Source organism: Talpa europaea, assembly GCF_964194135.1.
Source record: "Talpa europaea genome assembly, chromosome: 12".
Lineage (NCBI taxonomy): Eukaryota > Metazoa > Chordata > Mammalia > Eulipotyphla > Talpidae > Talpa > Talpa europaea.
Genome location: NC_140079.1, coordinates 24,443,829 through 24,515,509, shown reverse-complemented (window position 1 = coordinate 24,515,509; position 71,681 = coordinate 24,443,829). Strand labels below are relative to the sequence as shown.

At 46.6% G+C, this 71,681-nt stretch overlaps 2 protein-coding genes across 3 annotated transcripts; one reads left to right on the top strand and one right to left on the bottom strand.

Annotated features, from left to right (window-relative positions):
• Positions 1 to 28,488: 28,488 nt before the first annotated feature.
• Positions 28,489 to 32,770, top strand: TMEM218 (transmembrane protein 218; the record flags this gene model as incomplete). Its single annotated transcript, XM_084249930.1, has 3 exons — positions 28,489 to 28,598; positions 29,397 to 29,499; positions 32,636 to 32,770. 3 exons carry the CDS (start codon positions 28,489 to 28,491, stop codon positions 32,768 to 32,770), a joined length of 348 nt encoding a protein of 115 aa, XP_084106056.1.
• Positions 32,771 to 41,181: 8,411 nt separating this feature from the next.
• SLC37A2 (solute carrier family 37 member 2) lies at positions 41,182 to 64,533 on the bottom strand (the record flags this gene model as incomplete). Of its 2 annotated transcripts, none has more annotated exons than XM_084251480.1 (18): positions 41,182 to 41,255; positions 42,946 to 43,010; positions 43,278 to 43,375; positions 43,500 to 43,578; positions 43,800 to 43,873; positions 44,052 to 44,100; positions 44,597 to 44,682; positions 45,025 to 45,087; positions 46,576 to 46,666; positions 46,976 to 47,122; positions 47,350 to 47,387; positions 47,905 to 48,071; positions 48,819 to 48,895; positions 49,259 to 49,394; positions 50,985 to 51,063; positions 51,160 to 51,253; positions 51,722 to 51,803; positions 64,475 to 64,533. In XM_084251480.1, 18 exons carry the CDS (start codon positions 64,531 to 64,533, stop codon positions 41,240 to 41,242), a joined length of 1,500 nt encoding a protein of 499 aa, XP_084107606.1. The 2 variants fall into 2 exon arrangements, with proteins under 2 accessions (XP_084107606.1, XP_084107607.1); XM_084251481.1 differs by lacking the exon at positions 41,182 to 41,255 and adding an exon at positions 42,745 to 42,775.
• Positions 64,534 to 71,681: the final 7,148 nt, after the last annotated feature.

Genomic DNA, 71,681 nt, shown 5'->3' with positions numbered 1-71,681 from the left:
GTAAAAGGTTGGAGTCACGTTACATACAGCCCTAAATAAAGGAGTTGGGCCTCTTGAACATTATTCATTAAGTAATATCAGATAAGAAATGGTTGCAGGAATTAGAGATTTTCTTTTAACTTGAAGAAGAGAAGATATAGGGGGGCACTAGGTAGCAATGATTCAATTATATGAAGTGCTATCATGTGGAAGAGAGGCAAGGATTTTAATTTGAGGATCCATAGGTCAGAATTTGGGTCAATAACTGGAAATTTCAGGAGTGGTACTTCAGTTCTAAATAGAAAAGGACTTTCTAATGAACTCATCTGTACAATAGTGAGACAGGCCACCGGTGAGGAAGTTCCTCTTCACTGGAGAAGCTGAACAGGTCCAAGGCCCACTCTCTGCAGACAGGACCCAAGCATCATGCAGGGAGCTGACCCAAGAACCTATGCAGTCTGTTCTAATGAGAAAATTCTGTAGTAAATTGGAGAAGCATGAAGGATTTTTAGTGGGGTAGTTATATAATTTAAACTGTGCTTTTGACAGATTAATGTGGCAGCAATGTGTAGCTTGGGTCAAAGTTGAAACAGGGCCTCCCTGGTGGCCCAAGGGGTTAAGCACAACCTGTGAAGTTATCCACAGCTTCTGCAGCACAAGTTCGATCCCTGGCCAGCTAGGGAGCTACCCACATGGCACTGCAGACCTCTCCTGCCTCGCCCACTCCTCCCCTCAGCAGTGTATTTCAGTCAGTCTGACTGCTCTGTTCCACAATGTCTCTGGTGAATCCTCTCACCTCCCGCACCTCTGCCTGTACCCCAGTTCTTGTATGCATAAAATAATAAAAATAGGGCCTCCCTGGTGGTGCAAGGGGTTAAGACACAACCTATGAATCTATCTGTAGCCACTGCAGCACGAGTTCGATCCCCTGTCAGGGAGCTACCCACGTGGCACAGCAGACCTCTCCTGAGTAACCCGCTACTCCCCTCAGCAGTGTACTTTGGTCAATCTGCCTGTTCTGCTCCCCACTCTGTCTCTGGTGAATCCTCTCACCCCTCCCCCACACCTTTAGCCTCTACCCCAGTTCTTGTATACATACATAAATAAATCTTAAAAGAAAATAAAATAATAAAAACAAGTCTTTAAAAAAAAAAACAAAGTTGAAACAACCTTAATCAGGACAAACATGAGGCTGCTGGAATAGCTCAATTAAAAGTAATTCCGACTTGGTTAAGCATGGTGGGGAAGGCATGCTTGCTTGTCTACACTCCCTCATAAAATCAACTAAAATGACAGTAGGTGAAGAATTTTAAAACTGTGGGAGAGAATACAGCAAATTCTACTTGGAATTTGATCTCCAGGTGCCTCTTAAGGCCAAGGACCTGGTGGAGTCAAGTAACTGCCCAAATGACAGATGACAGGATCGCCCCCAGGAAAATGACCCTTGGAGGAGGGTCCCCATGCAGGAACAATGGTCATAGGTAAAGGTGGAGGTGAGGCACCATTCTGAAACTGGGGTATGCGGGATAGATTACACACAAAATGGTTAGGACCCTTGGTTCCCTCCCAGCAGCCAAAATGCCGGCAGCCAGGCTTACACTCACCTGCTCAGGCAGAAGACTCAAGATTTCCTTCTTGGGGAAATTTAGCAGCTCAAGAGAAAAGACCAACTAAAGAAAAAGTGACACCGAGGAGTGTGAAACTTCAAATCGTGGGGCTAAAAAGAAAATTCCATGCATGGAAGCAGCTTTCGTGATAGTCAAAAAGTGGAGACAACCCAAATATCCATCCACTTATTACTGGATCAATAAAATGCACTATGTCCATAAAGGGAATATGATTCACCATATAAAGCAGTAAGTACTGTCACTGGCTGCAATGGAGATGAACCCTGAAAATGTCTCACCAAGTAAATCTCTCATTAAGTAAAGAAAGCCAGTCACATACTGTTTGATTCCATTAATGTGAAATGCCCAATAGAGGCAAATACGTAGATCAGTGCTTGTCTGGGGTTGGGAGGAGGGAGGCTTTTGAGGGGATTGGGGTCTGACTGCTAACAGGTGGAAGGCTGGTTTCTTTGGCGGGGGGCATAAAAATATTCTAAGATTGACTTTGTGATGGTGGGGTAATTCTATGACTATACTAAAAACCTTTGAATTTTATACTTTAAAGGGATGAATTATAAGATATATGAATTATATCTCAGTAAAGCTGACATATGGAAAGAAAGAAGAAAGGGAAGGAGGGGAAGGGGGGAATAAAAGAAGAAGGAAGGAAAGAAAGAAGGAAGGAAAAATCTTAAAAATTCCGGAAAGGAAAAAAGATTGCAAAAAAGAATCAGAATCAGACAACAGCCCTAGATATATTTAAAAAAAAAAAGATGGAGGAACAAGGAATCAACTATAAAACTGAACAAAGACATTTCCAAAATGCAAGTACTATAAAATTTTGTCTCTCTCATGATAGAAGACTTGCTTTATCAAACTAGGGAGTAAACTGAGAAACAGATAAACTTGGGATCCTGGAAACAGGAGGCTCACATGGGAGAGGAATGAAAGGAATTCCCAAAATGTGCCCCAAGAAGTGCCACAGGCCTAAAGACTAAATCTCCCTGGGAGCAAATAGTCCAAATGACCTATCCTGGGGAGGCGGGGGTGGGGGGGGGGTGGTGTGTGTGAGGTGCAGCTGATACAGTCTCTGATGTCCCTGGCCACTTTGGAGGTAATTTACAATTCTCCTAGATATTTTGGGCAGAGTTGGTTATAGGTTCATATAAAACTAATCTGGTTTTCAAAGTACTAACATCAACTAAAAAAATAAAATAATATAAATCATAGAAAAAAAGAAATGCAGAGCCTCCATGGTGGCACAAGGAGTTAAGATGCAGCACTATGAAGCTATCTGCAGCCACTGCAGCACGAGTCCCCTGCGAGGGAGCTGACCCACATGGCGCAGCAGACCTCTCCTGTCTTGCCTGCCGCTCCCCTCAACAGTGTATTTCAGTAGATCTGCCTGTTCTGCTTCCCACTCTGTCTCTGGTGAATCCTCTCACCCCCCGCATCTCTGGCCTGCACCCCAACTCTGCATGCACAAATAAATAAATCTGAAAAAAAAAAAAAAAGAAAACAAATGCAATCCTTCCACACGGCATGGCTTCACAACAAACAATATTTTCTGTCATAATATCATTAATACAGGAAACCGATATAACCAAAAAAAGATAAAACAACTAAATCCAGAGGCTTGCTGGGGGAGAAATGTGTATTTGTGTGTGGAATGTGTGTTCAATTGTCATCTTCCAGAGGAAAGAAGCCCAATTTTGTCAAAGTTGGGGAGGAGGGAACTCAGCATTAGAAGCAGACTGCTTAGAAAATGCAGACCAAACACTGTGAGAGAAATTCAATTTTAAGTAAAAGGCAATGAGGCTCTGAGTGAGAGTCAGAGCTGGTGGGGGTGAAAATAAGGAGATGGATTTGAGAGATGTTGTGAAAGCTGATTAAGAGAGAGCAGGGAGAAAGGAAGCAGAAAAGAAATAAAATCACTCTATGGCATAGCCTGGGTTAGAATAATGGTAAGGTTTTTTTGGGTCGGGGAAAGCAAAGCTGGAAAAAGTTGACTGCTTGTCAGGAAAATAAAGGTAGTGCTGGCAGGGTCCTTTGTGGTGGGGTCCCTATGGCCGTATTCCCTGGGTGTGCGTCTGTGACTTCTGCAGGGAGAGTTCCTTATTGCAGCTGTCTAGGGAACAGAAACTGGGAGACTCCGACGTGCATATGATTATGGCACCAAATTAATTCCTCTGACTTTCAACTAATCAAACTGAAGTCCAGAGAAATGAAAATCTAGGGAGGAGACAGTTTCATCCAAAGGATGGTCAACAGTGATAAGAGCTTTAGACAAAGTAAAGAACTGAAGACCCAGAAGAGGCCACTAGACAAGGTATAGAGGTTATCACTGAGAACATAAGTGGCCTGGGGCGGAGGGGAGAAGCATAATGCATGGACTAAAAATTACTTGGGGGCTGAGGCAGTGGGGTCCACCTGATCATGCCTAGCATACAGTAAGCACCCCACAAATAGTAGCCATTGTTGTTATTTCTTTTTCAGGAAAACATGGTGATTAAATTTTAAAAAGAAAAGACTAGTAGCTTCGTAAAGATAATGAAGTTACTCAAAGGTGGTTGAATCGTGGAGATGACATCTAGACAGGTGAGGCTCTCAGCCAAGACAGATGTCTGAAGTAGCAAAAAAGAGATATAGATGAAGGAACTAGGGCCAGAGTAGCTGGGATGGGCTTTAGTAAAAGATGTAAGTACAGTAATTAGTTTTGGAAAAGAAGATAGTTCCAGACTAATGACGAAGAGAAAAGAATGGGAGAATATCCCGATGAATCTGAATGGGAAGGGACAGATGGGCAGAGATGTGGTGATCAGGAGGCAGACTTATCAACTGAAGGTAGGGATCTGAAGGTGGGGATGCAGCTAGAGGAAGAGGTGGAACAGTGGATCCCAAAAGAAGGGGTAGTTTGCTTCCCTCACCCCCAGACCTATGGTGATGGCTAGAGACATTTTTTGTTGTCACAGTGAGGGAAAAGGTGCCACCACCATCATCCAGTGGCATCTTGTGGAGTCCAGGGTGCTGCCAACATCCCCCAATACACAGGGCAGCCCTTCACAGAAGAGAACCATCCTGCCCGCCATGTTCACAGTGTCAAGGTTGAGAAAGCATGCTTTGAAACAACTATTAAGGGAATTCCACTAAGAAGTCAACAAGAAAATGGAGAGGAGTATTGCTCAGCAACCGCACAGGCCCACTCAAGCTTACAGAGCATCAATTTGTAGTGAATCCAACTGGTTTTCTGAAGTTGTCTGGTTACATTAAGCAAAGAGAATGGAAATAAACAGAATGTCTCATTCGGAAGGGTTTCTGTTTATACAAATATTTATGGCGAGTCAATTACTAAAGTTCATCTAACATGTATTGCCTCAAACAAATCTTTGAGGTAAATAACTTTCTTCTGGTTTTCCAGATAAGGAACCAAAAACACAGAGAGGTTGAGTACCTTGCTTAGGGTCACACAGCCAGTAAGGGATAGAGAAAGGATTAAACCCAAGTAACTATATTCTTATAAGGATACATTCTGGTGGCTTCTGAAAGCTGCTTTCATTTCTCATTTTGACACTCTTCAAATGATCTCTCGATTCCAGGATGTGGTTGTCCTAGCAAAGGAATTTCTTCAAGGAATCTCCTCTCCTTAAAGGCAGCATTCAGTCTAGATTTCAACAATCTAAATACTTCATGCTAAGGGATAGGAAGATGGTTAAGTCTTCCTTAAAGAGAAATCAAGTCCTTCATATATGGCCTCTGAGAAAACTTTTAGTGAATATAGGCAAACTAACCTGTTAGCAATTTTGCAGCTGACCAGTCTGTTTATGAACCAATGTTTTACCCATGCCCCTCTTTCTGATATTTCAGAGTGATTTTAATGCCACTGAGCATTTTTCATCCTATCTGGAAAGGCCTTTTTGACTGCTGATGCCTAATCACATGCTCCACTCAGCCAAGGTTTGGAATTATCAGCCTCCTAGGGTTGTGTTCATCAGGACTTTGCAGAACACGGCTAATGTGCATTAACTCAAGGAGAACTCAGGGAAGCCTAATGACTGGTCTATCATTAGTGTGTTGCATGCAATGCCCAAGAAACAGATGGGGATTAGACACTTGAAAGCATCATTAATCCATCCTCAGGACCTGCTTGACTTTTGATCCAGCATTGGCACCTGACAGCATAAGGACTGTAGTCTGGAGACCCCTGCCTGTGTGGTAACTGCTGAAGGCCAGACTGCTGCAAAGGGACACAGAGACACCAACCGCTCCCCTGAAGGACAGTGAGATGAGGAGCAGCTGGGAGGGGGCCAAAAGAGCAGGATACCCAACAGAGAAAGATGGTATCCTCACCCTGATCCCATCATCCCTCTCCCCAGCCTCTGTCAGCTCTGCCTCTTGGGTCAAGGGGCTCCCTAAAGACTCCAAGGCTCCCATCTGTCAGCTCTCTCCCTTCTCTCCAGTTTTTCTAGTAGTTTATCTGGCTCCTTATGGTCCTGCTCTCCATGTCCTTAGGCAATGCTCCCTCCTAACTGACCTTAACAATATTCAACCCATATCCTGCAAGTCACCTGGTTCCCTTGTACACTCACTCCCAGAAAGTCTTTCTTGATTACATATTGACATAAGAGGAAAATAGATCCAGGATAGGAGATTGCTTTTATTTCATATATTTTTCATATTTCATATATTCATGTATTTTCATATATTTTTATTTCTTATTGTTATTATTTCATAGTCATTATTTTAATGATTAAATTATTTAGATTTTTTTCTATCTTGACTCTGGTTCTTGCTTAAGTACTTAATTGATAGAGTTTATTCTTCAAATTATTTTCTATTGTTCCCCAGCAGTTCACATCTGGTGATTCCCATCACTCCATAGCTAAGATGAAACTACCATGGTTTGAAATACTAGGAACCTCAATAGTTCCTCCATGAGTAACAGATATTTGGGATTTTGAGACTAGGGCATAGTGAGGGGTAATAGGATCTCATTCAGGACAGGTGTTTCCACTGAATCTGGTCTTATATTCAGAAAAATATCCTCACCACAAGGGACACAATATCCTTACTATTAGAAAAGCTTTTGTCTGACTTAAATGTGTTATACTGTTGTGTTCCCCACCAGGAGGAAGAATCCAGATTTTTATAATAGTTGACTTCTGGTAAATCTCTCACAGCCCTTTAAAATAGTCATCATCCCTTCTCATGCTGTAGTAAGGGGATCCGGTGTAGGAAGTAAAATTCATGTGGTCTCATAGATGAAGAAACTGACATCAAAGGGGTATCATTAGAGTCAGATGCTGAGAGAAAGCGCCCTTTCTACCTCCTACTGCTATGCACCCAGGGTTTCTCCTCTTCCTGATCCTCCATGCTAATCTCTTGGCCACTGCTGATATCATTTCCTTTCTCTAATCTGCCCTCCCTAGAATCTCCAACAGGAAAGTTAGTGTTAGTTAAATGGCTGTTGGTCTTTTATTCTAACTCAAACTCTCAGCCCTGTCCGGGCTGCTCTCTTAACCAAGAGACCTGCTTTCATCAGCATCTTGTGTTGGCTCATTTATGAGAAAAATAAAGTTGTGTATGTCTGAAAATGGCTTATATTTTGACTTCCTATCAGGATGATCAAAATTGATTTTCTCCCAGGGCTGAAGAAAGATGATCCGGGGGGGCCTCCTTGGTGGCACAAGGGCTTAAGACGCAGCCTATGAAGCTATCCGCAACCACTGAAGCATGAGTTAGATCCCCAGCCAGGGAGCTACCCACATGGTACAGCAGACCTCTCCCGCCTCACCCGCTGCTCCCCTCAGCAGTGTATTTCAGTCAGTCTGCCTGCTCTGTTTCCCATTCTGTCTCTGGTGAATCCTCTCACCCCCCACACCTCTGGCTTGTACCTCAGTTCTTGTATGCATAAATAAATAAAAATTTTTTTTAAAGTGATGGTATGTTACTTTTTTTTTTAAGATTTATTTATTTATTTATTTATTTATTTATTTATTTATTTATTTATTTATTTATACAAGCGCTGGGTACAGTCAGAAGTGCGGGAGGGTGAGAGAATTCACCAGAGCCAGAGCAGGGAGCAGAGCATGTAGAAGGACCGAAGTACACCGCTGAGGGGAGCAGTGAGTGGCAGGAGAGATCTGCGTGCCATGTGGGACCCTCCTCCGGTGGCCTGGGAGCAGCCAGGGATCAAACTGGCGCTGCAGAGGCTGCGGGCAGCTTCGCAACCCAGCGCTCAACCGCTGCGCCACCGGGGAGGCCCCATAAATAAATCTTTAAAAAAAAAAAAAAGATGATCCTGTCAGGGCTCTTCTGGGGTGGAAGATGGAGTCCCCAGGGCACCACTATATCCTTTCTTTAAATTACTTGGATTTTGAAACAAGGGGTCTGTTTAGATACTTGGACCAGTTAAGTGATGAGGAATAGAAAGTCAGCTGCTCTCTGTCCCATCAATCAGCAACTTAAGGAAAAGAAGAAAATGTCAAAGTCTATGGAGGTAGACTTTGAGAGGAGAGGCAGGCCAGCCTCTCACCTGGCTGCCATGCTAGGCTTTACGGAACACTACTGATCAAAAGAGACCTAGAACGATGGATGCACATGGTGGGTGGCCAATGAATATTTATTTTTTTAAAGCTTTATTTATTTATGCATACAAGAACTGGGGTACAGGCCAGAGGTGCTGGGGGTCATGAGAGGATTCACTAGAGACAGAGCGGAGAGCAGAACAGGCAGACTGACTGAAATACACTGCTGAAGAGAGCAGCAGGTGAGTCAGAAGAGGTCTGCTGCACCATGTTGGTAGTTCCCTGGCCAGCTGGGGGGTCTAACTCATGCTTCAGAGTCTGTGGACAGCTTCATAGTGCTGTGCTTAACCCCTTGTGCCACCAGGGAGGCCCCGGCCAATGAATATTTATTGAATAAATAAAAAAGAAGTTTGAATACCCTACAATATCTCTTCAGCATTTAGATTACTTTCACTCTGGAGTAGATAGAGGCTAAAAGAGACAGAAAAGAAATTAAAATGAGTTTGGTACCTAGACAGAGTAAAGCTGTGTCCAAACAGGAGACTGGAATCCTGTCCTCTCTCAGTGCATGGGTTCTCCACATGCAACGACTCAGGAGATAATATTGGCAGACAGAAGAGAATGAAAACTTATTTCCAGACTCCAAAACCAGTAAGAGTGTTCCATCTCCATGATCCCAAGAGCATGTAGGCCTCTTTCTGACCCAAAGGAAGAGATAGAAATTCCTTCTTAGGAAATCCAAATTTTTGCAGAGCTGAAGAACTTGCTGTTTCGCAGCTTTAGCTAAACAATGCGAGCTTGATTATCAAATATTAGAATTGGGAGAAACAAGCATTGATGCAAGTAAGAGAATATTCTGCTGCTGATTTAAAGACAAGTGAATCGCTAAATATTTTTATTAGCAGCAAATTTGCTGCTTGCTGGAACTAATTTCACGCCCTGTAGATATGGTGCTTAAGTTGGAAATGGCGTTAAATTGCTCTCTCCTTGAGGCGGGTAAGGCTTTCGGTGGCAGCAGCCACTAGGTGGCACAGGCACGGTAGCTCCCCAAAGACTGGCAGCTTTGGAGCCACTCATAGGGCAGCACACAGTCAGTTTCACCCTGTTTCCCCATCTTCCAGAGAAATGTTTATGTCTTCAAATACCCAGATCTTTCTAAAAAGGAGTTTTCTGGAAAGAACCATTCCTCCTAAGGTTTTCAAATTTTCCAGTTTGATCTATTCTCTAAACAAACTCATAAAACATTTTCAGTTGTGTCCATCAGTTGCAAGCTAGGTTTTGTGCATTAGGCCTATCTCTTCAACTATACCAGAAAGCACCAGGGGAGAAAAGATTGCATCTTATCACCAGAACTGGAAGAGGTAGGATTTGCTAGTCAGGAGCTAGAATAGAGGCACTGAGGCAAAGATGGTATCACAAAGAATAAGATCAGGTCAATCCAAAGTGAAATAGAAAATGCGGAAATAGAAAATGCAGATGTCATGGCAGACCCAGGGATGTGAAAGTAGTTGAGCAACCCACGTGGAGGCAAGGTCAGGTGTGAGGGCAGAAGGTGCTGCTGTCATAAACAAGAGGACACTTTAGATAGTAAAGGTCAGAGCACTCAGTGAGTGAGCAAATAAGCCAAAGAATGCAGAACACAAATACCCAAGGCGGGGAAAGGTAAGAGGCCAAAAGTTTAAAGCAACAATCAGGAAATATGTAGAAATGGAAGAAATAGGAGCAGAATAAATACAAAAGATTGATACTAAATGGTGATTTCATGCTGAAGCCAACATGGGTTCACTAAGACTAAATCTCACTAAGAATAAATCTTGCCTATTGAACCCATTTCCACATGCAAAGGGATAATGAGCCTGATGAAGCTACTTCTTCACTTGCTTAAAGATTCCTGATTTAGCCAAACTCTTCACCTACAGGATAAAGCCTGGATTCTTTGATATGGCATCCAAGACCCTTCACACACCACTTCATTTCTTGCCAGTCATTTCCCTGAACGTGGCATTCTACCTACATTATGGTATTTGTTATTCCTGAACCAAAGACATCCTTTCCTCCATGGTTGATTCATCTTATTTCTTCACTCACTCTAGAATATCTTTCCACCCATTCTTTACTTATCTTACAAAAAATCTGACATATGTCTCAATCTTACATATGTCCAGTTAAAACATCATACCTTTTGTGAAGTGATCTTTCTCTTTTTGCCCATAAAACATAACCTCCCTGTTGTCTGTCTACTTTGTTTATACTGCTGAGGTACAGTAGGATATACTATGTACATGCTATTATATTTTATATTGAAAAGATATATATATGCCAATACAAATTAGAGGCAACCCATATTTAATTATATGCATGTTGATTTGGAGTGGGGGTACACAGGTCTGCCATTTCTGCTAAACTGTGAGCTCTGTAAGACAGAATGATATCTCAATCATTTTGGTATCCTCAGCACCCAACACAGAGACCAGCAGACAGGAGGTCTAGATAAACATTTATTGATTTGAATGGGAGGAAATGCCAAATGCAATGTATCTTCAGAGTCATCATCATGAGTAATGTTGTAAAATGGGTCATTAGGCAAAATTGAAGCTGTCTGAACGCACACCCAGGCTGGAAGGGGGTTTCCAGTGCTGCCTAGACAAGTTCTAGTCTAGACAACATTTTTATTAATGACTTGGATTAAGACATACAAAGAATATTTATCAAATGTGCAAGGAGACTCACTAATATCATAGGAAAGAATAAAGACTTTAAAAAATGAATCTAATAGACTGGAATCAAAGGGCCTGGAAAATGAGTGAGGTAAATTTAAGGAAATGTAAAGTTCTATAGGTAGATTTCAAAAATAAATAGCACATGCTGAGCATGGTGGAGATTTTATCTGACAGTAATTCATGTACAGACAAGTTAGAAATTTCAGTCAAATTTCAGCAAATGGCGAAATGTAATCAGTAACAAACTAAGGACAATAGAGTCCCCGATAGCCATAGAGGGTCCAGCTCACAATTGCCAACACTGATTTTGGACAGAGGTGCATAAGAACTCTACTTTCATTAATTTTTTAAAAAAAGATTCATTTATTCATACAAGAGCTGGGGTACAGGCCAGAGATGTGGGGAGTGAGAGGATTCACCAGAGACAGAGTAGGGAACAGAACAAGCAGACTGAATGAAGTACACTGCTGAGGGGAGCAGCGGGTGAGGCGGAAGAGGTCTGCTGCACCATGTGGGTTTCTCCCTGGCCGGCTGGGGATCGAACACCTGCTGCAGAGACTGCAGATTGCTTCATAGTGCGGTGCTTAACCCCTTGTGCCACCAGGGAGGCCCAGGCCTTTATTCTTTAGGTCAAAACCTGATCAAGGGTCAAACAGAATCTGGAGTTTACTAGGTGGGTAATCATCTCCAGAAGCAGAGGGTTTGGGAAATGATCACTCTGGGGACTGGCCACCCTTCTCAACCACAGACCACCTACAGGGCTCCACCCTCTGCTTCGGTGAAGGAATCTGGCTTCATTCTCTTCCTTCCTCAAGACCCTGTCCCTTGTCATTCCCCTCCTTTCTTCTCCTTGTTCCCTCCTTATCCTGCCTGCCCCTAACTATATCAACCTGGAGAAGATGTTGGCAAAGCAATCAAAGAAGCAATTCCGTTTATCATCATTTATTTATTAGATTAACTTAAATCACATCGACTGCCCTCCAGGCCTCTGAGTCTCCTACATTAATATTTTCTATCAAGGATAGTCAGATACCCCCAAGCCTCACAAATCAGAGACCTTGGGCAGAAAACCTCAGAACTGAAATCTTCAAGGTTTCTTTTCCTCCTTATGGATGGTGGTGTTCACTGATAAAAAAAAAAATGTGGAAAATCTGTGAGCCTGCACTTTCAAGCTGGGCCCTACCTAGGTATGTGTGTGCTTCTGAGAGAATTATATCGCTAATCCTGATTTAGCTCTTAGATCTCCTTCCTAAGTATTTGGTCTTTCAATACCAGAACATAGCACCAATCTATAAAAAGCTTTTCGATCTGAGCAGCTGAGCACTCGAATAAGATTTGTACTGGTATTTTAAAATCCTTTAGTTCTGGCTCCCTTCTCTTCTCACTTGGGGTGCCCGAACGTGGCTACACTATACACAGCCTCAGCTTGACCCTGTTCAAAAATACCCTCATGGAACAGACCCAAAGCACTCGCTGGTGTGACCCCAGCCAAATGGGAGCATTTTTCAGCTGTTTCTCAGTCACAGTGAACTTTCCATGTTGCAAGGAAGCCTGGGGCTCAGGCCTGTCATGGGCTATAACAGTGCCTCCAGACATCTGCTAATCCAGAAACCCCACGGTTCTTCTAATACTCTCCCGCTTTCCCATAAAGCATCGTGAGTTTCCTTCCCCCACCCACCAAATGTTCCTGTATAGACTCCAGCTGTGTTCTGCCATATATATCCTCCCAGCAGCTGCCTGGGGCCGTCCTCTCGGGCTGCCGCCCTCTCCCCCTTCACATGACTTGAGGAAATCAGAACTCATAGAATCCTTCCCTCACCAGCACTTTGTCAGCGCCCCAGAAAGGATGCCTGGACTGCTAACTGCTCTGGGCAGGGCCAGTAGTAATGAGTCTCCTGCTGTTAGACACTATATATTCTCCCCACAGTTTGTGGGAGAACAAAGGGACTGGAGAAGCTACCTCATCTAGCCCTTGGCACACTCCAGAAGAGGGTGCCATTTTACAAAGATAAACAAATCCCACCTATCCTGCAGAGGGGGAGAAATTAAATGAGTCATCTCACTCCATATTTGGTATTCTGGGACTAGGACCCAGTTCTGACCAGAGACTGCCCTCACTGCTATTTGGCATGCTTGCTCTATTCTTGGTTTTTTTGTTTGTTTGTTTTAAGATTTGTTTATTTATACAAGAACTGCGGTTTAGGCATGGGAGGGAAGGTGAGAGAATTCACCAGAGACAGAGCGGGGAGCAGAACAGGAAGACTGACTGAAAGCACTGCTGAGGGGAGCAGTGGGTGAGATAGGAGAGGTCTGCCGCGCCATGTGGGTAGCTCCCTCGCCAGCCCGTATTCGAACCCATGCTGCAAAGGCTGCGGACAGCTTCACAGTGCTGTGCTCAACTGCTGCACCACTAGGGGAGGCCCTGTTCTTGGTTTTTGGCAAGTCTGATCATACCAGTCCTCTGCCCAAAATATCCTCCAATGGCTCCCCATCCCACTTAGAAGAAAGCTCAAGCCCCACAAAGTTCCCAAAAGAACCTTTCCCCACTGTTGCCACCACCCTCATCCCCACCCCCACCCCACCTCACTGGCTTCTGCTCTTGGAGAACCTTGTACCCACACCTTCAGGCCCCTCTGCTTGCTTGACCCACTGCTCTTTACTCCCTTAGTTCTTTCAGGCCCCTGCAAAGAGCTCACCTCATCACAGAGACCTTCCTGTACAAAACAATACCCTCCCCTGACATGCCCTTTCATGATTTTCTATTCTTTTCCCCAGCTTTCTTTTCCTTCATAGCCCTTGAAACCAGCATATATTTATTGTTGATTATCTGACTCCTTCCACTAGATGTACATTCCATGAGAACAGGACCTATTTTGTTCACCGTTTATGTCCACTTTCCAGAATAGTGTGAGGCACACAGCAAAACTCAGTGGAAATACTTGTGGTGAATGAGTGGTCCTCCCTTAGGCATCCATGGGAGCAACACAGGATTACTTGCCCTGAGCAATTAAGGAGGCTCTGTCTAGCCAGGCTGTCCAGAAAACAGCACCCCTATTGAACCTGAGAGTCACCTAAGCCAGCTACTCTCCCATTTGTCAGAACTCCAGCTTTTCAAATATGATGAGCATCATCAGAGTCAACTCCCCTTTTCCTATTCTTTACCCTCAGATACCAAGCCTAGAACTCCTTCCCAGTATGAAAGACCATCCCAGCTATTAAATAAGCCATGTAAACCCGACTTCCAGCAGCTGAGCCTCCAAAACCACTTGATTTGGTCCTTCTTAGTGTTAGGGCAGACCAAGTTCCTCCTTGTTTGGGCAAAACAGCTCTTTCAGAGAATACACAAAATATTCCCAGTGGATGAAACAACAGGTTGAACTTTCTCTGAAGAACAATCTGATTTGTGAGAACTAACAACTCACAAATCAAAACCATGTCACCTGTCTTCTCCACTTCTGAGCCCCACCAAAGAGGAAACAGTCCTCTTGCTCCAACAGCAGGGAGGCGGGGACTTGCAAGAGACACAATGCTGCAAAAATGCTGAAGGAAGCAGTCCAGGTTTGCTTTCCGTTCTTTTGTCTTAGTCTGTCAGCTCCCTCGTCTCCCAGAATCTAGGCTTAATAATTTACTGCAGAAAGACATTTAATAAATAAGCGGCCAGATTGGAGCTGTCAGCCCCACACAATGGGGATGTTTGCATCTTTGCTGGGCTTCGACGCTCACTCTCCCGGCTTGCTTCTGCTAAAACAATCCCATTTGCTATTTTCATAAAATTAGTTTCTCTGCAGTTTCTATTAATCAGAATGTTCTTTGGAGAGAATTATACTGGGATTTCATCACCATCTGAGTTCAACCGTTATGCGAATCTGATGAATTTTGATCACCTCGATGAGTGGCAGAGAAGGTAAACTTGGATGGGCTGATGAAAGTGGGCTGAGAGCTTCTCCCTTCATATCAGCCTCAGCCTAACACACCTGAGAAAGCCCACCACACATCTCAGCAGCTTTCTCCCCCAAACAGATCTCCTTTCATAGATCTTCTTGGGGGTGGGGGAGAAAGAGGGTTGAGGGGGCAGGGGAACAACCCTTAAAAATTCTATGAAAGGGCCTCCCCGGTGGCGCAGCGGTTGAGCACTGGGTTGCAAAGCTGCCGGCAGCCTCTGCAGCACCGGTTCGATCCCCGGCTGCTCCCCGGCCACCGGAAGAGGGTCCCACATGGTGCGCAGACCTCTCCTGCCACCCACTGCTCTGCTCCCTGCTCTGGCTCTGGTGAATTCTCTCACCCTCCCACGCTTCTGACTGTACCCAGTGCTTGTATAAATAAACAAATAAATGCTTATAAATAAATAAATAAATAAATAAATAAATAAAAACGGGCCTTCTTTAAAAAAAAAAAAATTCTATGAAAGCTGGCCCACACACATACACTGAACCTGAACCCACATTCGGTGGGTTTGTAGTCACCCGCTCTCTCCATACATAGGACCCAGCTATGCAGGGCCTCCAGAGGAAAAACTGTGTCCTCTGCCATCCGAACCATCCTCACCTCACCTCCCACAGAAACCTTAATCTGAATAGAAACTCAGCTATCTCTGAATTTCTTTGTTGATGGAGAAAGACAAAAAAAGAACAATTAAAAGAGAGAAACAGCATAAAGGTGAGAGAGTGTTTGGAGATGGCCACACACCTTTTTGAGAAATGAGAAAAATGGAAAGCAGAAACAACTCAAATTAGGCAAAATAATGAAAGTCAAAATTCTCCATAAAATGATTATAGTACATGACACTTGTCTGCGTGAAACATGAAATCAAAATAATGAAGGGTTTTTTTTGTTTGTTTTTGTTTTTTGTGGGACACTCGCTGGTGGCCACGGAACGCTGCGCCACCAGGGGAGGCCCAAAGTAATGAAAGATTTTGATGAATTCTCTTTGCCTCCAGATTATATGACAACTAACCCCATTTTAAGTAAGATAAGCTCTGTGTGAGAAAAGACAGCATGGATGAAGGCAACCTTGGGCCATGGAACCAGGGTTCTGGCACCAGCTTTGTCCACTGATTACATGCTTTTAGGCAAGAAGAAATAACTCTTTTGATGTGAGGTTTTAAAGTTAACACTACATGGTTTCCAAAGTCTGTTTCAGCACCAACATCCCATGGTCCTTGATTCATTAAGTTAGTAAGGATCTAAGTTAGTAAGGATCAGAACTTTTTCTTAAGAGTGCAATTGTGAGTGCTTTATGCTGATGGGTCATCCAGTCTCCGGAGATACTACTCAACTCTGCTGTTGTAAAACGAAAGCAGCTCTCCATAACATGTAAACAAATGAGTGTGGCTGAGTGGTAGTGAAACCTCATTTATAGACTCTGAGATTTGAATTTCATGTGATTTTCACGTTTCATAAAACATTTTCCTTCTTTTCATTTCTTCCCAACCATTTAAATATGCACAAATCATTCCAGCTTGCAGGTTATACAAAAATAGATGGCAGGGCCTCCCAGTGTTGCAGGGGTTAAAGTCTTGGGGCTATCAAGCTATGGCCAGTACAGCATGAGCTCTATCCCCACACTATCACACATGGTGCAGCAGACCTCTCCTGTTTCTGCTGCTGCTCCCCTCAGCATTGTAGGTCTGCCTGTTCTGCTCCCCACTCTGTCTCTGGTGAATCCTCTCGCCCACCCCACCACCCCCACCCCACACTTCTGGCCTATACCCCAGTTCTTGTGGGCACGCACACGAAAAATAGATGGCAGGCCAGGTGAGATCCACAGGACATAGTATGCTGACTTTGGTTTATAGCATCGGCTAGATATTGTGATGTGAAAAATCATGGTGGTGATTCTGAGTGACTTTTGGAGGCTAGTAACTTGGGTCAACTACTGAAGACAGCTCTTGTGAGAATTTTTTTTTTTTTACCTGGTTTCCTAATTAGCAGAATGGAACAATGGCAGCTTTTGAGCCTGAGCTAATAGCCAACATTACCTAAGTTTTTTAGACGTGCAAAAAGGTTAAAATAATCATCACACATGAGAAAACATACACAAAAATTTCAGGGCTCTCTGGCAGAAGAAATTTTGATAAAATGAACCAGAAAATTTTATGCCTTTTCTTGAAATCATTCCTTATACCCCATAATTCTCATGACCTCTTTGTTGTTACCCTACTGCTATCTAGCGTAACAAATGATTTTACACATTTGAAACACTTGTATGTGCTTCAGACACAACATATGGGAAATGAGGAAATGAGACATTGGTTTTATTGTTGTTGCTTGGACTTTTTGGTTTGTTTAGGAGAAAAGAAAATTGTAATTAAGCAAAATGACATGCAACCTACCTAGCATGGATGTGCAGCCTACAAATACAGTATGATGATACACATACAGCAGAGATGTAAAACAATGAGGAGAGCTACCATATAACATCTGGTGTGCAGAAGACAATTTTTAAAAAGAGAAAAATTGCCTAGTCAAGCAATCAGTCTTCTCTAGAGTCAACTTTGATTAAGAGATGGCAGAAGATAGAGCCCCGCACTGCTGGCCCTGCTCTCAATCTTAATGAGAGGCCAGGATGTCATGTTGAATCACAAAACTCATACCTCTTCCCAGTAAAGGAGTGAAACAGAGGTGGGACTTAGGAGGATGGTCCCATCTTACAGGAGAGCAAACCCAAAATGTAATATCCATTCAGATAGATGTAAGAAGTTTGGGGTGCTTCCTCATTTGTGCCCTGTTCTTAATTTGTAATTTAACTAACATTAATTTGATCATTAGAAGTATAAGGTTAACCTTCCCAATCTCAAACTTTGGAATATTTTCCCCCCAAACATTAAGGGCTCAGAAATGACCCTGACAAGTTGGTTCTTCACATTCTTGCCTTAGGCTCTTTGTTCAAACTATTTTTTCTTCTAATATTCCCTTCCATTTCTGTTCCCTTTCCCCAATACTACCCATATGTAAGGGCCCAGAGTTAGTTCTGGCTATACCAGGGAGACCCATATCAACTTTAGCCAACACAAAATTTCCCCCAAATAATACAAGTGGAGAAGTACTCTGAAAACTACAAATTGCTCTGCAGATATGAAGTATTATTATTATCTTTGGGGGTAATTAACTATAAATTAAGTTTGACGTATTGTTATATGTTGCTTTAAAGTGTTTTTTAATTGTTTCATATTCTGTTGACATTAATAAACCACAAGCTATTAAGACAGGAGTCACATCATATTTCTTTTGTATCCTCACAGTCCCTAACAGTGTTTAGCTACTGTTAACACTCAATTCCAATGAAATGAATTAATCAAAATAATGGCTTTCTTAACCACAGCACTCCTCATTGGGACAACTAAGGTTAAGTTGTTAAATACATAAGAAATGGGTTAGTTTCTATGACTATAATTAAAGCCTTGAAGTAGAATAAGTTTTCAATATGCATTCAATGGAACTTAGCCGTTTTTTTTTCTATTTAATTTATAAAGCTCTGACTCAGGAGCTGAATTCCCTGAATCAGAGATTCAGTTTCTTAGAATTGAATAATATGCTTCATGATTATTCCGAATTGTGTCTAAGGTCAAAGGGTCAAATACTTCAGCTCTCAGATTTGGTAATGCTTTGATATGTGTCCAATTTCCTTGCTCTGATTTATGGGTCTTTTGGTCTAACAGGTCATAGTCTCAGAATAAAATCATGGCAAGTTTTAGTTTGCAATTAGGTCAGAGCAGTCTGCTAAGAGCCGGGACCAGCTCTAGTTCCAGCTGCCTGGAGGTGTAGCTACAGAAGATTTATTTGATCGTTGCTGGCCTCTCTTCCCCAATCTGTTCTGTTGAGTATCACGATCCTTGCCAACCAGTCTACTTTGTAAGGCTAACAACAAATAAAATACGGCGAGGTAAGGATAAAAGAAAACGTGATGTTATTACAACTAGTGCTTCGTACTCGGTTACCTTCTGGAAGGTTATTAGGAACCCTCAATGAGTGGATGTGACTCCTCTCCGAGGTGTAATCTGATTTGCCCTCAAAATTCTGCAGCCCATTCAAGCCAGTAGGTCAGGGACTGAGATATCCATCAGACTCGGGAACAGACACTAACATCTAGGCAGGGTAGAGGTTGCCAGGCACAGAGGCTTCCTTGCGGGTTTGTGCAGTCTCCATAGTAACGACAAGGGAAGCCGGGATATACACGCCTCGGTGCCGCCCAACTACTGGGCTTGACTGACCAATGGTCCCGTGGGTTACAGAATGAAAGGTATGATTGACAACGGGATGGGACCGGGGGCGGGGGGGCCGGAACTGTCTCTACCCAATCAAATCAGAGGCCGGTCCCAGGAGCTTGTACGAACCAATTGGAGCGCTTCAAGAGAGAGTCCGCCCACCCACCACGCTCCGCGTTGCCTGGAGCCGCGGCGGGTGTAAGCAAATGAGGAGTAAGCTAGCCTTTGAGAGAGCAGTGTTGATTAGCGAATCCGGAATCTCCAGAATGAAAGTCCACTTGTGATTCGCCTCAAGTAAACCAAAACCCTACCGTGGGCTGCAACGAGGCTGGAGTGTGAGCCGTGAGTAGGGGACCCGGGAGAGGGGGACTTAGGTGGCGATGAGGAAAGTAGGGGCGGAGAAGGGAGGATGGTGGGGGCGGGTTTGAGGAGGCTGGAAGAAGGTGAGGGCGCATGGATCCCTCAGACTCCAGGTACCCCTGATCTGGACCGAAGGCCTGGTGGCCTATAAATACTTAACTGGGGACAGAAAAGAGGAAGAAATGCTTTATTTTCATGTTTCTTAGAAAGTGAAATGTCAATGCCTGATTCAAATACCTGATGACCCAATCCTTAATCTTTGCAACTACTGTATCGTAGCCAGGCAAGCATCTGAATAGGTGACCTGGGGATAGTGTTTTCCTGAGTCAGCAGCAGGGCTAGCTGGGGAGGGAAGCCAGAGGCTGCTGTCCTGGGAGCCCTGGGTGATGTCCCCTACAGGCGGACAGGTGCGTCCCTTCCAAGTGGCAACACCACCAGGCAAAAGGGTGCAAAGGGTGTGATTGGGATCCCTGGAGCAGCCTATTCTGATTACTGAGTTTTTAAGAGATGATGCCTCATCCGTGGAGTTTAGGTAGCTTGGAAACTGATATCCCCCAGTTTTGCGTTTTACTTAATTACACAGGTAGAAGCGTTATCCTAGTATTTTAAAATTCAAACCGAAGTGCTTAAAGTAGAATCATAAAAGTATGAGAGCCCCCTCCATCCCTTCTCCCATTAGAAGGTTAGAAGGTTTGGAAGGAGTGTGAAAAGGAATCCCCCAGAAGGGCACTTTACTTCTGTATCCCATTGTTTTCTGCTGCTCTTGAGTCTGAAAATCTAGGAATGGGTGAGTTCTCTCTCTCCCACCAGCAGCCCTGGTACTCTCCGTGAATGCACATTTGTACTTGACAGTAAGGCATCGTGTAATAGCCATTAGTATTCTCATACACGATCCCAGATGAGCAGGGTATTTTTAGTCCAGTGGGCTACAGGTGCATGAGTCACATGGAGTGAGTCACCCTAATAAATGCCTCTGTTTTCTCTGAGACTTGGGTGAAAGAACACATAGAGCCAACTGTTAAATGAGTGAAGAAAACAGTACACAGACCTCTAAAAAGTTTTGCACAAGCTCTTTGCAAAGAAAGTAACCCAGTATAATCACAGAGGGAGAAAAATTGGCCAGTAGTTCCCCTTATGTCAGCTTCTAAGCAGGGTGTTCCAATTTATTTTTTTTTAAATTTATTTATTTATGCATACAAGAGCTGGGGTACAGGCCAGAGATGCGGGGGTGGGGGGTGAGAGGATTCACCGGAGACAGAGTGGGGAACTGAATAGGCAGACTGACCGAAATGCACTGCTGAGGGGAGCAGCAGGAGAGACAGGAGAGGTCTGCTGTGCCATGTGGGTTTCTCCCTGGCCGGCTGGGGATCGAACTCGTGCTGCAGAGGCTGCAGATTGCTTCATAGTGCTGTGCTCAACCCCTTGCGCCACTATGGAGGCCTGGGTGTTCCAATATAGATTATTTTATTCTGACTTTAGTCTACCCAATTTAAATGCCACAGATATTTAGTGAATGAACTTACTCTGGGAACCATCAGTTCTCAAAGAGGTTTTGAAAAAAAGTCTAAATATTAAATAGTGTTGTCTTATTAATCATATTTTACTCAGTAATTTAGCTATACCAATATGGGAAGTAATCACAACACTGATATAACAAGATAAAATGACTAGATGTTCACACCTACCCCACAACACTCTACTATAGGTACCTTGTTTCCTTTCCACTTCTAGTAAGAAAATATGTAGGTTACTCATTAAATGATGAACCTCTTTCTTATGAAAGCTGGGGGATATTTATCTCCTTACTTTATAGTCCTTCTCTATATGGAACCCAATATTGCTTGGACTCTAAAGCTTCACTGGGAGATTGACAGGCAGTGTTTCCAAAGACCAGCTTCCACTCTCCTTTGCCCTATATTCTAGGTGTTAGACTTGGTCCTAGTTTCAGAGGGGTGTGTGTGTGTGTGTGTGTGCAATACCCAAAACAACAGCACTTAAACTTAACTGGCTATCTTGTTAAGAGCAGTACCATCAGCTCAGTCCACCAAGCAGGAAACCTGCATCATCTCTAAGACTTCCCTCCTCGATTCTTTTCTATTTCTAAGACCTAAGTTCAGATTCATTCATCTCTTATCTGGTGAAGTGCCATAGTCTCCTAAGTAGTCATCAATCTCTGGTCCCTGATCTCAATTCAGATGCACCTGCCACCAGTTACCTTTCTGAAAATTGAGAATTAGCGCAAACATTTCAAAAATACAGACTATTACACTGGGTAGTATAGCAGAGACCTCTACCCTACCATCTTGGCTCATAGACATTAACATTGGAGTACAGCTGCTCAAGTTTTTTTATTTTAAAGAAATAAAACACCACAAATCTAGGGCAGACCCTTTTCTCTTTCCTCTCCCCATGCCCCTTTCTTCTCCCTCCCCAGACACAAGCACTCTTCTGAAATTGATGTTCATTATTCATGTTCATGTTTTATATGTGTGTGTATGTAGGTTTTTTAATTAAAAAAATACAAATCACTATTATTTTTGAGATATATTCATCCACTTTAAGTGTTTGTATGAGTATAGAATATCGTATTCATTACTTATGATGGCTGTTTAGGTTTTTTTCAGATTACAAACAAAACTGCAGTGAACATTCTTGTACATGTTTCTTTGTACAAGAGTTTTTCTAGAACAGCGATTCTCCAAGGGGGTGGTACTGCCCCTTTGGTCATTTTGGAATTGGTGAAGACATTTTTGGTTATTCTTGTGATTTTTGGAAGGGTTTACAGACCAGGACTGGGGGAGCCAGATGTTCTGCCTTGATGGGACAGTCTCTCCTGATGAAGAATAGTCCTGTTTCCTGTACAACTTTTAGTATCCCATAGGATACTCATTTCTAGAATCCAACTCTATTTTTCATAAAAACATAATGTACTTTTTGGCACAGTTTAATATAGTAAAATTTCCAGGAATGCAACTCTAATGTAAATCAAGGGGAAATTATACTTATTTGTGGCTTGGATGTCTAACAAGAGTTGTTCATCACGCTAGAAAATCACACGACTGAAGGCAGCCCAGCTCGTGGTATTTGAGTTGCTGTACAACACACCTGCATCAGCCTACATTTGTAGCTTTCACGTTCATGGTGCTTCTAAGTTTAGGTGCAAGCATCTGACTGCTGTACTTCATTATGTATTCTAGTGTAGTGAGCCTGAACATTTGTATATTTAAACATATGCTGTTTTATTATGAATTACTTTCCATTTTAAATTGGCTTCTGTATATGATATAAAGTAGCGATCTACTTTTATTATTTTCGGATTGGGTAATCATTCATCTTAACACCGTCTAAGAAATTCTTTACCCACTGAATCATAAAGCCAACTCTGCCCTGTACAAAGTTCTCATAAATGGGTGATGCTGATTCTGGGTTTTTATTTTATTCTACCAGTCCATGTGTCTTTATGCCACTATCACACTGTTTTAATTACCTTGGTTTTATAATGTGTCTTGCAGCAGTTGGTAACAAGAAAAGCAAGTTTCTATCCTAGTTCTTAAAATTGTTTTCGCTATTCTTGGGCTTTTGCTCTTTCAGATGAATTTAGGATCAGTTTTCAAGTTTCACAAAACATAAGAGATTTTGATTAGAATGGCACTGAATTGATCGATTAAGGAAAATTGAGATTTTTAAATCTTGAACCCTTTCATCCAGGAACATGGGTTATTTCTCTTTTCAGGTCTTTAAAAAAATCTTCAAATACAGTGTCATAATTTTTGCTATAAAAGTCTTACATGTCTTCTGTTGGATTTATTCCCACTTATACATATATACATATGCATATAGATTCCTTTTTATTATGAACATTTCAAATATATTCAAAAGTATGGAAAATAGTGTAGCAAGTGCTCACCACCCAGCTGTAACAATTAACTCATGACCAGTCTTGTTTCACCTTACCCCCCCTACTTATCCACTCCCCCCCATAATTAGGAAGTTCCTAGACATCATTTCTATTATCTGTGTCATGTTTATGTACGTCTATCTTTTAGCAATATAACCATAATAATATCCAATTTTTTAAAAAATATTTTTCACTTAAAAATAAGTAGTAATTTCCTAATATCATCAAATATACAGATACTCTTCAGATTTCCCCAGTTGTCTCATAAAAGGGTTTTTACATTTGGTTTGTTTGAATTGGAATCCATTGCATTTGGCTGCTATGTGTCCTCAGACTCTTTCTTTACACTTTTTGGTGAAGTTTAATACCTACAGACAGAAAAGTATACAAGTCAGCGGCCTCCCTGGTGGCGCAGGGGTTAAGTCTCAGTGCTATCAAGCTATCGCCAGCCGCTGCAGCATGAGTTCCATCCCTGGCCAGGGAGCTAACCCCACATGGCACAGTAGACCTCTCCTGTCTTACCCAGTGCTCCCCTCAGCAGTGTATTTCAGTAGACCTGCTTATTCTGCTCCCTATTCTGTCTCTGGTGAATCATTCTCCTCTGGCCCCACCTCTGGCCTACACCCCAGTTTTTGTATGCATAGCAGTATGAACTCTTGTTTCTAGCTTCTTCTACTTCATTATTTCTGAGACACATCCCAAATACTGGGTATAGTTGTAGTTTGTTCCTTTGTATTGCTTTATACTATTCTGTTGTGTGACTGAATAGATTGTATGGATAAAACCACATTTTATCCATTCTGTCAATGAATTTTTGGGTCTTTATAGTTTTTAACTATTTTAAGTTCCTTATAAATAAATTTTTGTGTTTATCTTTCAGTGAATTTATGTGTACATCTCTGCTGGGAATGCACCTTAGAAGAGCTGTAGCTAGTGTACTTACATATTCAATTTTATTAGATACTGACTGCCAAACGGCTTTCAAAGGAATTATAACAATCCACACTCTCACCAGTGGTATCTGAGTTACCCCACATCTTTGTCAACTTTTGGTGTGGTCTAGCATTTCTACTTAACCATTCTAATGTGGGTACCGCATTTTGAGTTTCATTTGCATATTCCTGATGACTAATAAAGTTGAGCACCTTTTCACATACTCATTAGCCATTTGTGTATCCATTTGTCAAGTGTTTATTCTTATTTTTTAACCAGTTTGATGCATCTATTTTGAGAGGTATGTCAAAATCTCCCACTACTTTTGTGGGTTTGTTCATGTAGTGCAGTGATTTTCTCACATTTATCTTTATATTTTAAGGCTTTGTTTTAGGCTCACATTTGTTTTGAGTTTCATCTTTTCGCTAAGTGAGTCTTTTTGTGACAGTCCTTATAAGTATTTTTCAAAGTTTTACATTCTGTTTTGTTTGAAATTAATATTACTTCACCAGCTTGTATTTTTTTTGTTTGTGTTTTAAATTATGGCTTAAAAAACCCACATAACTTGAAATTTACCATCCCAACCATTTTTAAGTGTTCCATTTAGTAGTGTTAAGTATCTTCACATTGTTGTACAGCAAAACTCTAGAACTTTTTCCTCTACTAAAACAAATTCTATCCACTGAGTAACACCTCTCTTCTCCCCCTCCTCCTTTGTTTTTGTTTTGTTAGTATTTCCTTTGTAAGGCTTCTGTTTTGCTTTGTAAAGAACTGTTTTTTTAAATAAAAATCCCATAGAAGCATCTCTTTTAATAGTTAAATATAATGTTGTATTTGTCATGACTAATGCTATATTTGGGCTTATTTTACTATATAGTTTGTGTTTTCTATTTTCCTTGCTTTTTCCTTTGTTTCCTTTCCTTCTAGCTTATGTTTCCTTCCTTTATTAATGTGGAAATTATCCATTCTATTTCTGTTCTTTGGTATTTACCTTTAACATGGATATTTAGCTTAGCAAAGCCTACAGGAAATCATTGACTCTTGCTTCCTTCAGAGCACAATAATTATAGGATGACTTCACTTTATCCTTTCTCTTATTCCATGTAACTATTGACAGGCATTTTAGATCTTCCTTGTTAACTCTTAAAAAAAAAAATTAGTCTTTATTATTATGGGACTCTTTACTATCAGTAATTCCCAGTATTTTCCCCCACCATTTCTCCTTCTATCTCACACTTTTTATTCTTGATTCATTTTCCTTTTTGCTGAAGGATTATCTATGGGACATAAACTCCATTACAGGCTTCATGTATCTAAAAACATCTTTATTTTACTCTCACTCTTGTGAGAACCTTGCATTCCCTACAGAGAAGTTCTACTTGTCTCTGCAGAGATCTAAGGCCATCTCCCTGTCTAGATTTCTTGTTCATCTTACTCCTTGGGATCTCATACTACATTGTTGGGGGTCTGAACCCCACACTTGCATGTGCTGGTTATTCTTATCTCATCCATGGCCTAAGGAAACTCTTCCAACTAAGTCAGGAGCAAATCTTCAGACCCTGTTTCAAAGACAGGTGAACCATTCCAGGGCCCATCTGATGCCTTGTCCTGGCTCTCTGGAGCTTTGGGCTGGAGAACTTGCCTGTCCAGGGGAGAGTCACCCCTGAGGTCTGCATCTGGTTCCCCAAACCTCTGAAGACCTTGGGCTTACCTCCTGCTGACCACTCAGGCTCTGAGTTACCTTTGTTTATAGCACTTGAGGATTTCCTGTTATTGCTTTCAAACTCTGCTCTATATTAAATTCTTTTCATTTGATTTTATTGAACATTTCTATGTGTTTGCTATTGTGTGCAGCCATTGCCTTTGGCTTTGTCCCTTTTATTGACCAGAAGCTACTGTCATCTTTCCAGAGCTAGTTCCTATCATTCCTGCACTTGATTTTTGTGGACTTGTTAGCACTGCCTCATTTATTCATGCAAAAATAGATGTGCTGCTTGTAATCTCTGCAGTAAGAACTGGGCTACTTTGGTTAGCAAGATATAAAGTTCTTTGTCCTTGTGGAATTTACTCTAGTTGGAGAGACAGAAAATAAACCTGTAAATAACAGAAAAATGTGAGTGAGCTATAGTTTGTGAAACGTACTCTTCAGGAAATAAAGAGACAGGAATCACTGTTTGTCCCTGGTGGTCGGGGAGCCCTCTGTGAGGAGGCTCCACTAAAGGTAGATAAGAACGATGAGGACACACCAGCCCTGAAGGGCAGAGGGTATGTTTGGACCTGGGGGTTATTTCTAGGTAGTGGAAGCAGCAAGTCCAAGGAACCAGAGGCAGGGAAACCCTCAGCATCTCCGTGGCCCAAATAAGGAGGGAGAATCACCCCAGTGAGCGTGGAGATGCCCGTGGGAGCCGGCTTGACCCCATGCCTCCCTCTGTCACCCCGAACCTTATGCTGTCATCTTACCACCCTGCTTCCTTCCAAATGATCCTGTGCAAAGTTACCCCCTTTGTAAAGCCTGACTCCCTACCTCAGTTCCACCGCACCTTGGTTTTTCTGCTCATCAGTCTGTAAGATGGACAGTGGTTTACATGACAGTGTCCTCCAGGCCTTAAGCTTCTATCTGAATAGCAAAGTCTTGTTGCTTTGTGATCCCTGGCTTTTAGGTGCCGTACATGGTGGGCACATGACACATGTGGATTGAATGAATTTTTTTTTTTTTAAGATTTATTTATTTATTTATATAAGCACTGGGTACAGTCAGAAGCGCGGGAGGGTGAGAGAATTCACCAGAGCCAGAGTGGGGAGCAGAACAGGCAGACTGACGAAGAAATACACTGCTGAGGGGAGCAGTGGGCGGCAGGAGAGGTCTGCACGCCATGTGGGACCCTCACCCGGTGGCTGGGATCGAACCGGTGCTACAGAGACTGCGGGCAGCTTCGCAGCCCAGCACTCAACTGCTGCGCCACCAGGGGAGGCCCTGAATGAATGTTTTGGCTATTTTTTTTTTTTTTTTAGCAGTGCATGCTTAGGGCTCCTTTCCAGTTATAACAGCACTTCTCGCAGATAGTAGCTTTTGTGATAGGTTAACCACCAGTGTAAAGAAAACCATCAACGTAAAGAAAACCATCAACTGAAGGAAGAATTTGTTTGCTGAAGACATGTCTGTGGTACTGAAAGATCAGGGGAGGTACTAAAGTGTGATGTTACCCTGAAATAGGATGGATGGTGCCCCCGCCACCCCAAAAGATATGTCCACAGCCTAACCTCGAACCTATGAATGTGAACTTATTTGGAAACAGAGTCTTTGCAGATATGATTAAGTTAAGGATCTCGAGATGAGATCCTATAAGATTATTGGGGGGAGGGGGGCGACACTAAACCCAATGACAAGTATCCTCATAAGAGACAGAAGAAAAGGCAGATACAAAGGAAAAGGCCGCGTGAAGATGGATTCTGAGGAGGTGGGACGCAGGCATAGGCCTAGAGAATGCCTGGAGCTGCCAGAAACTGGAAGAGGCAAGGATAGATTCTCCTCTAGAACCTCTGGAGGGAACACGACCTGGCTGGCACCCTGATTTCAGACTTCTGGCCCCCAGGACTGAGAGAATAACTGGGTTGTAAGCCATCTAGTTTGTTAATACATATCCCTTTGCATCATACCTCAGTTACCTCTTCTGTAATGCAGATAGAGTAATCCCTACCTCTGAGGTTTACTGCCATGATCAACGAAATGTTTAATGTTTAATGTTCAAAAGTAGTGATGAGCCTTCTTCCGCCTCTCCTCCTGGGGGTGGGAATTTGCTTCCTTTTGTGATTAAAAACTGAGCAAGACATTTCTGTCCTGTGATTGCCTGGTGAATCAAAGCTCGTTCCGTGGACTTAACCTAAGAACTTCAACTTCTCCAAGGCCCTAGAGCCCTCAGGTCTCCAGCCTTAGTCCTCACTGAGGGCTCCTTATCAAGGACTGTTCCACTGTGGGTTGCGGGCAAATAAATTCACACTGTGGCACCAAACTCTAAATGATCCACATGGAACAGATAGCAGCCTTAATCTTCACAAAGAAAGGTTTTGTGTTCCAAATCTCTGATTCTGATCAAGAGACTCCGGGCATCAACTAATCTTCCTAATATACCAATCATCAAAATTTCCCCATAATGAGTGCAGACTTTCTGTATTTGTCTCAGTGCCTTCCTGGAACCCAGAGCTCCAGGACCCCTCATCCTGCCAGGGCTGAGCTGGGGCAGCTCTCACAACCCCCCCGCACAGATGGCTGGCACTGTGCTCGGAGTCGGGGCCGGCGTGTTCATCTTAGCCTTGCTCTGGGTCTTCGTGCTGGTGCTGTGTGTGCTGTTATCTCGAGCCTCCGGGATCACTAGGTAAGGCATTCTCTCCAGCCGGGAGTCCGAGGTAAAAGCAATTAGAAGCGAAATCGCTGACACTCATTAAACATTTAGAATTCAGAAGATCATTTTTGTAATTACTGGCAGTTTGAATGAGTTGCATTTTAACCTCTTATCATAAGCACTCACTGTGTTATTTATGCTCCGAAGCAAAGGTGGGAGGAGAAGGGAAGTGGTGTTTTTCAGTTCTCACCTTGGAGGAGATAGGGACACAATAGCTAAAACGAAAATCTGCTTTCACCGCCTGTTGAGTTTCTCGGGGTTGGGGGTGTGTGTCTTCATTGTGCAGACTTATGGCAGATGCTTGCTCTAGGCCTGGGCTGGGGACACTGCGGGGGGCAGGGTTGGGGGCGAGAGGCAGCTTGGCTCTCCCTGCCTGGTGTTGGCTTCAGAACAGTCAGGCCATAGCTGACTACAGCGTTGCACTCTCTGGCCAGATAGTATTGGTATAAAGCGTGAGTTACGTCATTTGTTTAAACATTCTGGTCTGAAAACAAAAACAAGCTAGTGAGGGGCTGCTTTGGTGATTATGATTGCACCGAGACTGAATGAAAGCCTTCCAATCCCCATTCTGGGGCATTTGCAATTACCCCGATCAACCAGAAGGCGTCCAGCTGGTACCAACTAGGAGGAAGGGCTTGGGGATGCAGGGAAGACGTTTGTGGATACACTGGGCAGCATCGGCCTCGTGAATGGCCTGAGACATAGAACATGGGCCCCGGGGAAGAGCCAGTCCAGACCTGACAGTGCTTTGAACTCTACCTTTCGCCCCAGGTACTCCATCATTTTCCTATTTCTTGGTGCTGTGCTCATCACCTCGGTGCTGTTGCTCTTCCCCCGAGCCAGTGAACTCCCAGCCCCAGAGGTGGAAGTGAAGGTAAAACTATTGCTTTATTTTGCCATCTAAGCTATAACTCGTGTCTCTTGGTCTAGCTCTCCAACCTGCCCTACCTTGTGCCCGGATGTCTGATGGGTTGAAATGTGTAAGGAGAACTTTAAAGTCAAAACAATGGTGGAGGATGCTCAGAGGAAGTCTTGATGCCCCTCCTCCTTCACCCAGGAAAAGAATCCTATCTGGGACCCCACTCACAGCAGCAGCGCCGGGCAGTCATTTGTCTGGTTTGATCCCGGCTCCAGTGCACATTAAGTTAAATGAACAATGTGTCCAAAAGCCACCTCATGTCATGGCTCTGAAATGGTAGCCTGTGTTCAGAAACTCAGCCTGGGCTTAAATTTCTGCAGTGCCCTCAGGGTTCTGAGCATCATGCTTTCCCGTGTTTGAACTTTTCATTTTGTGATTGGAGAGAAGAATTTTCATAGAGATGTACAGTGAGGAAAGAGGAACATCTCTATGAAAGCACAAGTGGGGAGAGATAAATTCAGTATTAACAATCTCACTCATAGAACCGCATCTGCCAGCACCACCTTCAAATAGATCTGTACCATCTCTCTTAAACAGTCTTTCTCTAAAGACCCCACTCTGATTTTGGGCTCTGGTTTGGCCAGGCATGATGATCTCAGATCCCTGTGATCTCAACATTAACTTCTTGTGACCCATTATTCCCACCATTTGCTTTTTTCCTCTCAGCTTGTTTTAATTTTTCTAGTCATGATAATAGCTGACATATTTAGGGGATTATTATGTGCCAGATCCTGTGTGAAGCACATTTGCATTCAAACCTCACTCAGGATGGCCCCAAGTAATATGAAATTGGCACTATCATTATCCCCCTTTTATAGGAAAGGACACTGAGGCTGTAAGAGGTTAAAGGTCATACATATACAGGAAGAGGCAGAGCTAGGATTCAAGCCTTCATGGTTGGAGACTCAGCAGACTCTTAGGCGCCATCACAGAGAGTCACAGGACACCCACAGTGTCCAAAGGGTGACTGGACACTAGACTACAATACACAAAATTCTATGACTTCTAAACTAAAATTGGCACACATTTCCAACCATAGCAAGGAGGAAGTGAGTCCTGAAAACACCAAGGGAAATAATCCTTAGCACACATATAGATGGAATTATTTCCTCACATACCAGGTTTTGGGTCAGCATTTGAAATCCACCTGCATGGCGTCAATACCACCTGTGTAAGCTGGGAGGTAAAGTCCCACCTCAGTTTCCCAGCCTTAAAGCAAAAGCTCGATGAGGATGCCATGTTTCTGGACAGCCGCAGATGGGGAGAAGGAAACAGAGCAAAACCTGTTTTGAAATCAGCCCTCTCTCCCACCATCATTCTCTCCTGACTTGCAGACCCAGGAGAGAAGTTTGGAGTTTGAGCAAAATATGTTCGTCAGCATGGCCAGCAGAATTGGCGTTCTCATTTCAGGTTTTGAGAACCGGTCCCTGCAGCAGCCTGGCTCAATACTGTATCAATAATACATGACCTGGGCCTTCTGCACCCAAGGCCTGCTAATTGGCTAATTAAAAAGTGAAACGTGTCGAACGAGCAAACATGTAGCCCACAAGAGACTTGTTCTGTACTGGAGCCAAGGTCAAAGTTATGTTAAAGCTGTGTTATCAAACTGACCTTTGTTGCAAGTTGGCTGTTGGGGGTAGTCTCTGGAGCAGCCCCTTTTCTTCCCAGTGTCTTGGATCTCAATGATCACAGCAGTGCTTGGACTTGACAGGTGCTGTGCGCGTGGCTACTGTATTAGTCTCCTATTGCTGCTGTAACAAATGACTGCAAACTCAGTGGCGTCCTGCTCACAGATGAACAGTTCTGTCAGCTGGAAGTCCAAAATAAGTCTCACTGGGTTAAAACCAAGAGGTTGGCTGAGCGGTACTCCTTTCTGGAGGTTGTAAGAAGAATCTATTTCTCTTGCCCTTTCCAGGGCCACCTTGGATTATGGTCTCCTTGTTCCATCTTCAGAGCCTGCAGGGTAACACCTTCCAATTCTGCTTCCATCCTCACACTGCTTCCTCTGATCCTCTCTTTTGCCTTCCTCTGCCACTTTTAAGGGCCCTTGTGATTGCCTTGAGCCCACCTGGATTGGATAATTTAGCCTAAGTTCCCTACTTGCAGATCACCTGATCATCCCTGGTTCCACAGCCTTAATTCTCCTCTGCCATTATCTCCAGTTTCTGGAGATCAGGATGTGGTGATTTGGGGGTCATTATTCTGTCCACCACAGTCGCTTTTTAGGTATCTTGGATTCTCTTCTAGGTACTGGGCTTTCAAAGCTCCTAACAAGCTATAAAGTCACCTAGTTTGTGTTGCTGCTACATTAAGTCTGTAGATTAAATTGCCTTTTTTTTTTTTTTTCCTAAAACTAAAGCACCACCATTTGGATGTGGGGAGAATAGAACTCTGCAAGTGAGTAGAGCCAATTAGAGGGTTTTGTCAATAAAGACCAGCAAATTTGGATCCTCAAGCATTACAGGGGGCCAGGCAGCCATCTGTAAGATTTGGGGTCAACTTACCTGTCTTCTGAGTCTTTTAGTATCGCTGGGGATGTCTGTTTTCCCTAGCCCTTCGAATGCTGCGTTATGAATATTAGGATTCAGAACTCTGATGCGAGTTTGAAAAGTCACCTTTGCATTTTCAAAGTGAAGCTTCCTGAATTGGCAGTGGTTAATGATTTGGGGGGTTGATCTTGGGTATATAGGGGTTTATTGTATTGAGACAATTGTATTTTTATGCATATTTACAATTTTCCCTAATAAAAAGTGAACAACAGAAAGAAGCCTTTCTAAAACCTAGCTCGCAAGTTTCTCATTAACCCAGGTAACTGATTTCAGAACACAACAAGAATCACACGAGGTCCTCACCATGTTTATGAACCTCCTGCATTAAGCCATGTCTTCCCTGTGCTTCTTTAGTGCTTCCTTTGGCTTGTATTTCCAGCCTAGGGAATTGAGAAAATGTTCTTTCTTAACCACTTACAGGATGTTACAGGAGGTTACAAATATGGACAGAATCCCGGTCCCTTCAGTGAAGACTTCAGAGGCACACAGCAAGCCAGCATGCTGACATGCAGTCATTTCATTTTCAATGTTTCTCTCTCCAGATTGTGGATTCCTTCTTCATTGGCCGCTATGTCCTGCTGGCCTTCCTCACTGCTGTCTTCCTTGGAGGCCTCTTCTTGCTTCTGATTCATCATATCCTGGAGCCAGTCTATGCCAAGCCACAGCGTTCCCACTGAACACTGTTCGAGAAAACCGAGACCCTGTTCTCACCTCTGCTTAGATGTCACCAAAGAGCAAAACTCTGCCTCAGCGGTGTGCCTCGTGCCTCGAGGTCAAGGAACCTTCATTGCCGGACAAATCCCCAGAGTCCTGACCTCCAGAAATGAGGTTGCGAAATGTTCCCCACACAGATAGAGTCTCACCAGCGTAAGAGGACACTGCTGTCTTCTTAGCACCCAAACCTTGGGTTTTCCATCTGTGTTGAAAGGGAAATAGTAATGATGAGCTGCTTCGAGTAGGTTTTCAACCAAGATGTTAATAAGCAATTTTGGGAAAAGGAGCTCTTTGACTTCTGCTGTCTAGTAGATGGAAGTCCTTTTTGATCAGATGTACATCTCTCACTTACAAGGCGAGGGCCAGGGGCAGTTATTCCTGCCCTGGAACTGGCTCTTTCTTATTCAGTCTGGAAAAACATTCCAGATGAGACTTCGTCAAAGAAAGCCATGAAGGAAATAGTTTATCTGACCTAGAACCCATAGGGATCATTTAGAAATGATGTCACTCAGAGTTCAAAAGCCTCTGTGAATGGGCTGATGGTCAGCATTGGTTGTGGACGCTCTGTGCTGGCGCTGAGGGCTCTCTGAAGGCCTGCAGGACAACAGTCCATGGACCTTCATTCAAACTCTGGGCCACAGCTTTCTGAACCCCCTCTCTCTGTACTTCAAGTTGATATGGGGATTAGAGGAAGGCCGTGGAAATACTGATTGTTTGTCTTGCTGCTGGGTATCTTTGGATTCTTATTCTCCCAGAATCTGGTGGCCTGTGCCTTAAGAATCCACTTGAGGGTATTGTCATTTCTCCCAAAGCAGGTGAGGAATGTATATGCCTAGGATTAGGTATAACTGTCTGCCTACCTGAGATCCCAGGCCACGTGAAACTCACCATTATATGGTGGGTGCTCTGGGCTGGTCCTGCCTCCCTTGAACTATTTGAAGAAACATCTTCAAGCTTAAAATTACGAACCAGAAAATAAATGGGAAAAACATTGAGTACACGCTATGTGCTATTAGTAACTAGTTCCTTTGAAATACAATTAATTTAATCTCTAGAGCAATCTCTTGTCATTCCCATTCTAAAGTAGGAAAGAAGTGCGTGTGGCCAACTCCAGGGCCTGGGTGGGACTGAAAAGAGAATACTGAACTTTGTGGGACTTTGATGGAGAACTTGAGGACGCAAGCTCCACTCTCTTTCTCGCCCAGATCCTGTTCAGTGAGGGTCCCTGATCCCTCCACCCCAGCAGACACAAAGCTCTGCATCAAGAGAAGACAGAGCTGGTGGCTTCAAAGCATCAGGGGCTGGCGAGGGTCAGGGGCAGTTATTCCTGCCCTGGATCTGGCTCATTCTTATTCAATCTGGAAAAACATTCCAGATAAGACTTTGTCAAAGAAAGCCATGAAGGAAATAGTTTCTTTATCTGGCCTAGAGCCCCTAGGTAGGGAAAGAATGGAGAACTATCCTCCAAGCAGACTGGAGCAGAGAAAGGAGAATGTAGAGACCTGAAGAAAGTAGGGGGAGCTGGGTCAGGCCATCGTGCCCCCAGGACACCTGCGCTGAAGCTTCGAGAGGCCTGCGCAGAGGGCTGAACCAGCCCGGGGAACATGGAACCCCAGCAGGCACAGGCTTCCCTGTGTCCCTCTCCTCAGAGACTTGCTGAAAAAAACAAGTTTAGGAAAACATCCAAGTTACTGACCAAATCCATCTTTTTTTTTTTTTTTTAAGATTTATTTATTTATTTATACAAGCACTGGGTACAGTCAGAAGCGCGGGAGGGTGAGAGAATTCACCAGAGCCAGAGCAGCGAGCAGAACAGGCAGACTGATGAAATACACTGCTGAGGGGAGCGGTGGGCGGCAGGAGAGGTCTGCGCGCCATGTGGGACCCTTGCCAGTGGCCGGGGATCGAACCGGCGCTGCAGAGGCTTCGGGCAGCTTCGCAACCCAGCGCTCAACCGCTGCGCCACCAGGGAGGCCCAAATCCATCTTTTTTATTCCCCAACAAAATTATCCAACAGCTAGATCAATGCTATGATGTTCTGGGTGACTATCAACATGGAGAATATGTTTTAACATCAGAAACTAAATCCTCACCCAAGTACCATTATTAATTCTTTTCACACAGACGTAAACGACTAGTTTGTGTGCTTTAGGCAAAAAAATATGCTTTGTACAAAATGTATTTCAGTTTGACCTCTCTCCTACAGATCCGGAGGTCCTAATCAACTGTGGCGAAATGAAAAGTTACTTTCTTCTCTCATACTCAAAGCAGTCCTCTCCATCCCCCACCCCCAACAACCCCAAAGAGTTGAGGTAAGAAGTTTAAGGCCAGAAGGCACAAGATGAATTTCACTGAGAGTTCCAGGTGGGACACCCATATAATCAGTGCATAGTGTGGCACCCCTTGTGTTCATGGCCTTCCTGGAGACAGGACTTAGAGGTGAGCCCCAAAATATGAACACAAATCATCTTAGCATCTCAGTCATCATTCTTTGGTTGTGCCAGGCTGTGCTCTTGTGCCCCAGCAGGGCCCTCTCGTGGTAATTGATCCCCACTGGTTAGCAGGTGGAGAAAGAGTAAATCGAGGCTTCGCTCTAAGAAAACAGGTTATTTCAAAGCCTCTTAAAACTGTGTCCTAACAAAGCCATGGCTGCAGAAGAGGCCAGCCCGTGATGTGACGTAGGAGTTCAAGACAGGCCACCCCCAAATATACCACTTTGGTATAGCGATTTATTTTTGAGTGATTTAATTTGGAAAACAGAGAATTCAGGAATAGGTTTTCTGTGAACCCCTCCTCTATCTAAAGAGACATCCTCCTCAGGACCTGGAGTCCTGCAGACACACACACACAGTTTTGTCAGCCAGGGAAGAGTGATTATCATGGGATGGACACACCACACCAGACGACTTTGTCTCTAACTTTCACACTGCCCATGGATTTTTCTCAGGGCCCGTTTGTCTTTTCTAAGATGATTTACTGTTCCCTGAGAGGCCTACACTCTACCTCCCCTTTGCCTGAGAAGACCCGTATAATCCTGAACTCTAGCCACCTGAGGAGCTCTGTCCCTTGTGTATCCATTATAAACTTAGGTTTTTCTCTTATTAAAAAAAGAAAAATTATATCCTGACAAAACTAACAAGACACCATCCCCTCCCCACAGCGGAGATGTCTGTCCTCTCCGCTAGGTGGTGCTGTGTTCCCTTTCAGATTTCTCACATCAGCAAAACCCTAGATAATTTTTTGACCAGTTCCTTTAATTTCTCACGTACAGAATGGAAGTAAAGCTAGGATTCTTAACTGGTGCACGGTATCACCTATTTAATCTAAAAATTCATCAGAATCACTGCCGGCATTTAGGTGCTAAGGAACACACACACACACACACACACACACACACACACACACGCTGCACACAATGCATGGTGCCATTAATTCCACATTTTTGTTGTGCCACTGAATAGGAAGTGCTGGCCCTGGGGAGTAAGCCCGTCCAAGAACTTGGCTCCGAGGTGTCTAGGCTGTCTTCCTGGCTCCATCCTGGGCTAAAGGATTCTAAATTATTTTTTAATGGTTTTTATCCTAACATAAAGTAACTACTTGCTTGTTTTGCTCTTTAAGACATAAACTTTTCTACCCACTATCTCATTGCTACTATAACAGAATCACTTTTCATTTTGATTCTTGTTCACTGTGCCAAGAAACCTACAGCAATTAGTTTATAGATGAGAAACAGGCCGAGAGGTGAAAAGTTTCAAAAAATGTCACAGCTAGTTAGTAGCAGGGCTCAAACCTGACGTCAGGATTCCTGACTTCTCATCTGTCTGATAGTTTAAAAATCATTTCTGGCTTCCAAACAACTCCTTATTTTCACATTCGTTAATTGTATCTTTTAATTATCTGTGCTTAATATTTTCCTAATCCATATTCAAAAAAAGGTAAAAGTTTCATTAAAATTTCCCAGTTAGCATTTGTGGTACAAACCTTTTGTCACAATTTTTTGGCTTAAACCTCTAAGTATTTGGCTGTTGTTACATATGAGCAAGTTTCCAGACATGGGAATGGGAACTGTATGGAAATGAATCTGGAAAATAATTGGTTATCCTCACAGGAGCATGAAAACTCCAGGTTGGAAGGGATTTTATAGTTCGTGGAGTTCAACCTTTAATCTGTATTTCCATCCCAATACTTGGGAATATTTTATTTTTCACATGCTGAAATCACAGTTTTTTTTCTATTAGCAAATACAAGCTAGACATTTTTCCTAAGAGTTTCAAGTGTTTACTTTTGTAACCCTCACCAGCAACTCCATGAAGTAGGCACTCAAATATCATCAGGACACCCCATTTCACCAATGGGAAGAGTGATAAGGTGGATTCGCTTGAGGTCACTGAGCTATGGATGATATAGAAATCAGGATCTGAAGTCAGGCACTTTGGCTCCTGAACTACTTTATATTATACGAGGTTGCCTTATAAGATGAAAAAAGAGAAAGGAGTACCGAGGCCAGACAATGCAGATGCAGATGCTAGAAATACCAAAAAGCAGCTGAGTCTAGTGTAAAATCCAGACTCTCAGGAATAGCCAGGTGTCAGCAGCAAGGTAATTAAAAGCTGCAGTGACCTCAGAGACAACTTCACCGATCAACCCTGGTTTGGGTTGGAATCTGGCCCTTTGCTAAGAGAGTCTAAACAATGGAGTAGCTTGTAGATTGAGTTTTCAAGGATATAGCTAGCAATCTGTCTTAAACGTGGTCCACCTGAGGAGTTTGATACTTGGGTTGGTTTTTCAGAGGCCCATGGAAGAATTAAAGCCACAATCTTAAGAATTAAGAACATTGGGGCTTTTTCATCTGCCTCTGGTAGTTCATGGGGGCTGTTGTCCTCAAGGAAAGAAATGATTCCCAGTCCCCACTGCTTCACGCCCCCCACCACCCCACTTCCATCCAATGCACGCCATCTTGTCTCAGTGTCCCGGGACCTAAGAAATGACAACACGGACAACCTCTCATTTTGCTGGTTTTCATCATATCATGGTGGGTTTTGTAAAGTTCGTGCATTTAGCCAGCTTCTGCCTTCACAGAACTCTTGGGGTAGTGATATGCGTAGGCTTTACCTCTCCCTAAATGCTACCTGGCTTCCCCTCAGCTTTTTTTAAGTTATTGGTTTTCCTGTGTTCTTTTCCCACCCTCAGATTGATGTCGCCCTGGCTTTACACGTAACTGTTTCCTACCGCTGCTGAAACAAATTACCACAAACTCAGTGGCTTCAAATAATACCGATTTATTATCATATAGTGCTGGAAGTCAGAAATCTAAAACGGGTTCACGGAGCTGAAACAAAGGTTTAGGAGGCTCCAGAGGAGATCCTACTTTCTTGCTTTTTCTAGCTTCTAGAGGCCACCCCCACTCCCTGGCCACATTCCCGGGGCTCCCTTCCTCTGTTGGCAAGCCATCATCTTCCACTCTCCCTGACACCCACACACTTGGCTCTTCTTGGAGCTCTAAGCAACCTGATTACTTTGGGCCCACCTTCATCATCCAGGGAGTCACCCACCTCATGGTCCCAGTCACTTCTACAAAATGTTACTTGCCATGTATTCGCTAGTTCTGGGAATTAGGATAGGGTCCCCTCTGGAGGGGGGTGTGATATTCTACCTGGCACAGGATATAAGCTCCATCTTTCATCTCTAAGGCTGGCTTCCGCCACCCCCCATCTCCCTATCCCTGCTCCCCTTTATATACCAGGTCTGCCCCCTTTATCTCTAGACCCCCCCTCACCAGTTCTTGGGGTTCCTACCTGGTACCTATGACGTATGCATTTCCTTCCCCTCAGCTTTAGTCCTAGTAGCAGCCTCACTTGCTCACATCTACCCAGAGCTTCTTCCCCTTTCTTTTCACTGCTTCTTTCCTTTTCTCCACCCACCCCCCCCCACTAGCCCAGCCTCCCAGTGGATCTCTAAAGGAGAAATGCAAAGAGTTATTGCTTTTTAATTACAAGTGCTATTGTAACATCTATAAGGAAGAACACTTTAAGCTTAATTGAGACCAAATGTGAAGTTAAATTAAATGAATAACTAATTAACGTAATGCTCCTGCATCAGCCCCGAGTGAGTGCTGAGGCCCAGGGAGTAGGCAGGTGCCAGGCCTCTGGGGAGCAGTCCGTGCCCAGAGCTGAGGTGGGGCAGGGAGCCTGGGACCTGGGAGACTGGCGGAGGGCAGATCTCAGGGCTGTTCCCCACTCTTTCATATTTTGCCCAAACTCCCAATGGCAAGCCCAAATCCTCCTTTCTGAGGCCGGTTCTGAGGTCTCCCCGTGCCTCGCACACACTTATCCCACACTTACCCACTGGGCCTGTGCTGGGAACTTGAATAGTATTCATTTTAGCTTGCTCCCTCTCCCACTTCCCCTCAGCATCTCATCAGACTAAGCACCCAAGTCCTGCCCTGCCGCCCTTCATACACCTGGCACATTCATCCTTCGCGTTGGCCTGCGGTCACTCTCGGGCCAGCCCTGGCCCTTTGGGGCCAGACGGAAGACTGGCGAAGACTCTCAGCTTGAGTCATCATCTCTAGTGCTTTTTCTTGTACTGTTTACATACATTTTCATATTCCTCTTATCCCCTAACTAGCCAAACTCCGGGGGGGCAGGGAGAGTTTAATTTTGCTTTGTCTCCCTTCGCACCTTTCCTAGTGAGGTAGGTCATGTGATTACTGTTTCCTAGTTGAGAAACAGGTTTGAAGCTAGTAAGTGTCGAGGCTGGGGAAGAGAAGCCCTCAAAAGTGCCAAAGGAAGAACAATATCTTATCCCTTCCCCACCCTAACTTGTCTGCAGCAGAAAGCAAAATTGGCTGAAAGTTGGCCAGGGAAGAAACCTGTGTCCCTGGGGGTCTCCCCACCTGGAAGCCTAAAGGGAACACAGGCCCACACGGCTCAACCACGGGGATGTGGCGCCACCTAGTGGCTCCTCTGAGGATGCTCTCAGAGCTGCCTGGTCTTTAAAGACGCACTCCTGAATGCCTAACCTAATGCCAAATCCCCAGCTCCTGCCAGAGGTTGGGAGGTTCTCCTTTCAGAGCTAGACTGGAAACCTGGTAGTTTGAGACTTACCCACTTGTCACCACTGGTGTGTGTATGACACAGTCCCACATTGTGGAATTTATACCCAGCTAGTGCACGGGCTCATGGAGTGACCCAGTTAATGTAACCACTGTATCTTACCTGGGCTGGAAGCCCCTGCTTTGTCCCACAGGTCATCCGGGTTTCTCATGACCCTCTTCCCTGGGGATGTCAATGGGAATCAGCCTCAGCTGACTGACCATATGGTCCTGGACCCCCGGCCCGTCCAGCCACCCACTGGGCCACAGCTTGCTGCTGCTCTATCAAGCCCTACCCAGACGAGCACAGGCACAGGGGCAGAAGAAATCTGAATGGGTGCCCATGGGCAGCTTCAGAGGTCGGCCAGAAATGCCAAGATGCGTGCCATGCAGCAAGCTAGGATTTGGGGTGGTGGGGGTGTCAGGGGGGATAACACCAGGGAGAAAAAATAGGCTCAGATCTCTAATGAACCAGGCAGCATTCTCTCTAATTAGTCCTGTCCCCCAGTACCTATGCTGTCCTTTTCCTGTGTCCATTCCTCGAGTAAAACTGGCTCAGTGGACACTTGACAACCACTGGCATTTCATTATTAAACACTTAATGTACAGGGATAGCTTTTAGTCATGCCCCTCTGTGCCCACCTCTCACCCCACCACTGCCCTGAAATGTCTTCCCCAGGGACACAGAGGGCTGGGTGGCAGGCAAGGAACTTCCCGAGATGCCTCCACTAAATCTGGTACCCATGGCACTCTCCTGGCCTCCCCCTGTGCTAGGCCTGGCAGACACAGCAGCCACGCTTTCATCAAAATGGTTCAGGAGTCGGGAGCAGGATCCGATGGAGGGTAGAGCAGGGGGTCCAGGGTGGGGTGATGTACAGAGAAGACTGAATTCGCGGACAAAGGGACCAAGAGAAGCGGGTCAGCTTGGAAATACCCATCTATAGGCACAGGCTGATTACAGAGGTTAAAATTGAACACAGGAAGGACACACGAACCTTTTCCAGGCCTTGGCCCTGGGACTTAGATTCTGAATAAGCAAGAGCCCAAGCATCTCCTTCCCTCACTAAGATGGAGGCACCACTCAGTTCTCATCCCCAACCCTTCTGCTGGAATCTTTCCAAACTCAGGCCCTTGAGTCTTCTGTTTCCTCATGCTTGGCAGTCCCTTCCCATGGAGAATGTCCTGGTTCCACAGCCCTGCGGGCTGGTTTGGGCCAACTTGTGTTGTTCAAGAGGCTTTGAAGCAACTGTCCATTCTGTAGCAGTTTCCATTGTCTTGCCCCGGGGGAGCACTTTGGGACCCAGTTGGGGCCCTCCATACTTCCCTTCCAATCAGGGTCTCATATTTCTTTGTAGCTGCAGGAAAAGGGGAGAGGGGACAGAAGAGGTGAGACACAGCTTCATAGGCTCCTGCCCCATGGTGGAGACAGAAGGCAGGCTCCTAAGGTCCCTGAATAATTAACTTTCATCTCTGTTCGCTATATTTGGGACTCCCTTTCACCTCTTCAGCAGGGAACAGCAAGTCAGAATTGTATTTAAAACCTTACAATATTGGTGCTACATTTGACAGCTTTACAAAGCAGTAACGCATGTCCCAGCTTGCCTCAGCCTTTGATCAACCCTGTCAGGTATTTAGGAATAAGTATCCCCATTTTCACACAAAAAATGCAGAGAATCAGGGAATATGCCCAAGGTCTTATAGAGGAATGTGAGCAGAGATGTCAGGTTGGCCCAGGGATTTCTAGTTCCACCCCAGTGCTCCCTCTGTCGCTGCAGATTACTCTGCTCCCTTACACACGGGTCTTCCTCAGGGGGGGAGCGGCTGAGGACAGAGCAGAATGGAGAAAAGCAAACCCCCACACACCTGAGTTCAAATGTAGGCTCTGCTGGGACAAGCTGAAGGCCTTCAGCGAATTCTGAGCCTGTTTTCTCTAAGTGAGAATACCGACCTCTCAAGGTTGCTGAGAGGTAAGCTAAGATATTTAAAGTCAACCTCAACTCAAGGGTTAGAGGAGATCATTATTTCCTTAATATTCATTCTTCGTCTTTCTGCTGCTTTGCTTTCCTGCCCAACCTCCCCTCAGGCCTGGCCCAGTAGAAGGAGCACTAAGCCTGGAGTCCTGATCCCCCAGCTCCCTCCTCCAGGGAGGCAGGGGCAGACTCTCTGAGTCCCTCCTGCTCTCAGCTTTTCACCCTGTGAGCTGATAGGGTTCTAGCTACCATGACCCTGGGATCCTTCCACATCCATTTACCATCCTGACCAGTTCCACTGCTCCAGCCAGCTCCGTGTGAGCCAGAGCCTCCTACTCAAGAGGACCAGAAAGGCCACAGGAACACAGTGCGACCTCAGGATCAGTGAGGCTGGGCTCAGCCACTAACCAAACTGTGCAACATCCGCACCCACCACCGCAGGCTCAGGCAGAGAGCACACCGGACCACCACCAGGGCTTGATTCAAACTTTGTTCCAGAAAGTCTGATTAGCAGTTGCTTTATTCTGCACACCCCAGGCCAAGGACCAGGCGACCTTGGTTGATGAACTTGCCGCCCACTGAATTCCAAGAAAGAACCATTTCCCTGGACTGCGCCTCCTCTGTCTGGGGGGTGCATCTAAAGCTGAGTCTGGTCCTAAGGGGGAGAAGCTACCAACCTCCATGGCAGCTCAGACCCCTTAGGAAACATTTTCCAAGCATCATGCTCTGGCCAGGTTCAGAATCTTTGTAACTGACCCCCAAGGTTGGAGAAATCACATGGAGAAGAGGATTGCATGCAGGCTCCCTTCTAACAGCACGTGAGTCCCGGATTTGAAGAAAATACTCACAAAGGTGATGGGACTGGAGGAAAATACTACCGTGGGTGGGTGAGAGCCACACTAGAGCTACGGAGACACACGGGGACAACAGAGGACAGGTTAGTGGGGCGAGGGGCGGGGCTCAGTGTCGCCCGGGTCGGGGCTGGAGCTGGGCTCACTCAGGGTAGAGATCTGCGGGCCAGAGGTCCTGATCCCCATAAACCCCCATAGGGGGAGGTGGCTTCTGGAAGACTCACCCTCTGTTTCTGCTCAGGGACCCCTTCCAGGCCAGGATCTCCTTGTACACCAACCGGCAGAGGAACTGTAGGGTGTCATAGGCACAGAGGGAAGGGAGGCCACATCAGCATGGAGCACGTGGTAGTCCCCAGTGCCATGTGACCAGTGGGTTGGCAGGACGGGAAAGGGTGGGCACAATTTCACTGGGCAGGGGGTCACCCACGAGAAGTAAAAGGGGGCTGAGCAAAAAAGGCAGCTGTTCTCATTGTCTCAGAGTGTCTAAAGCCTTGCCTCTGGCAAGACAAGACATCTCCTAAACACCCATCCATCTGTGTGCCCCAAGAATGCTTACCAAGCAGGCCAGGATGTCAGCAGAGATGAGCATGTAGAAGACATTGTTCCAGCCCGTGGGGGAAATGAGTCCCGCCAGCAGGGGCCCCAGAGCTGCACCTGTGTGGGGCGCAGGGTTAGAGGGCACCACCAGGCCCTGCCCTCTCTGCCCACTTGAGCAGGGACTGCAAGGAGCAAGCCCAACACAAGGCCCAAGCCAGCGCCAAGAGCTACAGTCACAGACCTATGGACCCAGTGCCGTCGATGATGGCTGTGACTGTGGAGAGCGCCTTCGCGTTGCCCTTCAGGCTCTTGTGAGTCCCCTGGGGAGAGAGAAACAGAGTGGGGAGGCCCAAACCAAGTGGCAGGACCAGGATTGAGTGAGGGGATGCCTGGGAGGAAGGTAGTGATGGGGGCTCGGATTTGAAAGGAAAGTTAGGGGAGGTGCATGACGGATTCTGAAGGACTTTGAGGACTCTGCAGACCAGTGGAGGGGGGCGGCTGTGGAGCAATGGTCCTGCACCCCAGAAGGTGGCCTGCTTACCAGGTCAGCTGAGACAGCGGTGGTGATGAGTGCATAAGGGCCGTTGACCAGGGCCCCACAGATGATCAGCATCGCTGAGGCAGGAACAGACAGCCAGTGAGACGGAGGGCCACCCAAAGCAGAGATCCCCAGGGGTAGGCTAGAGCCTCCAGTTCCCAGTGCCTCCCACCCACACCCCCAGACATTCTACCCGGGCTCCCGAGGGAGTGCCCTCCCCACGGTGGCAGGGCAGGGCTTGCAGCTCCACCTCACCTATGGAGCTGACAATCCCGTTCTGGCCGATGTAGTTGTACAGGAACATCTGTGAGAGAAGGGGCGGGACAGCATCACACCCAGGCTTCCCTGCCACCACCTTTGTCACACTGGAGCCCAGACGTCTGGAACAACCCTCTCCTGCCCTGTAACCCCTATGGTCACCACCGTCCTTTTCCTGCTCACACCCACAACTCTTGGTCTTTCCATGTCCCAGGGACGGAGGAGATACCACATGATCGACTATTAGTTCCCTTTTTCCAGAAAGCCTTCTCTTCTGTCTAACCTCCATCTCTAGTCTTTCCTTGGTGAGCAGGTTCATAGCTGGCCTCCCCCGTCTCCACCAAGGCCAGGGTCACTCATCCCTTTCCAAAATGCTCAATCTGGCTCTCTCGATCCTGGCTTCTCCTCCCCTAGCTGTGCACAGGGTGGACACATGCTAACACGACAGGTGTGTGCATTAAGGCCTGGGGTGCACACGACTCAGTGGTTCGCCTAATATACATGCATATGTGTGGGCACTTCGCCCTTGGGGTCACACGCACCATGGGGGCAGCCAAGATCAGCATGATGCAGCAGGTGGTGGCCCTGCCGTTGGTGTAGTCAGAGATCAACCCCGCCATGATGCCGCCTGGAAAACAAACCGACTCACCATTTGTCCCCAGGCAGCACCACAACCTCTACTCACACTTGCCTTGCGCTGGTCCAGGCATGGAGAACCAGTAGGGCTTCTCCCGATGCAACACACCCCCCTCCGCCAGCCCCCAGACCCACTGCTGACAGGGAGACCAAGCACGGGCCATGCCTGTTAGGATCACCCAACCAGACAGGAGCAGAATTCAGGATAAAACCGGGATCCTCTTCTCTCTGCTGCCACTTTCCCACCCAGGCCACATCTCACGGGACCTGTCCCTTCTCTGCACTCCCGTAAGAGATGAGGGGAATCTAGAGGCAGGGCAGGGCAGGGCCTCACCTATGATGCCACCGACATCAAAGAGAGTGGACAGGTCCCCAGCCTCCTTGGCCCCAAAGTGAGCTGTAGAAAACACAAATATATAGTTAAACTAGGGGGCTCAGGACAAACATCCCAAGTGCCACCGCCAGAAGAATCCACACAGAGCACCTGATCCAGTCCCACTGTCACTTTGCCAGAGGAAGGAGTGAGGTCCCACCGGGAGTGACTGGCCAGTGTCACAAGTGAGCTGGCAGCATTTGGACCGGACACCCTCTCCACTCTGTCCCCCTCCCGTACTCCTACATGCCCTGCAGGATGACCTTGACTTCTCAGAGCAGCCCTTTCCTCTGGGGACACAATTGTTCTCACAGTGCCTCAGCCAGCCAAACCCCAGGGCCCCACCAGGAGCACTTCACATCCATTAAGTGTGCTAATCAACAGAGGAAAATGGAGACCGCAGGTCCTGGCCTTGTCCTCAGAAAAAGCAACATCCAGGAGCTGGAATTGTAACCCAACCCTCCACATTGACTCATATGCTAAGTCAGCACCAAGGCCACAAAAGAAAGTCATAGTGTCCACAGAGCCTCCCCGGGACCCTACCCCTGTCTTTGCGAGAGCGGCCCTCGGGTAGAGCTGCGGGGCAAGTTGCAGCCTGAGATTTGGCCCTGACCAACCCCACTTATCCTGTTCGGATGGAGCAAGGACAGTGTGGCCGGGCAGCCGCGGCCCTCCCTCGGGGCTGGAGGGGGGCGGAGGGACAAGCAGCTCTGGCTGGGAGCTCCGGGCTGCTCCTTGATAGACTCGCCCCACCAATGGCAAAGTAGAGACTCAGGCCAGGTGGGCATTAGACATCCTTTTCAACCAGGAACCTGACCCCTCCTCCTCTGGACGCCCGTGGACAAGGGCAGAGGCAGGAGAGAGACGGCCCCTAATGGGCAGACCAAGTACAAGGCATCAGTCCCGGGAGGCTCCTCGGTAGGGGAGCACAGAGATCACCCCCGGGGCTACAGGAGTGGGGGTAGCTCACCAGGCCCTCTTCCTTGGGCTGGGGAAGGTGCAAGGCACACCTGGAAGTATTCAAAAGGCAGAACTTTTCTAGCACCTTCTAATCCCACTCATCTATAGGCCAAGCATATAGAGGTGGGCTCCTATACTTACCGCTACAGAAGGGAGGGAGGGTTACAGAACAGAGCTCTGAGTTCCTAACCCCCCAACTCTACCACAGGACAAGGTGACAAGAGTCAGGGTCCGGGTGGGGAGTGTACAAGGGTCAGCTTCCCATTTAAAAAATAATGCTTTTAGTGTATTTCAGTCAATCTGCCTGTTCTGTTCCCCACTCTGTCTCTGGGGAATCCTCTCACCCCCCACACCTCTGGCCTGTACCCCAGCTCTTGTATGCATAAATAAATAAATCTTTAAATAAATAAATAAATAATAATGCTTTTTGGCTGAAGAGGGCCCAACAGAAACCCAGCCTGTATCTTACACATCATAGAACAAGAGTCCTTTCCCTACGACAGCCCGGGCCTCCCCGGAGACCTTCCTCACCTCTGCTTCCCCTGAACTTACCCACATTGAAGATATAGAGTGGCAGCCAGTACAGGAAGGTGTAGCTAACCAGCTTGGCAAAGAGCAGACACAAAGAGAACTCCACCACACCCTGGGGAGGGAACAGAGGCAAGTGGAAAGGGGTGCCAGAGAACGTTGTTTACCAGAGCTTTCCACCACCTACCACACAAAGCCACCTCCAATACAAATCCACTCTCAGTACAAGCAGGGGGCCTGCTGTTTAAAGGCTGTTCCCAGGCAAATCTCTCATCTGACCTTCCCCTGGGAGGTTCCCCAGCCCAAGTATCTCACGTAAAGAAATTTTGGGAACCATAGATGACCCTGGCCATCACCATCATCTGATGCCCAAGAGAAAGATCTACAGAGCCTCTCTCTGGCCTCCATTCCACAGACTTCTCACCGGGATCCGGAGTGCCCCAAAGAAACTGATGGCAGCAGGCTCTGGGGTTGGTTCCTTGGAGCTCACAGCTACCGGCTCCATGCTGCTGTCCCTGTAGTGTCCGCTGCCAGACTCCTCAAGGTTGTCCTGGCTCTCCTCCGGCCCACCCTGAGCAGAGATGAGTCCCTGCTGTGGGCATGTCCATGGATCACCTCCCACCAGCTTGAGGGAAAACTCATGGAGGGCTGGGGGCTCCTAAGATGGAGAGGGACACGTGGGGAACCATGGAGGTCCACCCAAGGGCACAGCACCCTCCTCCAACTCCCCAGTCCTCTCTTGGAGGGGCACTGCTGGTGGAGCGGGAGGGCAGGTCTGGGGCAGGGGCTTGCACTCACATGGTGCTGAGGAGGGGTGCAGTCCACATCTTCTGGGTCTAGAAACAAACTTTGTAAGAAGCTACCCAGCAGGCCAGACCTTCCCCTTGCACTGAGAGTCACCCCCAACCTCAGGTGGCCAGTGTGCTTCCCGCCCCAAGGAGCCGTGACCAGGACTCAGGAGACCAGACTTCCAGGCCTGACTCTAACAACTGGTTCTGTCACTCCTGCCTCACGGAATATGCTTCTCTTGCTACATGCAGCCCTGCTACCCGGCATTGCTGCCTCACAGGCTGTCAGGGAAGTGGGAAGCGAGCAAATGTGGGGACTGCTCACTCTGAGAAAGTCCTTTCAACCCACTAGCCCTCCCGACACCCCAGAGTCCGCCCACTTGTGCCCAGCACCCACCATGAGCCAGGCGCCCTAACTCCATCGTCTGAAAATTTCAACCACCTGAGGAGGTAGCTGTGGTTCTACTCATTTTATAAATGAGAAACTGAGGCTGTCACACCTTCCATATCAAGACCAGTAAGCTGCCATCTCCCAGGACCCGCGGGGAGGGAGGTGTCCACTCACATTCAATGAGGAAGAAGAAGGTGATGACTCCCATGGCAGCCGTGATGATGCCCGGCACCACAAACGACAGCCCCCATGGCCCGTTCACCCAGATGCCTGCTATAAGGGACCCCAGGATGTTGCCCACTGAGGTGTGGGAATTCCAGATGCCCATGATGAGCCCCCGCCTGGAGGAGAGGGAGAAGAGCAAGGGAGGAGGAGGGAGAAGAGCAGAAAATGAGAAAACAGGAGCATGCAGCAGGTCATAGCAACCCCCAACAAGTTCAAGGAGCCGCTGTAAGGCCTGGGGTCTGGCTCGCCTGGAGGATCCCTGAGCACACACGCATGGGACTTCAAAATGGCGCCCTCATTACCCTGAGAGCGTCCAGTCCCAAGCCCCTTTCTTCTCTCTTGCTCTCTGGATGCTACTGAAAAGCAGGGTCCTCAAGCAGGGGCGATTCTGCCCCCAGGGGACATCTCACAATGTTTGGAGGTGTTTTGATTTTCATGTTGGGTGTGCTACTGGCTTCTAGCGGGTAGATGCTCCACCCACAAGAAAGAACCATCCAGCCCCCATATGTCAATAGTGCCAAGGCTGAGGAAGCCTGGTCTAAAGCAAAAAAGAATTTTAACATCAAAGCCAGTTCAAGAAAAGTAAATACAATTTTATAGTCTTCATGCCCAATGGGAATTCATCTATTATGAGGGAGAAGAATAACAAAGGTTGCCTCTCAAGGGTTAAAACGTTATCCATGAAACAACTGACACTGCTTTTCAGTCACTAAAACGTTAGAATCTCAACACGTGAAAATCAGCGAGATGGAGACAAGCTTCTCATCTTTTACCTTAAAATTATATTAAGGGGTCACAAGTGAGCCCTCATGACCCCCAGCTCCCTGGGACGCCCCCCACTCTTCTTCCCTCATCACACTTACTTCCCCTTCCCAAACCAGTTGCCAACGCAGGTCACCACTGAGGGCCAGCCTGTGGTCTGGGCGAGTCCATTGCAGATCTGCATGGAGGGAGGAGGAAGGTGAGTGGACAGGCCCAGACCCGGCTGCCAGTTCCCTGTTCTGACCCCTCCCAGGCCAAGGACTCTCAATGTCACAGGCCTCCACAGCCCTTAGTGCAACAGAGGATTTCTCCTTTGGCCCACGATCCTTCGCTGAAGAGACCGACCTCGCAGCCTTCTCAGAGGCCCTGAGGTGGCTTCTCAATGCAGACTCACTGAGCCAACAAATGCATGACCCCGGGAGGTGGGGTTCCCTTCTAGCTCAAATCTGCCACGGCCTGGGACAGATGGGCAGGGCTGGCCACCTCCAGGGTCCCGTCTGCCTTGGGAGTAAAGGCCTGAGCGCCCGGTGAGGACTTGTACCTGGATGAGCACAAAGTACCAAAGCACATGGATGTTCCAGAAGTAGGCCAGGCCCAGGAGCGAGGTGAAAAGGCCACTGAGCAGCATTCCAGCTGAAAGGTAATAACGGAGGGGGAGCCGCTCCCCAAAAATCCCACTGGAGAGGAGAGAATTGGATTCGCGGTTAATCTCAGCTCTGCCACTGTCTCTTCCTCCCCACCTGCCCACCAAGAGGGCTCCACCAGGGTGTCCCCGTGACCTGTGTCACCACTTGCCAGGGCACCCTTGGTCCTCCCCTCACTAGAGCCCTGCTCTGCTTGACCATGCTCACCCTATTCCTTGCAATGTTCACTCCCTGGTTAGGGTGGGGCTACCGTTGCCCACCTCCCTCCAGCTTGGGGGCACTCCTCATTTATTTTCTCTGAGGAGCAATCTCTGGCAACACTCTTATGGTTTTAACCACCACCAACGCATGAAAAACAGCCCCCACTGCGATCTTCAGTGTGATCTCCCCACCCCCTCCTCAGAGCTTCAGGACCATGTCCAGACGCCTTCTGGACATCTTGACTTGGATGTCAACACCACCACCCCCCACCCCCGTATTTGCAACTCAGCACTCTAAAACAGCAATGCTTCCCTGTTCTCCACCTTCTCCTGCACCCTGCTCTGATGAATGACAACACCTCATCCTTCTCCATTCCAGCCACAGACCACAGAGCTACATCCACCCCCTGCTTCACTTTCCTCCCCATCAAGTTCACCCCCCAAGACTCACCCATTCTGAAGCCCCTCTCCGGCCTCTGAGCCTTTGCCATTCCATCTCTGCTGCCCTAGACTGCGCTCTAGGGGCTCATGACTCCTGGCAGATCTGTGCCCTCACGCCACCCTCCCTCCTGTCACCCTCCGAGTGAGCTCTCTGAAAGGTAAATCTGGACAAGGCACCCTGGGTGAACCCTTCAACTCCTCTGCCCACTGGGCACTCACAACCTCACCCTGCTACCACTTCCTGCAGAATTAACACTGGCCAACCTGTGAGCACTTCCCCGACCTGCACCACCAGGTGCATTTGCCCGTGCTATTCCTTCTTCATCTCCCCTCCACAGCCACGCTCAACTGCTCCAGTCAAGCATCACCTCCTCCGAGAAGCCTCCCTAACCCCTGTCTGTAATCCCAACTCAGACTCAGTGCTGACCTCTGAGCTCCCAGCGGGCCTGCAACCACCTGCCGTCCAGTCCCTATACTCTTTCGTAGCTGCCTGCTGCTGTCTCCATCACCCCATTAGGCTGTGAGCCCTTTAAAGATGGCGACCTGTCTTAGTCATCACTGATGCCAGGCAACAAACACCACGCTTGCTATATAGAAACCATGGTGGTGCTCGTGGTGCTAATGGAGGCCCAGGGCAGCCAGATAGTCCTAGCAATGATCCCAGCCTAGGAAGGCCTGGACTCCCATTCCCATAGGAATGGGGAGGACCCCACTATTTCAGCCCCTCCCACCAACCCTGCCCTCAAAACCAATAAACTCAAAAGGAGCATCCAGGGAAAAACAGCTTCCAAAAGCAGGCGTCTGCAGGAGCAGGCTGGTGCCCAAGGAATGGGGAGGCTGAGGCTGGCTGCCCAAGAGAACATTTCCTCCTGAAGGAGCCCGAGTCCTCCTGCTGCACCCCCACTGCTGCCCCGCCAGTCACGGGGAGCAGCCGCTCTGAACTGTGCTGTTCCCCAGTGGCCCAGCCTCCCCGCTCTCTTACCTGATGAACATGCCGATGGCGTAGGCCACGAGGAAGGCATTGTCCACGGCGCCCAGCAACTCCTTGTAGTTGCTCTGGTCTGAAAGCAGAAGGGAGAGACAGGAAAGAAGCTGCAGAAGGCCCTTGTAACTCTGGACAACCTCTCCAGGGAGGAGAGGCCCCTGCCCCTTCTTACCAAATGGAGCCCAGCTACACCACGTGGTGTCATTGGTGCTGTGGGTGCTGTTGGTGGGGTCGATCAGCTGTGAGCAGTTCTGGTGCAGACGGCTCTGGAGAGGCAATAGGACACACAGGTTGAGGCGCATCTGCTTGGGGTCATCTTGTGGCCCAAGAGCCCACTCAGCTCAGAGAGGAACCAGAAACCTCCCTTCCAACTACAGTGCTCTCAATCACTGCCTCCCTAATCCTCTCTCAGCACCTCCTCCTTCAGGAACTGACGACAGGGACCAGTGGCCACAGCAGACCCTCAGCGAAGGACAGGGGGACTCTGAGCAGAAGTCACGTAGCCCAGGGCCCACACCAGCCCCTGACACCGTCTTGGTGAGTAAACTCAAAAGGAGCACCTGGGGGACCTTTCCTGGGAAATGACCTACTGAAAGTGGGATCTGGCCAGGTGAAGGGTAGTCTCGGTGACCATGCTAAGGGTGGATTGGGGCTGAAGTCCAGAACATTCTACTGTTTCTGCTTGTCCCAGCATCTCCCGCCCACATTCTTCCTTACTTCCAGGCCAACCTCACCTTGACAACACTGATGGGCTTCCTGGACATGTGATAACAGGTATAGACAAAGAAGGTGATCAGCAGGATGAAACCTCGGAACCTGCAGGAAATACCAGCATCTACGTCAGCAGGATGTGGGGCTCAACTGGGAATGGGGGCCCAGTATCCCGCCCAGGCTCACGCTGGCAACCCCAGTGCTTCAGCGCCACCCAGTCTCTGTCTTCAGGCTGCCATCAAACACACGTTCCTTGGCACAGAGGCCCAGGGCAGGGGAGAACCAGGGCCCATTGATGGTTCAGGGGCACCTATCTCCATGGTCCAGTTTCCAGAATCTCCACAAAATTCAGGTTGGCACCAGCACCCCACACAGCACACCTCCTCCTGCCAGCTCCCTCACCTCTACTGTTCTCTGGCTTCCCTCAGGTCAGGGGCCTCAGTGTGTGAGAAAGGGGTAGGGGCAAGCAGGTAGAGTCATTTTTTTTTTAAAGATTTATTTATTTATACAGGAGCTGGGGTACAGGCCAGAGGCACAGGAGGGTGAGAGGATTCACCAGAGACAGAGTGGGGAACAGAACAGGCAGGTTGACTGAAGACAATGCTGAGTGGAGCAGCGGGCGAGGCAGGAGAGGTCTGCCATGCCATGTGGGTATCTCCCTGGACAGCCAGGAATCGAACCCGCACTGCAGAGGCTGCAGGTAGCTTTACAGTGCAGGGCTCAACCTGCTGTGCCACTGGGGAGGTCCTAGAGTCATTATTTAAATACCAGAAACAGTGGAAGCTAGTGAGAAGATGACATAAACAAGCGCTGACATAGAAATATGTCAGCAGGGTCTCGCTGGTGGTGCAAAGGGTTAGTAAGAACAGCACTATGAAGCTATCTGCAGCCTCTGCAGCATGACCAGCCAGGGGGCTACCCACATGGCATGGCAGACCTCTCCTATCTGCTGCTCCCCTCAGCAGTGTATTTCAATCAGTCTGCCTGTTCTGCTCCCTGCTGTCTCTGGTGAATCCTCTCACCCCTTGCTCCTGTATCTCTGGCCTGTACCCCAGTTCTTGTATGCATAAATAAATAAATCTTAAAAAAAAAAAAAGGAAGTATGTCAGCAGCGGGAAGGCTACTGACAGAACCTAGGTCTTCCTAGTCCCAGACTAGACTGTTGCCCTGGATGGAAGGCTCCTTCTTTCCATCTGTGGCTCACACATCACATGCACCCTCTCCCACCCCCATTTGTCATGTAGGCACTGATCTGGTATGGAAAGAACAGTTCATCTGGGCACCCCTATAGTTTCCACTGCACCCCCAACCCCTCCCCTTTGCCTGAGGGCCCCAGGAAGGGCCTCAATGGCCCCCTGAGTCACTGTCTGCTTCCCCAGCACAGCATCAGCTGAGTGGAGTCAGCAGCCAAGAACCAGGAAGTGCATGTAAAATAGACCTCAAATGGGCCCCTAGCCCAGGAGAAAAGGCCAGGCATCAGCAGAGACCCAAAACCCCATGGCGCAGCAGAAGAAGGGAAGGAGGGGCCCTGAAGTCCTTTCCACCCTCAGCTTCTTGAACCCAGGCAGGACATTGGAGGCTCACTCACCTGCCTCCAAACCCCAAACTCACTTCCCCCAAATGTGTCATGAAGGTTACCCCTTGTGAAGTGAAGGGGACAGCAGCAAAGATTTCAGGTTGGATCACAGGCCCCTTCTCACTCCACCTCTGACATCTGCTCTGTTCTCTACACTCGCCACCGTTCATCTTAAGAGAATGGAGGCACGTACACATGTCCCTTGTTTCTTGGCTTAAAAATTTTCGGTGACTCTCTACTCCATCAAGAACAAGGTCCAGCTACGTACTCTGCATTTCACAGTCCTCCACACCCCAGGTGGCCCCTCTGGGCACCATCCCAGGGGTGGTTGGGTGGATGGCAGAAGTCCCCCAGCGACCTGCCTTCTCTGGGGAGTCGGGGTACTCCAAGTGACAGTCCTGGTGATCAGCAAGCTTGTTGCCTTTATGTCTTCTGGGTCCCATTAGTTGGCATATGGCTCATGAGCCCCACTTCAGGAACTTCCAGACTCTGGGAGAAGTTTTCTCAATTTGGGATGTATGCCCAGTGAGCCTCTTCAAAGAGCAAACAGCCCTACAGATACCAAGGCCTCACTGCCTGCCATCCTGTCTGATCCAGGAAAAAAGCTGCAAGTCTGAAGAGCTTCTCTAACTTACTGGGTGATGGAACACAAGTTCCTAAGGCCCTGGCCTCTGCACTCCTCTTCAGTTGCACATGGACGACAGCACCTGCCCCTTCGATCTCAGGGACAGGTGAACACTGTGTCACTCTCACCCCGTCCCTGGGCACCTTTAAGATCCTGGGGTTCAACTGAGCCTTCTTTGGCAACCACATGCAGACAGCCATTCACAGTGTGGATAAATCAGGTCACCTCTAGATCTGAAGGACACTTGAAGTCCTGGAGAGGCCCCAGCTCTGCTGTTCTCCTTTGACAGGGCCCGACAACGAGAACCTTGCCAGCCATGGAGTCTTGTTGCTTGCAAAGCCAGATCGCAAGTCAGCAGATATGCTGAGGCCTCTCAGCATCAGAGCCAATAGGGGCCCGGCTGTCAGACAGCCTCTCCTCCCATCCCCAACCTGCCTCGACCCCAAGCACCAGTACCTGCTAACCTAGGGGGACCGCAGACCACCCTCTCCTGACTCTCTCCTGCCTGCCAGGTGTTCTTCCTTATCTTTCTGTCCACACCCCTTTCATCTGGAGTCCTCTCCCAGTGGGGTGGGGAGGAGAGAACAGAAGCTATACCTAACAGCAGACACATATTTATCCATTTCGGAATCCTTGATTTGTCTCTGGCAGAAACCATACTGCTCTCTCATCCACAGAATGTGAGAAGAAGTCATGAAAGATCTCTGTCCCCCCTAGGGTTCACCAGGCAATGGGGAGACAGAGAAATGGGAGGGGGGCAGGCAGAGCTATGCAAGGGTAGCCCTATACACCACGGAAGCACAAAGGAGGGACATGGAGGCCAGTAGGGATGGGAGCTTGTCAGGAGAGTGTTCCCAGACAAGACTTCAGCAGAACCTTCAAAAGCAAACAGGAAGGGCCCAGGTCAAGCAGGGTTGGCACAGCGAGCATGTGCCAGGGGAACTACGTGTGCAGAAGCATACAGGCATGAAATAACACTACCTGTTTGGGAAACTCTGCATGGTTCAGGATATCTGGAAGGTGGGGCTGAGCCAAGTGTAGCAGAGGTGGCTGAAAGGAGTCAGGGACAGGTCATGGAGGGCGTTGGGTGCCAAGTTGTGGAGTTCAGGGTGAGGATGATAGAAAATCACTGACGCGTTGGGATTTTCTAGGTCAGACACCACCCAGGCTAAACCAAGGGAAGACCCGGCACTCTGCCCTGTTGATTATTTGGGAAACCCCAGGTAGGCTTCCTCACTGAAGGCAGGGCCAGCTCCTGTGACGGTCACGCCCCAGGCACATGGCCACATCACAGGGAGCCTAAGTGGTGCCTTTCAGGGAGGTGATGCTTATACAAGAAAAGAGCAAGGACTTAGGAATCAGGCAAGACTAAAACTTGGCTTCATTCTTTAAGCCTGTTGGCTCTGTGAAAAAGAAGGTGTTCATCCCCTTTCCTATGGAGATTAGTGACAGGGTAATGAGACAATGCGTACGAAATGTCTTATTTGTTCTTGACATCCGGTGAGCAATTAAAAATGATAGCTACTATCATTTTATATTTTCAGAGGAGGAAGGAGAGCTGGAGGGGGCTGAGGCTGCCTGTGCTGCTCTGTTATGAGGGGCAACCTGGGGTGTGGGTTGGCACCAAACCCCTCTGGGTGGCAGGGGTTCCAGGCCCTAGAATCATCTGGAAGGTAAGGATTCGGAGGTTAGTGTGGCTGCTTCGTCCCCACTTCCCCAGGATACATGCCTGGTTTGGATGAACACAAAGATGCCCTGAAGCTACAAATGCCCTCAACTGTCTGGGCTCTAGCAGGTCCCCATGGGGGAACCTGCAATGGGACAGAGCACAGACTCTCATATGTTGGGGTCCACCCACTTGCCCCCTCAGCAGCAGGATGAGGGGTAGGGGTCCACACCGACATCCTGACCCTTAAGATTCCAGCCCAGACATGCTCTGGGTTCGGACTGATCACTCTCCCAGCTCTGAGTCCAACACCAGTAGCAAACCTGACACCAAGGCAGCAAGACAGTCACGACAGGGTCCTCAGCTGTGCTGTGTAGTGCTAGGCTTAGGCCTGGCCTTCTTGAGGATTCCTGCCTGGACCCCAGAGTGATGGAGCGATGAGCTGACTGGGTTAAGCTCCTTCCATTCCACTGAGGCAGCTGTCCTGAGAAAAAGGCTAAGACACCAAAGTTCAAGGGATGCTGGGGGCCTCCATCCAGGTAAGGGCTGGCTAATCTGAAGCTGAGGCTGCCAAATTCACAGTAGCTCACCGGAAAGAGAGCAGATGAGCTCCCGCAGCTTGTAGAGCCTGCAGGTTTCACTTCTGCTCTCACACACCCTTTCTTCAGAATCAAGAGGACTCTGAAGCGAGCAGGGGGGAAATATACACAGCTGGGGCCTTTCTAGCTTACAGAGAGTGGCAGGGAGGGATGGCAGCCCAGGTGCTGGGCCAGGCTGGGCGAGCACATCAGGGACCAAGGAACATGTGTGACGAGGCTCCCAGACTGTTCCAGGTGGGGCTGCGGCCCCATGACCCTCTAGGTCTTTGTTAGCGAGATGTGGCCTCCACAGGGTCCCACCTCCCAGTATGGACACGGGTTACTGAGTAACTAAGTCAGATAGAGAGGGAGACTAGCTATCTCTTAACTATTAGCTGACAATCCAACTTATTTTTTGAAGGTGCACAATAATAGCTTTATCAACCTTGTGAAGACTTTGCACTAGGAAGGCTTCTGAGGTAGGAACAAGAGGACAAATGTGTGCCAAAGCAGCAACAGATAAAAAACAAACAAAATCCCCAAAAGACCTACCTGCTACTACCACAAGCACAATAAAACATTATAGCAGAGAGATGTTGACCTTAGGAAATGATAGAAAGAGACTCTCTTACCTCCAGGTTACCCTGTCACCCCCCTTCCTGGTTTTGCATACATTGCTCACAGCCCTTACCCCCATGGAAGGCCTGTGGGGACATCAACTCCCTCATCAACTAATCCCCACCACCCCTGCTTCAACCAGGAGCTGTTAGCACATGTGGGCCTGTTCAGAAGACCATGTGATAGGCTGTGGTGACCTCAGCACTTGCCCCAAGGAAATGGACTTGGTGGCCTGTCTTTGGATGTGCCTGTTCTAGGACTCAGCAGAGCTGAAATGGACAGAGGCCTGGGAATAATAAGAACAGGGCCACCCAGACATCCTGGTAGGAAGGGCAGAGCCCTGGGCCAGGCCTTTACTAACAAGATGGGACAAGGACAGGCCAGGGTAGGAGGGCTCCTGAGGACTGAGGGCAGAGACCCAGCCCAGGAATCCTCCCTGATAGCCTTCTAGCTGGGACTCGGGCACTTGTTCAGAAGTCAAGTTGACTCAGAGAAGGGAAGTTGGGTTCTGAGGAGGAGTCAGAACTTTGTGGGATGCATGAGTGGATGAGAGAATGACTTTTTTTCTTTTTCTTTTTTTTTTTTTTTTAGGAAAAAGGAAAATTTAGGCCAGATTGTTTAGAGAAGAAAGCTGAGTAGCGAAGCCTAAGTACAGAAAGAAGAGATGTGGCTTTAAGCTACAGCATAGCTTCATAGGTAGGGTTTCGGAGAGGTGCCGACAGATAATAAGTTGGTGTTTCTTCTAAAGAAAAGCTGCGCAGAGCGCAGATGGAAGCATGTAGATGAAGGCAAAACTGCCCAGGGAGCAAAGAGGTGGCCTTCATCTTGGGATGCTCTGCAGGCCTACCCCCACCCCTCATCCACATCCACTCCTTCGGAGCATGAAGAGTACAGATGAGTCCTGAGCCAGAGACCAATTTGAGAGCCCACCCTGCCTCCACCCCTCAAGGACAATCAGGGAGGAGGGGAGTCAGGGGCTCAGGGGCTGCACCCCTGGTGTTTGTTCTCAATTCCAGTATCACTCTGGGACAGCTCCACTCCGGTTTCAGGACTCAGTTGGTATAACTTGACCAGAAGAAATAAGGCCTTGGCCAACCATAGAAACCACTCTAAAACCCTTACTGCCTTCTAGACCAGAGTCAGATAGCCCAACCCAAAGCCAGGATGGTACACCAGTCTGCTCTGTCAGGAGGGAAAGAGGAAACAGCAGGGTGGAAGAGGAAGTGCAGAGGCAGCTGAGGGAGAAGACAGCAATCAAGGGCCACTGGGGGAGGGGAGAGCCAAGGGTCACAAGTCCTGCAAGGCAGCCTGACCCCAGGGGATGGGGGCAGGGATAATGGGCTTAGCCTTCAGGTTCTCCTCCAGAATCTACCATTCCTTTCTGAGCAGCCTCTTCTCTCATTTTAAGGCACCTCTTTGCCACTACCAGGAAAATCAGAGAATACTACTACTTCAGCAGCTGGGGCGCCTGATCTGAGGTCATCCCAGAAGAGGCAAAATATGCTAACTTGAGCCCCCAAAAGATGCTGAGTCTTAATTTCTGGTTCTACTACTTAGCATGACCTTGTGGTTATTTAGTGTGACCTTGAGCAACTTGTTGAGCTGCTCTCAGTCTCAGTTTGAAGTTCTTTCAAATAAGTGAATAAACTCCTGCCAAGACTGTAATGAAGATTAAACAAGATGTAGTAGATGTGAATGTGTCCAGCTCATCGCTGGCTCCTGAATGTCTTCTCAGTGTCTGTAAAGGTTGGCCGTCCATCAACTCCAGTGGGCAGGGCCCTCTATCCGACTGCAGCTGCCAGCCAGCCTTGGCCTTCACGGCTCATACTGAGAGATGAGGGTGTGGGGGCAAAAACGGCCGTGTGGGAGTTGGCAGCTCCTGCTTCTCCTGCCAGCCCGGTCTCCTCCAAAGCCCCATTCCTGCTTATCCAGCTGCTGTGTCACCCCAGTCTCTCCTCCCACGAGCTCCTTTTCTCCAGAGCCCCAGGAAGCGGGTCCAGCTTCATCAGCACCAACCACATTCATCTCTGGCAAGATGCCTGTGTTGCCAGCTGCCCCCAGAGACAGGCCCACACAGATGCTGGCAGAGAAGGAGGGTGCTGGCCAGGCACAGGGCTGGCTGGGGGAGACGCTGAAAGGCCTGGACAAGCGATCCCCCCATCCTGCCACAGAGGAGGGACCGTAACACCTTCCTGAGCAGAAATTCCTGAAAACTGACTTTTAAGGGTACATCTTGTGCCGCCTGCCCCTCAGTCTCACCCCCAGGGACTGTTCCTCCAGCACCCTGTGTTCCTGCCAGCAGCGGGCACAAGTTACCATCCTAAGTAGACAGGCTATGTCTTCCTCTCCATGGCTCTCTCTGCTGGTTCCATGACCTCCACCGAGTGCAGTGCTCCCTTTTCCTCCTATGAGGACGCTACCCTTTCATGGGGAGGACGGTGCAAAGACATGGGCTTGGGTGTCACCTGGATTCAAATTCCAGCTCAGTCATTTACTAGCTATGTGACGCAGGCCGAGCCACATAACTTCTCTGTGCTTCATTATACCCACGTGTTAGGTGGGGAAACAAGTCCTCACCTTGCAGGGACTGAAAAAGAAACAATGCCTTGTGCAAAGTAATAGGAAAAGCTAGTAGAATAATAGTCAATAATTAATGTCTACTCCGTGCTTACTATGAGCATGGCACTGATCTAAGTATGCTGTATGCTGCCACTCAGTTAATATTCACAACTGTCTTAGGAGGTGGGGTTACTATTACATTCCATAGAGCAGGAATCCAGAGCTTAAGACCAAACCACTCTCCATCCAGCGAGCTGCTCCAGGAAGGTCCAGCAAGGTCTACTTTCTTTACTTTTGCTTACACACCCTCCTTGGGGACATGTGGAAGCAGTAAGTGGGGAAATAAAAAATGCACACCCTCTTAGCTGATCCCTAGTTCCAGAAAGGGACCAGGTCTCAATTATCTCTCTAAGCCTCTGAGCTCAACATAATAATGTACCTACAGAAGGAACTACATTAGTATTTAGTATGCGGGAGCCCAAGTCTTTACTCATCAGGAAAGAATCCTAAGGACACTTACTGAGCACCCTCCATCCAGCCACAAAGGTCAAAAGTGATCCTCAAAGAACCCAACTGACTTAACCATGAAGAAAGGGAGGCTCAAGAGAAACTACAGTGGTGAGAGGACTTCAGTCACATCTGTCTGAAGTCTTGACGATGTTGGGCAATACAACATTGGGACTCCTGCTTTAAGAATAGGGCAAGCAAGTTCTTCTAACTAAAATGGTGGCGTGTGACAGGCTGTTGACAGAGGGCTACCGTCTTGGAGAAGGGGGAGGGCATGTTCTTTGAAATATGTTACTTTGGCTAAGGGTATAATTAATTAAGAAGTTTTGTCCTAAGATAAATGTGGCTCCACAATAAGATTGTTCCAGAATAACAATGAGGACCGTGAAGGACAAAACCTGAATGCATAAATTCGTAGGTTGATGGAGGAGTCTCGCTTGCCTTGGATTATGTGTGTGCAAATAATGAGTCTGAAAAGAATCAACTGAGTATGTTAAAACTCTGTTACAGTTGGCTCAGTTTTTATGTTATCCATATTATTTTCAAAAAGAGGTAATTATTCCTTTTGTATCCAATATTATATCAATCCAAAAGTAGAATTTGGTTTTCTCTCTGTTGAAATGAGAAAAATTTCTCGAATATTACTTATTGGTCTGAGGTTAAGATAAAAATATTCTTTCACCACCATTGTGTCTTGCCTAAAGATATACTGTGTCTTACCATAAGAATTTTCTATACTTTTTGCAGTAAAGATTTCCCACTTAGGAAAAAACTCAGTTTCTTTACACTGTTACCTTCTATGTTTATTTTTAAAAGTAATATTGTCACTTTCTATTTCAGATGAGTAGACATGTTTCTCAGACACTCAGGATAAGCATTCAAACCTCCTAATCACTTTGATTTTTGCCTTCCCCAAATCAAATCTTAAATGCAAAACAAAATAAAGCTTTCAAGATATCTTTTGTAAAACCATCTTTAGGGTCTCCCAGGGGGCTCCTGGAAAATTAGAAAAATTTGTTCTTTTACCTTTTAAAGGACAGTTACTAGAAATAGTCAGGTTTACTTGATACATTATTATAAACAGGTTTCATGAGAAAAATTGTGACATCAAGAAATACTCTCAGCTGTTTCCAATTAACTTTATGAAGGTAATAAGTTATTATTTATATACATATTTTGGAAATTGTATGTATATGAGAAATTCCTACATATTTCTCCATACCCTCTTGGTCCACCATCTGCTTCTATTTATCAGCATCCTGGGGGTGTTTTGTCTGATGGTAAAGATATAATGTGGTCAGTCATGAATTTAGTTATTATTTTAAATGTTACCTGGGTTTCATTTGAGTCTAGCATCTTCTAGGCCTGTAATTTTCAACTGGGAATGTACATTAGACTTTCCTATGGTGTTTTATTAAAATATAGATGGCAAGGATGTATTCCAGACTTATTGAACCTCTTTAGTTGATTTTCTTAGCCATCCATGGTATATTCTATAAATTAAATCTTAAGATTTTTATATATCTCAAAATATTTTTCCTCTATAAAAGTTATTATTACCAAGCAGATACAATATTCACATTCTTCTTTGACATTAGCCTCATGATATTTTTAAACACTGTTTAAATTTTTTTTTTTGCCTTGGTTTTATTTTGTCTAGCGTACCTTAGGAATGGCCAGATTTCCTTGTTAGCTGCCTTATTCTTGTCATGAATTCTCATCAGAGCATTCACTTTGGAAATTTATCAGTTAATAAGTTAGTCAGCAGCTTTTCAGGTCTTTGTCACCTGCAGGCAGTTTTTGTTTTACTCTGTGCTTCCTAAAAACTCTGCAATCAGTCATAGGCCAGAATTTTTACCTTGCACAACCAAGAGCTGTCTCCGAAAAATACTGCAGCACATACTGACTCTTAGATACAGGCTTGTGATGGCATCACTCGGACAACTTTAAGAAAATACCAGTGGATCGAGGAAGGATTTCCTAATTAAGATTTCTTAATTAAGAACTCAATTAAGCAGCAGAAGGGTCTATGAGATTGCCAGCCCAAAATTCAGGGGAATAAGAATAAATCACGCAGGGCTAAAAGAACTGATGAGGATGATTGTCATTTACATTTGAGGTAGTGTTGATATTGTTAATGTGTTCTGTTTTCTGGATATGTTAAGGAAGCCCTTTATCTACAGCTATCTATAACCTGCAACCATAGTAGACTGTGTTTACTATTTACTCCCAAATGTAATGAAACATTTGTAAATACTTTATTCTCCCAGCTTGACCCCTCAGAATTCAGAAACTTGTAGTGAGTCTTCTTGCTTTTCATAGCAATCTGGTTGTTTGCAAAAGTTCAATAAGAATCTGTCATTTTTCCCCCCAGGGCCTAATTAAATATATTGGTTATGTAACTAAGGCCTTGCCTGGAATACTGTATTTGACAATGATGCTCATTTAATCAGATCTAACCAGCCTCTTTAAGGAACTAAATTGACTATATGCAGCCAATACCAATAAACTCTTTCAAGACAACTGGCTTACTGTGTTCCCTTGCAGGAGAATAAGGAAGGTCCTGGCAGGTCCAGGAAACTTAGAATATTTTGGGACACTATGAAGAGAGGAATTTGCCCAAATTTATAAGTATAGCAGGTAAAACCTAGTGGAGACAATTTCTTGGCTTGGCTTCCTGTTCTCAGAACAGTACATAATAAAAGGCTTTTAAAAGTCCACTCTAAGTTTCCAGCAATGGAAAACATAACAAGGCCTATATTGTAAATTAACACTCTTACTGCACCAACATAAATAATCAGATCAAATCTAAGGAGACCAACCTTACTTTGTGATCAAGGATAATCTTCCTTTAAGACTACTTTGATTCAAAGCAGGGGAGACTGTAGGAAAAAAATTGTGATTCACTGAAAATCTATGCCTTGTCCAGAGCACAGCCCACCAAGTTATCTGACTCTAGCTTTTCATTGACCTTGAGCTGTTTTTCAATTCCTTGAATTGATTGATAGGCAACTGACAAGTTCTACAAAGTAAGTCTATGAACTATAATTTCAATGGGCTTCCATTGCAATCTGCAGAAAAATCAGTTTTGCTTCAATATGCCAATTTATAAATCAGTATGATCTTTGGATTCTTTTCTTTTAATTGTGGTAAAATATACATACCATTTACCACTTTAACATTTCCAGTGTGTAGTTCAATGAAGTTAAACACCTTCCTATTATTGTGCAACCATCAACCACCACCCAGCAGCAAAACCTTTTCATCTGGCCAAAGTGAAACACTCTACTTAGTAAACAATCACTTCCCACTCTCCACTCTCCAGATTTTCTTTTGAAGCTACTATAATACCTTCTGACTTGTTAACTATAAGGAAATACATTTTTACTTTATGCAAAATAAGATCCTTAACACGTGTTCATTTTTATCTCCTTATAAGAGTCATGATTTTCCCTTCTTCTGAAAAATATTGTTTAACAGTTCCACTCAAAAAAGACTGAGTAGGGCCTCCCCTGGTGGCACAGTGGTTGAGCACTGGGCTGCAAAGCTGCCCACAGCCTCTGCAGCACCGGTTCTATCCCCAGCCGCTGGGGAGGGTCCCACATGGCGCGCAGACCTCTCCCGCTGAGCCCCCTGCTTCCCTCAGCAGTGTTTTTCATCAGTCTGCCTGTTCTATTCCCGCTCTGGCTCTGGTGAGTTCTCTCACCCTCCCGCCCTTCTGACTGTACCCAGTGCTTGTATAAATAAATAAATAAATCTTAAAAAAAAAAAAAAAAAGACCAAGTAAGTAACCCAGATGAGTGAAGAAGGCTGGAAGTTATGAGGACTGTCACCAAATAGGAAGCACCAAAGATGACCAACCATCCCATCCCGATTTGCCACAGAAGGCTGAAAAGGGAGCTTTAGCATCTTGGGCATTGAACAGGCTTGCCCCTTAAGAGCACCTGCACTATCTAAAGGGGAAGCCTCATCTCCTAAATATTCTTGTTTTTCAAGAGAAGCCCAACAGTTGCTATTTAGGTTAAATTTCATAATTTGTAAATGATAGTTTTCAAAAATGTAGTTTTCAAAAACACCCTGTGCAGACCAAGCAAACTGCTGCAGCGAGTGAACTGAAACCTCTCCACCCCACCGCACACCCCCACGCGCTGTGGCTTCCTCAGGCCTCTCCTGGTCAGGGGATCGGCTGTGAAGGCCAGCGGGCTCCCTGTGGTAACACCCAGCTGAGAGGAGCCCCAGCTCCTGGCCAAGAGGCATGTCCTTCCCAGGGATGTCCTCAGGGCCTGTAACCTCTCAAGACAAGCTCCAGGACCCCTGAGTCCTGGTGTCTGTGTCATGAGGCTAAAGGAGGCCAAAGGGACACTCAACACCCCCGTGGTCTCATTTGCAGAGACGCCACGACCCTCACCTTAGTTTCCTAGCCTGCAAGTCCGGGTTCCCCCTGGGTCACCCGTCTCCTGAATTCACCTAAGCAACTCGAGATCAGATTCCCCCAGAATCCTCCCCAAAGCGCTCTGGGACGCCTGACCGAACTAGTCTGGCCTCCCGATGGAGGCTGGGGCTGGGTACCGGCACTCCCCGCCCGGGACGCTCAGGGCCGCGGGGAGCTGCTCGCGGCCGGCGCCTCCCTCCCCGAGTCCTGCTCACCAGCTGTCCCTGGAGAAGGCGCGGAGGAAATAGACACCCGGAGCCAAGGAAGACCTCATCTTGCCGAGCCGGTACCCGAGGTGGAGAGACTGGGCGGAGGGCGCAGAGCGGGGCGCGCGTCTTCCACCCGCAGTCAGCGGGGTTTAAATGCCCCGCCGGCCGGCGGGCTCCAGCCGCGCAGCCCGAGGCCCGAGCGCCCGCCCCCTTGTTGCACCTGACCGCCCTCGGGCTCAGGCCGGGCGCAAACCGACTGCCCATCCTCCGGCCCGACAGCCCTGCACTTCTTTCGGCCCTGTGCACCGGGACAGAGCCTGCCAGAAAGGCTCCCAGAGCTTTGGGGGGGCTCCTCCTTCTGCTCTTTCTGGCTCACCGCCTGCCAGGGAACCGAAAGTTGCCAACCCAGACGTGGTTAGCTTCAAGTGACTGAGCCTGCAATGCCTTCCTATCCTGAGAAGTAGTGGCCCCGACGCAGAGAGGGAAACTGAGGCACGCTGGCTGAAAGAGCGACTAGGATTGACACGCAGTGGTCCCCCATGTTACATTGATCTGAATGCGGGCGCCCCCTTGGAGTACAGGAGGCTTTGAGGGAGTTACAATACAACCCCAAACATAGCCCCACGGCCCCACACAGGGGCTTCCTGTGGCTGCTCAGGGGACAGACTGTATGAAGATGACAGGCCCCCACCGCTTCCCTTCCTCTGCCGCGCTGACAGCAGCAGCTCTTCCTGCTTTCCTTTCTGGAAGCTTGCAGCCAGGAAGCAGGGAAGGTCCAGTTTGGGGCACAGAATTCTGTGCTCTTGGAAGTGCTCTTGAGACCTCTCCTCTGAAGATTTCCAGGGTCTGTTTCCACCTGTACAAGAGGTACTTGAGGTCCCTGATTATGAACCCAAGAGTGAGACCTAGAGGGGGAGATAGCACAGCAGACCTCTCTTGTCTCCCTGCTGCTCCCCTCAGCAGTGTATTTCAGTGGAACCGCCTGTTCTGCTCCCTGCTCTGTCTCTGGTGAATCCTCTCACCCTTCCCCACGTCTGACCTACACCCCAGTTCTTCCATGCCAAAAATTTTTTTTTTTTTAAATATAGAGGGGTGGAGAGGGAAACATTGTCCTGGAGAATATGTTGTTAAAGGAACATAAAATAAGAATGTGTCTGTGGAAATGGGTTTCAGCCCTAACCCCACCCTGCCCAGAACACCTAGGAGTGCCCAGGTCATAAGAACAAGGTTAGGAAAGTGGAGCAGCCACTTAGGACCCAGAATAATGCCCTAGCATCAAGCAAGAAGAGGGAAAGCAGAGTGGCAAGGCCCTCTGTTAAAAGCCGGGCATCAGGAGCAAGGGTCTATGGGAGAAGTGGAGACAACCACAAGCAGAGGACAGGAGGTGAAGGGATGCAGAGGAAAGAAGAACAGGATAGAAGGAAGGAGTCAACACTAGTTTATGAAAGGTAGAGAGAGGTGGAGACATCAAAGGAAGAACATAGCCAACAGCATCTAACTTAACCCTTTGTTGTACCACACACCTAGATACAATCCATTTCATTCCAAGAAGTAAGTGAGGTGGCCCTTATTCCACGACACATTTGCTGGGCTCCCAGAATAAACGATGAACCAGCTCTGGGGTAACAGCTAGGTGGGAGGAGTCGGGGGTTAGCTAGAATAATGGCTGCTATCCGCAGGAAGACAGCTACTTATTTCTAACAGACTAAAGGAAAGACAAAGTTGGAATACAAATGAGTGAAAGAAGCAACTGAAATTACTTGATGCCACATGGGAGGAGGGTATGGGCATCACCAGAGGAGTGGCAGGCACTCTCTTCAGGGCTCCAGAGGTGCTATCCAGATGTCAGTGGGGTGGAACAACTGTCTTTCCATTTCAGACAGAGAGAAGTCAAGGAATTAGGCCCATTACCACTCCTTCATGCCCCTTTGGAAACATCATATTTGTGCTCTCAGGGGACCATGCTTGTTTGGGGCTAGAACTCAGAGAGAGGTATTAAAAATGTGCCCTCTCAGGGGGTATGACTGTTACTCCTGGCATGCCAATGCATAGCTGGGAGCAGGCCAGCCCTGAGACAGTCTCTGCCTTGTCGCAGTTGCTTCCTGTGAGTTCTGGCCATGCCTCCCTGTTCAGGACGGCAGCTGCGACCCTCATACTGATGTTCCTCACTTGCTCCTGTGGGCAAACTGGATAGTCTCCTTGCTTTCTGTGCATAGAAGAGGGGTGTTGTAGTTCGGGGACCCCCTTCACTCATGCACACAAGCTCTCTGGCTTGACCCATTTTCTTTTTACCTGGTACATTTCACCTGCCACCTCCTCAGGCCCAGCAGCGTGTGGACAGCAGTATCGAGAGAAATAAAAGGAAGGCTGGGCGGCTGAATCAGAGGCTAAAGGAAAAGACCTGTGGATAGCTTCATCATTTCTCAAAAATGTTTACTGTGCTTTAGTAAGAGATGCATGTTAGACAAGAGCTGGCAGCTAGTGGCCTTTTTCCCTTCAAATACCATTCCTGATGTTAGCAGAGGAACAGTTACACTGACCTTCCAGTTATCTGTTCAAATCCTTTCAAATATAGCAATGGGTCCTCCTTGTGTTTTTTAGAGACTGAAGGACCTGAATGCTTTCGAAAATCTATGAGAACAAGTGACACAAGTATAAGCCAGTAGGCAACAGAACCCCAAAATTCTCTGCACACACAAAAGCATCCTTCTTTGTCTTACTAAAAAGAGAAGAACAAAATTTTTTGGTGGTAGAACCTATATCCAGATCCTTGATTATTGGGGTAAGAATTGGGATATTAGGAGAAATAGAGATTATTCAACCTTTTAAAGTTTCAACCATTTTATGTGAGGCCTTTTGATTGCGAGGTAGAATACTGTGGTAAAAAGAACATGGGCTTTGAAGCACAGCCAATCAATCCTGGCTCAGATATTACTTCTCTGAATCTCAGTTCCCTCATCTGTAAAATGTGGATAACAACAGCTATCCTGTAGAGTAGTTATAAGAGTTAAAAATTATGCAAGTAGAAAGTGTCTGGCCACATTAAGTAGGTTTGATAAATGGAGTAACAATTATGTGTGCATGAGCTTATATACAGTATTAAGATCAGATATTGACAACAGCAGAGAGAAACCAATAGCCATTATAAAGAAGAAAATATAGGGGTCAGAAGAACAGAGTCCTTTAAAAATGTCAACAGGGATAACAGAATAGACTTGACTGGCAAAATCCTTAATACAAAGTATGTGTGTGTGTGTGTGTGCGTGTGTGTATCTACACTTTCACTCACTGAGTTATTGTAAACATTGTGATAACATGCTAAATCTTTTGAGGAATCAAACAAAGAAGGATGTATGGTTTGAGTGAAGTGTCATAAAAATGGAAAAAGCCGAGCTTCCCTGGTGGCACAGAGGTTGAGCACTGGATTGTGAAGCTACCCGCAGTCTCTGCAGCACTGGTTCGATCCCCGGCTGCCAGCAAGGGTCCCACATGGCGCGCAGACCTCTCCTGCCATGCCTGTTGCTCCCCTCAGCAGTGTATTTCATTGGTCTGCCTGTTCTGCTCCCCGCTCTGGCTCTGGTGTATTCTTTAACCCTCCCGTGCTTCTGACTGTATCCAATGCTTGTATAAATAAATAAATAAATCTTTTTTAAAAAAATGGAAAAAGCCATTATCATCTCAAATATGACAGATGCTAAAATCTCATTAAGAGATGCTATTAAATTTCTTTCAGACCACCCAGTCAAAAGACAGACAAGCACGGAGACCATGTATCCAAAAGGATTAACCACAGACAGTGTTGTAGAAGGGCTTGGCAAAGGTAGTTCCAACCTTGAAACAACAGGTCAAAGGTAGGCGTTTCAGTCCACCCCAGACAGCACTGGGGTTCGTGACAATCTGAGGCATGGGCTTAGGAAACCACTCTCAGCCAAACAAGGGGCAGCTGTGCTTTTAAGTAGTCAACCAGTGGTAATGACATATCTATGAGGACAGCCTACAAGCTTGCAACACTCAGGAAAGGGGAAACAGATTGGGGAAGTGGTTAAATTATCAAAGTCTTCCAAAGTCACTTTGTTTTGAGGAAAACTAAAAGAAATTAAATGGAATGATAAAAGCGCTGAACCTCAGGCAGCCTAGTCACACGAGATACTACTGACCATTTTTGGTTTCTCTGGCATCTGAAAGTAACCATTCATTTACTGACTTAAAGGACATCTGTTGAGTGCCAACTCGGTGCCCCACACCATGCTTTGTGCTAAGGATGCATTGATGAATAAGACAGGCACAGTGCCTAATCTCAAAGACTTAACATTTGAATGGGACAGAGGAGTCAGAGCTAGGATCCTGCCTTGAAGAACTCTGATAGAAAAGATCAACTTAAGTAAGAAATAGGGGATGAGGTTTGTTCATACGGTAATGGTGGCACTGGGACAGGCTTCAAAGGCTTCATGGCAGGCAGCAGAAGAGGGTTTGAGGTATATAGGGTGTGTGCCAAGCAGAGAAGAGGAGATGGGTAGAACTAGTGAGTGCATGTGTGCTAGTGAGTGCAAAACAAGGTGAAAGAAACATGGTTTATTTAAGAAATGGAGCGATTCTGAGCAATGGAAGAGGAAGGAGAACGAGGAGCTACAGAAGATAGGACTGTTTTACTTATGATCAGATAGTCAAACACTTCAAAGAGCTGGAATTTTATCCTTTAGACAATTAGGTGCTTTATCAAGGATTTTTTTTTTTTTTTTCTGTTAACATTGGTTTACAACAGTGTTGTTTCAGAGGCTCGGGATCACACCTCCTCAGATGCATGTCCTCACACGACTACCAAGGGCACCCCTAGTCCTCCACCATAGTTCTGTTGTGCCCTCTTCCCCATTGTTTCTCTCCCCCACTTTAGAGCCTCAATTCCACCATCAGCTTTCAAGGGTTTGTTATTGGATTCATCTTGTCTGACCCTTTGTTTTGTTTCTCTGTATTCTGGTATGTCTTTTCCTACTAACTTATTTCTCTTGGCATTATCCCCTCCAGTTCTACCCATATTGTTACAAATGGAAAGAATTCCATTGTGTGTAGATGCCCCATCTTCCTAATCTTCTCCTCTGTCCTCGAGCATTTAGGTTTTTCCATAACTTGACTATATGACAAGAACGTGTTTTTTTTTTTTTAAACGGAATATCCTCTTTTTTTTTTTTTTTTAAAGATTTATTTATTTATTTATGCAAGCACTGGGTACAGTCAGAAGCGCAGGAGGGTGAGAGAATTCACCAGAGCCAGAGCGGGGAGCAGAGCAGGCAGAAGGACCGAAGTAAACTGCTGAGGGGAGCAGCGGGAGGCAGGAGAGGTCTGTGCGCCATGTGGGACCCTCCTCCGGTGGCCGGGGAGCAGCCGGGGATCAAACTGGCGCTGCAGAGGCTGCGGGCAGCTTCGCAACCCAGCGCTCAACTGCTGTGCCACCGGGGAGGCCCGACAAGAACGTTTTTAAGGAGCATCAAGGGGTTAAGCACTGCACTATGAAGCAATCCACAGCCTTTGCAGCACGAGTTCAATCCCCGGCCGGCCAGGGAGAAACCCACATGGTGAGGCAGACCTCTCCTGTCTCACTTGCTGCTCCCCTCAGCAGTGTGTTTCAGTCTGCCTGTTCTGTTGCCCACTCTGTCTCTGGTGGATCCTCTCAATGCCCCCTGCCCCCCCACATCTCTGGCATGTATCCCAGCTCTGGTATGCATAAATAAATAAATCTTAAAAAAAAACTAAATACATAATTCTCATATGACCCTACTATTTGCACTGTTGAGCATATATTTCTTTCTATACAAAACCACCATACAAATGTCCACAGCAGCCTTTTCTGTACTAGCAAAAAAAAATAAAATAAAATAAAAATGGAAACAACCAGAATGGCTCTCAGTGGGTGAAAAGTACACAAATTGTGGTCCATCCATGCTATTGAATTTTACTTGGTAATAAAAATGAACAAGTGAATGCTATATACCTCTTGGATGGATCCCAATGGCATTATGCGGAATGAAAAAACAATCTTGAAGGGTCACATGCTGTGTGGCTCCATTTATATAGCACTCCTTGACATTCAGTGACAAAATCCTAGAGACAGAAAACACATTAGCGGGACCAGTGGCTAGCGATGGTGGCATGGGGAGGAGGTACCGGGGTATCTCTCTAGGGACAACATGGGGATCTCTTTGTGGTGGTGGGATAGTTCTGCATCTTGATGATAGTAGTGTTTCTATCCATCAACACCTGTAGGGACACAGAACTAGACACACCTCTGGGACCAATGCCAACTTTCTGATTTTAATAGCAGATTCAGTAAAAACTGTAACCATTGTGGGTAACTGGGTGAAGGGTACACAGGACCGAGCTGAACTATTTTTGCCATTTCCTGTGAATATATAGTTAGTTTATTGCGAGTTTTGTAAAAAGTGAAACCAAACTTTTCATCAACTTTTAAGCTCCTTCTAGTCGTTTTCAGTTTACTCATTTTAGAGAGAGGATGGTAAGAATTTACCTCTTAAATATAAATCTCTCCTTGTGAGAATATGGAGCAGCAAGGTCAGCTGACCTTGTTAATTCAAGTTAACATCTAATTCACCCTCATTTGTACAGATTTCAATACTGCTCCTTAGGCCCCAAGATGTCCTAATTCTGTTCTTTATCTAACACCTTCATCTGGACCACTGGATGAGTAGGAGATAACACCCCTCCCCATTCCTCAGACAGTTTTAAGTTTATAGAGGAGTGCAGGTATGCCTGAATCACACAGTAATGGTGGTGAAAAGATGAGATATCAGCTGTCCCTAAGGGCCACTCCATGTGAGGAGTCAGATTTCCTCTCAGCACTGGGATGACAGGCACAAAATGCCTCCCATTTTGTGTAGCTTCTCCCTCATGTCCCCAACTGGGAACACATTTTTATCACAACAGCATGAAGCAAGAGCAATGAACAGGGAGAACAGGTTGGGCGAAGTGGAAAAAAAAAAGTAGAAATTGGGTTTAGAAATTAGCTTCCAAGAGCTACCATGTTTTTCACAGACAAGGACTGGAAGGTCTTAAAGGCCGAAGTTTCACCAGTAAGATTAAAAGTGTGAATTTGCAAACCAGCACCACAAAACAAAGATTCAAAATGTTCCTGCTCACCCCAAATGTCTATGACAGCAAAGGCAGCCCCTACATCTGGAAAAACTCTCTTATATTTCCTTTG